At 39.8% G+C, this 71,928-nt stretch overlaps 5 protein-coding genes and 1 non-coding gene across 7 annotated transcripts; 3 read left to right on the top strand and 3 right to left on the bottom strand.

The window, feature by feature from the left end:
- Positions 1–12,978: 12,978 nt before the first annotated feature.
- TRNAS-AGA lies at positions 12,979–13,060 on the bottom strand. The gene has a single exon. It is a non-coding gene; the product is annotated as a tRNA-Ser (tRNA).
- A 1,057-nt stretch (positions 13,061–14,117) lies between these two features.
- On the top strand, positions 14,118–16,215 carry LOC122020089 (floricaula/leafy homolog). The gene is made up of 3 exons (XM_042577836.1): positions 14,118–14,780; positions 14,869–15,281; positions 15,771–16,215. Exons 1-3 carry the CDS (start codon positions 14,279–14,281, stop codon positions 16,143–16,145), a joined length of 1,290 nt encoding a protein of 429 aa, XP_042433770.1. The 5' UTR covers positions 14,118–14,278; the 3' UTR covers positions 16,146–16,215.
- Positions 16,216–16,328: 113 nt separating this feature from the next.
- Positions 16,329–28,938, bottom strand: LOC122020088 (protein MEI2-like 4). Of its 2 annotated transcripts, none has more exons than XM_042577834.1 (15): positions 28,226–28,938; positions 27,582–28,037; positions 27,345–27,390; positions 26,309–26,533; positions 25,732–26,153; positions 25,394–25,552; positions 24,235–24,351; positions 24,001–24,149; positions 19,327–19,412; positions 18,781–19,215; positions 17,999–18,644; positions 17,813–17,897; positions 17,667–17,735; positions 17,315–17,494; positions 16,329–16,892 (listed from the first exon to the last, which is right to left on the bottom strand). In XM_042577834.1, the coding sequence occupies exons 2-15, from the start codon at positions 27,678–27,680 to the stop codon at positions 16,695–16,697; spliced, it is 2,916 nt and encodes a 971-aa protein (XP_042433768.1). In that variant the 5' UTR covers positions 27,681–28,037; positions 28,226–28,938; the 3' UTR covers positions 16,329–16,694. The 2 variants fall into 2 exon arrangements, with proteins under 2 accessions (XP_042433768.1, XP_042433769.1); XM_042577835.1 differs by having other exon boundaries at positions 27,582–27,756.
- A 7,786-nt stretch (positions 28,939–36,724) lies between these two features.
- Positions 36,725–38,859, top strand: LOC122021269 (trihelix transcription factor ASR3-like). The gene is made up of 3 exons (XM_042579373.1): positions 36,725–37,585; positions 37,749–37,796; positions 38,415–38,859. Exons 1-3 carry the CDS (start codon positions 36,892–36,894, stop codon positions 38,756–38,758), a joined length of 1,086 nt encoding a protein of 361 aa, XP_042435307.1. The 5' UTR covers positions 36,725–36,891; the 3' UTR covers positions 38,759–38,859.
- Positions 38,860–39,681: 822 nt separating this feature from the next.
- On the top strand, positions 39,682–52,056 carry LOC122021471 (CASP-like protein 4B2). The gene is made up of 3 exons (XM_042579590.1): positions 39,682–40,084; positions 40,178–40,313; positions 51,748–52,056. Exons 1-3 carry the CDS (start codon positions 39,774–39,776, stop codon positions 51,937–51,939), a joined length of 639 nt encoding a protein of 212 aa, XP_042435524.1. The 5' UTR covers positions 39,682–39,773; the 3' UTR covers positions 51,940–52,056.
- Positions 52,057–53,822: 1,766 nt separating this feature from the next.
- Positions 53,823–55,101, bottom strand: LOC122019453. The gene is made up of 2 exons (XM_042576914.1): positions 55,060–55,101; positions 53,823–54,851 (listed from the first exon to the last, which is right to left on the bottom strand). Exons 1-2 carry the CDS (start codon positions 55,099–55,101, stop codon positions 54,123–54,125), a joined length of 771 nt encoding a protein of 256 aa, XP_042432848.1. The 3' UTR covers positions 53,823–54,122.
- Positions 55,102–71,928: the final 16,827 nt, after the last annotated feature.

Raw genomic sequence — 71,928 nt, 5'->3', positions numbered from 1 at the left:
AATTAATAGTTGGTATTATTTGGTCACACAAATAATAATAGTGACTCCGTTGGGGAGGATACTATTAGATGTGTCTAAGTGTATACCATTACTTGACACTAAGTCCATTAATAAGATTATGCCCCTTCCGTTGGGGAAGATCACACGCTCTTAATTAATTTCCTATAGTCATCCAAAAATGGAAGTCTGTTCTAGTGATCCACAAACAAGCTCATCCGTTATGGAGGAAGGCACTCAGAGCCAACGCGCAAGCTTGTTTGCATCACTTACAAACCAGTAATGGAGACCATGGGATTTATTTAAAAATCCCTCTCCCACTTAGTTATTTATAAATGAGGAATTTTAACTATGCTAGCCTACTAAACTTGTAAACTAACATGCACACACAGCATAATATAAAAGCAATAAATAGAAAATCTAATTTTCAACTATTATGGCTTTTATCTTTAATTGTCCTTCGTGTGTTATCATCCGAAGCTGCTACCATATTTGACCACCGCCACCGGGTCTAACTGTCGCATCCATCTTGCTCCGAGTTCCGCTGCGCCTCTGGTCCTTAGAAGGTTCCACGCTTTGCAAGATTCGATCCGCGACATAAATAGAATTTTACATTTTGATCCTATATTCCATAAAAGGAATGTACATGTATCTAGATCAAAAATAAAATCCTAATAAAACTAAATACAGCTCCTGCTGTATTTTAATACAATCATGCACACACATATAAATTGCCCTTGACATGTCCAAGGGTCCAATCACACACATAATTAACTAAAAGTCATAATAGTTGGATCCTGCATCCACAAAGTTAGCACATCCTACTATTATCCTGCCTAAATTATGTATGACATGTGCATAATTAAACTAAATACCAAATACACAGAGGCAAAACCCTAGCTCTGATACCAATTGTTGGTTGCTACTCGGAAAACCTAGAGGTTCCACTGTACAAAAATTTTGTACAAAGGTCTGAACCTTTTCTTAGCTACCATGTGTTCTTTTAAATTAAATTTTGGATCGCCTGCAGAACTTAACACGTTTGATCCAAAACTTAATCTATTTGTTCTTTTAGGTTTTGACTTGGATCTCCTGCGGAACTTAACACGTTCGACCCAAGTCTCCTTAAGTTATTAATTCCATTAAATATTAATTTCCATAAAAGGTTCCCAGTACTGACGTGGCGAGGCACATGGCCTTCTTGGATATGGGAGCAACCACTACCGACTAGACAAAACCTTTAATAGAAAGCTAATATTTAATTTCCTAAAATAACTTTAGGTTAACCAAAGAGAACAATCAAATCACAAGGAAAAGAAAGAAACAAAAGAACACAACTTCGAAAAAACATATTCGAAATACTAGAACGTAAGCCTCTTGTATTTGGTATTATTTCCATAAATAACTAGCATGATGCGGAAATAGAAATTACTAGTTATACCTTGTAGAAAAAACCTCTTGATCTTCTACCGTATTCCTCTTCTAACCTCGGACATTGTGTGGGCAACGATCTTCCAAGATGAGAAACCACCAACCACCTTCTTCTCCTCCAAGCAAGGTTTGGCCACACAAGAAAAGCTTTACCAAGGAGAAAAACCAAAATACTAACCAAGCTCCAAGAGATGCTAGCTTTCTCTCCTTCTTCTTCTTCTTCTCCGAGTAGTATTCGGCCACCACAAGAACTCCAAGGGAGAGGGAGAGGTTCGGCCACCACAAGAGGAAGAGAAGGAGATGATGGCTGGCCACACCAAGGAACAAAAGAGGGAGAGGAATAATAGATGTTGTCTCTTGTGAAGGCACCCTCACCCCTTCTTTTATATTCCTTGGCCTAGGTAAATTAGGAAATTTAATTACAATAAATTTTCCTTAATTTCCTTGACATGATTTAATTGAGAAAAATAAAATAATATTTCCCCAATTAAACAATGATGGCCTGCCAAATCAATAGGAAGCAAATTGGACAAGTTTCAATCAACAATTAAAACTTTCCTTATTTGTTTCCAGAAATTTTAAAAAATAAAATTTCTCTTTAAAATCTCTTCATGGTTAATAAAAGGAAATATCTATAATTTTAATTTTATTAACATGTGAATAATTTTAAAGAGAAAATAAAACATCTCTCCAATCTACAAATAAGGAAAGAGATCTAATCTCTTTCTTTAATCTTTTGTAAATCTTTTACAAGAGAGATATTTTAATTTTAATTCTCTTTTAAATTAAATCTTCCACATAATAATAAACATTAAAATTAAATTTTCTTTTAAATTAATTATGGTCGGCCCTACTAGCTTGGGTTCAAGCTAGGGCCGGCCACCTTCAACTCAAGCTTAGGCCCTAGCTTGGTTCCCAAGCTAGCTTGGCCGGCCCCCTTTAGGTGGGTATAGAAGGTGGGTATATGTGGGTATAGTACTATATAAATAAGAGGCTACGATAGGGACCGAGAGGAGGAATTGGTTTTGGTCTCCGATAAAATTAAGCATCTCATGTTCGCCGAACACACAACTTAATTTTATCAATGATAATTCATTCCACTAGAAAACTATCATTGAACTACCGCACCAATCCCAAATTACATTTTGGGCTCCTTCTTATTATGAGTGTGTTAGTCTCCGTGTTTAAGATATCGAATGTCCACTAATTAAGTGAGTTCCGACAACTCATTTAATTAATATCTAAGTCCAAGAGTAGTACCACTCAACCTTATTATCATGTCGGACTAAGTCCACCGCAAGGTTTAACATGACAATCTTTATGAGCTCCTCTTGAGGACATTATCAACCTAGTATCACTAGGACACAGTTTCCTTCTATAATCAACAACACACACTATGAGTGATACCATTTCCCATTTTATCGGGTTTATTGATTCATCGAACTAAATCTCACCCATTGATAAATTAAAGAAATAAATATCAAACATATGTGCTTGTTATTATATTAGGATTAAGAGCACACACTTCCATAATAACTGAGGTCTTTGTTCCTTTATAAAGTCAGTATAAAAGGAACGACCTCAAATGGTCCTACTCAATACACTCTGAGTGTACTAGTGTAATTATATAGTCAAGATAAACTAATACCTAATTACACTACGACTTTCTAATGGTTTGTTCCTTTCCATTCTGGTTGTGAGCTACTGTTTATAATTTATAAGGTACTGATAACATCATCTTCTGTATGTGACACCACATACTATGTTATCTACAATATAAATTAAATGAACAACTACAAACAAATGTAGATAATTAGACCAAATGTGATTCTTTATTCATAATGAATGTTTACAAAGCTTAGGCTTTCAGTATACATTCCAACACACAGAACAAGGGGCAGACTGGCACACCAGAAGACACGCCAGCCGCCCCTATTCCATTTCATCGGGCGCTGTTCCAGACTCCATCAGAGTTGGCCTTAGCCAACTAGGGAGCGTCCGACGAAGCGCCCGTGCGAGACGCCAAGAAGGGGAAGGCGTTGTGTGCAGGGTCATCCCCCGAGCGGGTCAATCGCCAGTTCTTCGAGGTGATCTTACAAGACCCTCTCCCAAAGCATTACGCTCCCATATCGATCAGAGAGTATAGCGGTACAACCGATCTGGACGACCATCTCGGTAAGTTCGATAATGCTGCTACTCTTCATCAATACACCAATAGAGTCAAATGCAGAGTCTTCCTCACTACATTGTCCGGTTCGGCACAACGCTGGTTCCAGAGGTTACCGGACGGATCCATTCAGAGCTTCAAAGACTTCCAAACGCCATTCCTCCATCATTTTACCAGCAGTCAACGCTATCAGAAGACCAGCATCAGCCTCTTTTCCATGAAGCAAGGGCCAAGAGAAACTCTCCGAGCCTACATCCAACGCTTCAACCAAGAAGTTATGGACATCCCCACGGTCTCGTTTGAGACAATGATGCACGCTTTTACACAAGGCTTAGTCAACGGGGACTTCTTTCGCTCACTCATCAGGAAGCTGCCCCGCGATTATGACCACATGCTGAAAAAAGCAAGTGAGTATATTAATGTGGAGGAAGCGCAAGCGGCCCGAAAGAAGGAAGCGCCAGGTGAGCCCCCAGCCCAAACCGAACAGAGAACACACACCAACCAGCAACCGCCGAGAGGACCACGTGCCGAGGGGATGAGACCCCTCAAGATTCCAGGTCGCCCGTCGTTCAGCACATTGCGGCCGAGCGGCCTAGACAAAAAGGCAAGGTATGGACGCCCATGTTTTGCAAAATCCATCAATCAGCCACCCACAACACTCGAGACTGTCGGAATCTCCCCCCGGTCAGCCAACCTGAGCTGAGGAACTATCGCCGCTGATCATCTTCACTGGACAGGCGAGCTCATCATCAGCACGCCAAGCAGCGAACAGCTAGGCGTTCACCCGAGCAGCACCACCATCAGCAGCACCATCACCAGCCAAGGGCCAACCCCCGAGTCTCCCATGAGCAAGCCAGACCGTCTGCTCGGGAAGAAGAAAATAGATGTAATACCGGTCGGGGGGAAATCAATATCATCGCTGGTGGACCAATAGGTGGTGACTCCAACCGAGCCCGCAAGTCGTACGCCCGACGACTGGAAATACATGTTGTGGGATGTAGCCAAGAGAAGGTGAACGGGCCGGCGATCAGCTTTGGTCCTAACGACCTCGAGGGAGTCGAAGTGCCGCATGATGACGCCCTCATCATCCGAGCAGTAATAGCAAACTATACTATTCATCGTATCTTTATTGACACAGGGAGTTCGGCCAACATCATCTTCAAGAAGGCATTCGACCAGCTCCAGATCGACAGGGCGGAGCTGCTACCAATGACCACGTCCTTATTTGGACTCACTGGTAATGAGGTTCAACCAGTCGGTCAGATGAAGTTGGTCATTTCGCTCGGGGAGGAACCACTCAGGAGGGCGCGGACCGCTAACTTCATCATTGTGGACGCTCCCTCGGCGTACAACGTCATTTTGGGCCAACCGGCCCTCAACGAGTTTCAGGCTATCGTCTCAACTTTCCATCAGAAGATCAAGTTTCCCGTGGAAAACCAAGTGGGAGAAGTTAGAGGCGATCAGTTGGCAGCACGGCGTTGCTATGTGGAGATGGTGCGAGCCGAGTCGAGGTCCGCTCAGAAGGCCCCCCCGTATCGAGATAAACGCTATAACCGAAAGGCCGCCTACTTTTGTTTATGAAGAAAAGGAGGAGGTACAGATCCACCCTGCCCGATTGGAGGCCATGATGTTCATAGCCTCCGACCTGGAGGCAAGCCAGAAGGAGAAGCTGACCAAATGTCTCCAACAAAACCATAACGTCTTCGCGTGGTCGACGCACGAGTTGCCAGGAATCTCGTCGAGCGTCGCGCAGCACGAGCTACATGTCCGGCCGGACACTCGCCCCGTCAAGCAAAGAAAGCAGGACTATAGTGCTGAGTAGAACGTCATCATACAGGCAGAAGTTAAGAACAAGGTGCTGAGTGACGTACCAGCGGCTCATGAACAAGATGTTCTGGAAATAGATCGGGCGGAACCTGGAGGTATACGTAGATGACATACTCATTAAATCACTTCGAGCGGTCGATCTGTGTGTAGATATAGAAGAAACCTTCCGGACGCTGAGAACGTACGGAGTCAAGCTGAACCCCCAGAAGTGTCTATTCGGAGCCAAAGGAATACATCGTCACCGAGCGTGGCATTGAGGCGAACCCTAGCAATGTGAAGGCATTACAGGATATGCCGCCACTCAGAAATCTTAAGGAAGTTCAACGTCTCACCGGTCGGATAACAGCATTATCGCGATTCATCTCCTGGACAGTCGACCGAGCCTTGCCCTTCTTCAAGATTCTGTGCCGAGCTACTAAATTCCAGTGGGATGAAGAATGTGACCGGGCGTTCGAAGCTTTGAAGGTTTATCTAAACTCTCTGCCTGTATTAGCCAAACTAATTATCGGCAAGCCGCTCCGCGTCTATTTATCATCGACCGAGCATGCTGTTGGCTCGGTGTTGGTACGGTCGGACGGCGAAGAACAGCCGGTGTATTTTCTGAGTCACATTCTGAAGGATGTCGAATCCCGCTATACTGATCTCGAGAAGCTTGCTTTCGCGTTAGTCCTCACTGCTCGGAGGCTCCGGCCTTACTTCTTGGCACACACGATAATCGTTATGACGAACGGTCCTCTAGGGAGAGTCCTCCTCAACCCAGAGGCATTCAGACGGCTTATCAAATGGACAACCGAGCTCAGTGAATTCGACATCCAGTACTAGCCTCGAACGGTAATTAAGGCGCAGTCCTTAGCAAATTTCATAACTGAAGTACGGAACCCCAAGCCGAGAGCTTTATGGAAAATATTTGTGGATGGATCGTCCACTCGGCTCAGAAGTGGAATCGGTATCTTACTACTTTCTCCTCAAGAAGAGCGGATGCATCTGTCTATCCGACTGGATTACCGAGCAACAAATAACAAAGCTGAATATGAGGCCCTCATAGCCGGTCTGCAGGCTGCTCGACATGTGAGGGTCAGTCGGGTGGCCCTCTACTCGGACTCTTAGCTCGCCGCCCAACAGCTTTCAGGAGCTTTCGAAATAAACAACACACGGCTCAGGTTCTATGCTGATGCCTTCGAGAAGCTCAAAACCAATTTCGAGGAAGTTGTCGTATAGAAGATTCCCCGAACGGAGAACCAGACGGCAGACAAATTAGCTAAACTCGCAAGTTTAATATCACTGGTTGTCATCCAGCAACCAATCAAGCATGTATCTTTGGTGGCACACATCGACAGAATGGAGGACCTCACGTTCCCGAGCGATTGGAGAGCGTGTATAACGGAATTTTTATGCTCTGGAACTACACCTCCCGATCGGGAGGAAGCCCAGATACTGAGAAGAAGAGCCAGTCGGTTCACCCTCATAGGGGACCAGCTCTACAAGAAGGTCTTCTCCTGACCGCTACTAAAGTGCGTCATCACAGAGGATGCAGAATATATATTGAAGGAAGTGCATCAGGGATCTTGCGGAGGACATCCGGGTGGTTGCTTGCTGGCAAGGAAGATCCTGTTAACAGGGTACTTCTGGCCGACCCTTCAAGAAGATGTCGCCCGAACCGTCGCCAACTTCCTTTCCTGCTACAAACACCACTGCTTCTCCCATCGGCCAACGGAGGAAATGAAGGCGTCAATAGTATCCTGTCCGTTCGACCAGTGGGGTATGGATATTGTAGGGTCTTTTCCCATGACGACCGGGCAGCGGAAGTTCTTATTGGTAGCAGTAGATTATTTCTCAAAATGGGTCAAGGCCGAGCCGCTCGCGAGAATAACCGAGTAGATGGCCAAGAAGTTCATCTGGCAAAACATAATATGCAGGTTCGGCATTCCCCGACGGCTCGTGTCCGACAATGGGCAGCAGTTCATCGGTCAAGAGCTCCAAGCATGGTGCGAAGGGTACGGCATCCAACAGCACTTCACTTCCGTAGCATATCCCCAAAGCAATGGGCAGGCCAAGGTCACCAACCGGGAGATCCTTCGGATTCTTCGCGTTCGGCTCGACCATATAGGGGGAAGCTGGGTGGATGAATTGTCGGGCGTGCTATGGGCTATCCGCACCACCCCAAAGGAGGGAATGGGCGTTACTCCGTTTCACTTGGTATATGGAGGAGAGGCGGTCGTCCCAGTCGAAGTCGGTGTAGAGTCCGAGCGGATATTGGGCTACAACAAGGACAACGCTGAACGGAGACAGCTGGAGCTGGATTTGATTGACGAGGAGCGAGCCAAAGCAGCCGTCCGACTAATGGCATACCGGCAAAGGATGAAGCAGAATTATAACAAGCGAGTAATCCCCAGAGCGTTTTAGGTCGGCAACCTGGTATGGAAGAAGGTAAAGCCGGTCGGCGATGTGAGTAAGCTGGAGGCCCCGTGGGTCGACCCCTTTAAGGTCATTGAAAAGCTCAGATCGGGTGCCTACTATCTCAAAGATCAAGACGGGCGACGACTGGAACGACCATGGAGCGCGAACTATCTTCAACCGTACCGAGCTGGGTGAAAGGTGCGTCAATGTAATCATTTAAGCGTGTTTTCGTTCTCCTGTACCTTTTAGCCGCAGAAATAGAATCACAAAACACAAGGGTAAATCGATTTCCACCGAACGGCAATCTCCATCAAACCGTCGAGCGGCGACGTTAAATCCCTGAGTTGAACTGGCGACTATAAACCCCCCGGCCCGAAGACCGTCGAGCGGCGACGTTAAATCCCAGAGTCGGACTGGCGACTATAAACCCCCCGGCCCGAAGACCGTCGAGCGACGACGTTAAATCCCTGAGTCGGACAGGCGACTATAAATCCCCCGGCCCGAAGACCGTCGAGCGGTGACATTAAATCCCTGAGTCGGAACGGCGAATATAAACCCCTCAGCCTGAAGACCGTCGAGCGGCGGCGCTAAATCCCTGAGCCGGACCGGGGACTATAAACCTCCCGGCCCGAAGACCGTCGAGCGACGACGTTAAATCCCTGAGTCGGACCGGCGACTATAAACCCCCCGGCCCGAAGACCGTCAAGCGGCAACGTTAAATCCAGAGTTGAACTAGCGGTTATTGAAAAGCCAGCTTATCGCCGATCAGCCTCTGTAATGATTTGGCCAAGGCATCGCTTAAGCTTCACAAGACTCACATGGTCTTGTACTCGATTGTCGAGCGGCAGTACGGAAATCAAAAGACGCTCCCACGAATTCTGTGAAGATCAAAGAAGCGGATGACCCGCACAAATACACACAACAGAGGAACAATAAAGAAAGTTCATTAAACCGAAAAAGGCAAACATACAAGATAAGATAGGTCGAACGGCCAATACATAAGTCACGACTTCACTCTAGGTAATTAAAAATCTCATTCGGAATTGTGGTTAGAAGATCAGCGTGATCCCGGACGGGAATAGTGAAGTCCTCAGGAAGCCGGCCCTTGGTCTTCAGGTAGTCGGTCGTGGCAGTAATGGCTAACTCAAATGCATGGATGGATCACAGGTTTTCTCCACAAATTTCTCCGAGCGGATATAATTTTGCTGCATGATAGCAACCCGGCTCGGTTCGGAATCTTGATATTCTTTGAAGGCAGCTTGGGAGGCCTCTAAAGCATCTTGAAGGGACTTCAGATCACTTTGAAGAGTGGCCACCTTCGCCGAGCCTCCGTCCTTCTCAGTGGTCAGCAGGTCGGTCAACTCGTTGACTTTCACATCCAACGCCCGGGCTTCAGCATTCTTTGCCTCCAGGTCGGTGATGACCTGATTCTTCCTGTTGGTGGCCAATGTGATCTTCTTGTCATATGTTTTGACTTGGGTCTCAAGCCGATCCACCATGGTCTGCAAGCCCGAGGATCTGTGCCGCTCGACCTCCAACAGTTTGTTGGCCTTCTCCAGATCGGCCTTCAGCTCGGCGTAAGAAGGTCCTTGAAGAGGAGTCCCACCAAAGACCTTGAGCTTTTTGAATTCCTCCTCAAGGAAAGCTAAGCGGTGGCAGGCTGCTATACTTTCCACCCAATGCTGTGATTTAGTTAAAAACGTAAAGAATTGTCAATACCGAACGGGGGATAAGAAGAAAAGGCTTGTAAGCGTTACCCCGGTAGTTTGTTGCAGATAGCTATTGCCGAGCAGCCCAGGTGGCATCACGCCCACGCGCGCTCGGGCGTCCTCCCAGACTTTTGCGAGGGGCCCCGAATTGTTATCAAGTGTTCGGGGCTCGACGGTTGTTCAGCCTTCTGCAAATATTCCTCTGTTGGTAGGTGGAGCAAAGCCTTGATCGTCCTGTGCCGGCCCGGAGTAGACTGAGCAGACGCAGATGGGGCAGACGATTGTCTGGCCGGCTCAGAGTGAATAAGAGATTGTTGGATTATCCGGCGGGCTGGAGGAAGCGAGGTAAGGGGCTAAGCCGCTACGGGGTCAGAAGGGCAGTCCCCTTGAGATAGAGTCCTGTTGGACGACAGCGCTTCCACAAACGCAGGAGCTGGAGGATCATCCATCTATTCGAACACGTGAACGGCAGAGGTGGCCGAGCGGGTGGGGGTTCCCGTTCGGCAACGTTTGCGCCCGACCAACGGGAGTTCATCGTCCTCAGATCCGGCTTCCTCGGGCCGAGTGGCCGATTGCGCACTCGGTGGAGCGGTCTCCCTAGCTGTGTCGGTGGTGATCGTTCGAGCGGCAGATGCCTCGCCCGCCGTCTATACCTCTTCACTCTCACCTTCGTGAGAGTCGATCGGGGTGAGGCCCAGTTTCTCCTCCTCCTGCATGGTAGCCGCCACTATCTCGGCGGCCTTGCGTTTCAGCTTGTCAAACACCACCGCTTTCATCATGGTCTCAGCTGCGATGAAAAAAAAAATCAATTAGACTCAAAGAGAAGGAGAGAGGGTTCTTTCTTACCAGAGTCGTTCGGAAGCCGTGTTTGGATCGGACTTAACCCGAATAGATACATCATCCCCTCGGGCAGCAACTTATGTATGTCCAGCTTCAGCCCGGCCAGCAGATTAGCCACGTGTAGAAAGGTAGGTTCGGTCCGGTACCTTTTCAGGTCGGGGGAGGCGGCAACAAAGTTTGCCATTGGGTTCGGAAGGGTGGCGGCTCGGGAAAACTCAAAAAGAAGAAATGATCCTTCCAATGCTTGTTGGAAGTAGGCATTTTGTCGAAGAAGACCAAGCTGATCCGCGATTGAAATAGGAAGGTGCCGATCTCAGATTGCTTGGGGTAATAAAAATAGTGAAAGATTTTAGGCTTGAGTGGAATATTGTGCACCCGGAAAAGCACAACTACGCCGCACAGCAGCCTAAAAGAATTAGGCACGAGCTGGCCGAGCGGAAGGAGAAAATAATTGCAAACTTCTAAGATGAATGGGTGGATCGGAAACCTAAGGCCACCTACAAATTGGTCGCGGAAGAAGGTAACAGTCCTGGCCGGCGAGTCATGTGGCCGGTCGGATGACTCGGCCAAAATGAGTTTATGGTCAGCTGGGATGTCATATGTATTAATCAGTCTAAAGGCATCCCCCGAATCAAACTGACTCTCCATAGTTTGATACCAAAGGCCGGGAGAGGGGGCAGAGGAACTGGCCATTACCGTCGAAATACGAAGCAAAGGAAAAATAGAAAAGACGACGGAGGAGGTGAGCAAAACAGTGCCCACGAAGCACAGACACCACCGGAATGCGAAGAAAAGCGCGAAGGGAACGAAAAAGGAACGGACAGAGAGTTCTTACAGAAAAAAAAGATGGTCGGAGAAGAGAGCAAATGGCCGGAAGACGGAGAACCGGTTCGTCAGAGAACAGAGCAGGAGCCTTCGAAAACACGGGCACGATAAAGCGGAAGCGGCGGAAGGAGAGGAGGCGGCCTTATAAAGGTTGGGCTCAAACGGTCGGAGCCGTCCGATCCAGGGCATGGGATCCGAGGAGCGCATCCGACCGTTGAATTCAAAGTGCCAGGGGTCACCTCGAGCCTGACAGCTCGAGCAGGCAATGACAGCTACCTGGCCACGTGGCGTCATCCCGTAAGGCGCATTTAATGACATCCATTACGCAGGCGCGAGCGCGTGCTCAGCCTTAATGGCCAGGATTTGCACGAATCCCGAGGAAATCCGAGGGACATCAGCATCGACTGACGCTAGGTCGGCGAGACAGAAGGTTGTAAGACCAATATCCGCCAAGTGCCAGTGGGTGATATGCCGAGCGACATCATTCACTGCACAGTGTCCGATCGGATAAATATTTACGCCAGGGGCAGAGCGGTCGTGATGTCACCAGGCCAGTGGTCCAATCAGTCGGACTTGCAGCCTCCTTCGACTAGACTTGAAAGGAAGACACGTGATCCGGTGGTAAGAATCGGGGCCCACATAGGGAGGGGTCAACGACACGGGGGAGTCAAGGTCCCGGCTGAGCAGGGGGAAGCCAGCTGGCCGACCAGCCAGAGTAAATCCTGGGCCGGCGTGCAGATAGCTCGACCCCTGGTCGAGCTTCCGACGCTCACAAGCTCCCTTATAGTGGAACCATCGTGCCGAGCGGCCAATCCGCTTGGCCGAACCGCAGGTCAATCGGATCGCACTCCTATCCGAGTATTTGATCGAGCGGCCTTCTCGCCTAGTCCGATGCGCATGCGCACCCGAGCGCCCTAAAGGCCGAGCGGGCATCCCGTCCGGTCCGGTAAGAGACAAAGGACTTAGAAGAGGACAAAAAGGACAGCTAGTGATATCATTTTCGAGACACCTGCCGCCGACAATCAGCATGGTCGGCGGCCGGACTGTACTGAGGATCGTACGGTGGAAGTTTCCACTGTCCTGGTAGAGATATGCTCGGACAGTTACGGTATGGCGTCAAACACACTTTTCTGACACAACCATTCTGAGACATGTTTTGAGGAGCGTGCATGCCTCGGGAAGTGTGCACGCACCTCTCCAGGGTCCTATATAAAGACCTCCGGACTTCGACGGAGGTATGTTTTTTTCTCCTCTACTGTAGTCACAGTCTCATTATTTTGCCTCTGCTTCCGCCCTTCGTTGCCTAACTTGAGTGTCAGAGGGTCGTCGCCGGAAACCCCTTCCCGGCCCGACTTTGTTGTAAAATCACCGGATGTCCACGTCATTATGGAGATCACCTGGAGATAGCAAAGAGCGTCATGTCCCCAACTTTCATCGACTCAGCGCGCAGACAGGATCACTATGATTATTGATGAGTTTAGTAACTGAATTAAATATTTTAATATTCATTTCTAAATTTAGCGAAATAAATATTTAATTGTATTATTAAAGGATCTCAACGACCCATGTTATAGTAATGATATTAAACGACGATCTACCTACAGGTGGGTGCAGTTTGTATTTGTCTCATGCCAAGTGCTTATATAGATTTTGGGAGCGGATGTAAAATATCTCTCTCAGGTAAAGGCCGTACAAAATCTGTTTATATTTTGTAAATATATAAAAATGATTTTATGCAAAAGTGCAACATAATGTTTTTTGAAAAGAGGAAATTAAAACAAACATCGTGGTCGGCAGGATTCGAACCTGCGCGGGCAGAGCCCACATGATTTCTAGTCATGCCCGATAACCACTCCGGCACGACCACTTCATGCTCATACGACTAACAATTGCATTTTACTGTGAATATTGTTTTTAAATTCATTAACGGGCTTATTTTTATTGTTTCGTCTCAAAAACACTTGTCCAGTTTTTGCAGACGTGTAGCTATTCTAAATACGCGTAAAACACTCATTAAATTTATACTAATTATTAGAGAATAATGGACGAGTAGTGGCAACATAAGAAAGGAAGAATTACATTCGAAGTAGGAAGAACTAATCGTTGTCAATCACCGGCTGAAAGTTACATAAGCGAAAAAGTAGTAACATATCTTTGAAAGCAAGCGCATGAACTTACAGCATCCATAACTTTTCATTCCACAAAATTTATACTCTTATCAGATAAGATTCACACCGGATCGGAGTTACGTTCAAGCTCAGGATACATAATTATACTAAAAGTCAAATCAACTCGAGCTTTGCAATTATATCTAGTTTTTTTTCCCTTTAATTTTCACAACAGTGTAAAAAATATCATGAAACATATTCTTCTCAGTAAGATCAGCAACCCTGTCATAGAAAAACATGAAAAGGGAGAAGACTTTCCTCATCTATCGCCGACGGAGACCAAAGATCGACGATACCAATTCACGTGCCGTTCTTCCACTCGCATTGCCTTAATATTTTAACAGGTTCCATGCCCTGAATGAGTGAGTTCAAAGGTCAATGGTCAAACATTTCAGAGTAGGAACAGAGAGCAGACACGGAAGACCATGGGAATTAGGTGAGATTAACAGTTGATAGTTAGATTCCGAGTGGAATTTTACTTGACAGAATTTACTGATCCATCGCTAGCTTCGGGAGTTGGGATCGAACTTACGTAGATATCTCTGCAGGAGAACAACTTGCTCACTCGGCCCGATGACCAATGAGAGATGAATCTTACCTTACGCATCCTTCTCCGGAACTTTTTCTACCTCTTAATCGTCGAGTAAGCCTTTGCCCGAAACTGAAACCATACAAGCTCTGCACCTTAGACTTGGGACGAGATGGACATGATTAGCTTCTAATTGAAGACTTGGAGAAGTTATCGTTTCGTACGTAGAAGTGCACAAATACGCACGAATTTATACAGGAAAAGACACGTAAAATTAAGCCCTTTTTTTAAAAATTTAAAAAAAAAACAATAAGAGGGCTATAAAGCTAGAGACGACGGTGCGGGAGGTAATTACAAAGCAGCAGGAGAAGTTGAGTGGTAGGAGGCGATGGATCCGGGCGAGGCCTTCTCGGAGAACGTTTACAAGTGGGATCCGCGCGGCGCGCCGCCGCACCCATGCCGCCTCGTCCAGCCCCTCCCTCTGCCACCGCTGCCGCCGCCGATGGTTCCGCAGCCGGCTGCCGAGGCAGAGGATCAGCGACCTAGGGAGCTGGGCGAGGTGTTCTCGGGATACGGCGTACGGTACGCGACGGTGGCGCGGATCGGTGAGTTGGGATTCACTGCGTCGACGCTGGTGGGCATGACGGAGGCGGAAGTCGACGATATGATGGCCACCCTCGCTCACCTCTTCCGGTGGGACCTCCTCCTCGGCGAGCGCTACGGCATCAAGGCCGCTCTCCGCGCAGAGCGCCGCCGCCTGGTAAACTCCCGCCTTATGCTCCAGAACCGCGGCCACCACCGACTGGACGACGAAGGTCGCCGTCTCCTTTTACTGAACGACCATCAACTCCAAGGCAATAGCATCGCCCTCGACGCTCTTTCTCAAGAAGGTCAACTTATACCAGTCCAATCGATTAATTGTCTTCACTCCGCTTCTAATATCAACTTCCTTATTAATGGCGACCCTACTTTTGGCAGGACTATCAGAGGAGCCGGTGCAGCTCGAGAAAGAAGCAGCAGGGAGCGGAGGAGACACCGCCACGGCCGTCGCCAAGAAGGACGTCAAGGGCAAGGCCAAGAAGAGAAGTAGTGGACGAAAGAAAATTAAGAAAAAGAGATCCTTTCAACAAGGGGAGGAAGAAGAGGAAGAGGAGGAGGTGGAGGAGGAAGAAGAAGAGGAGGAGTGGGGATCGGGGTCGGAGACGTCGGGTAAGAGCCTGCGAGCGGAGCGACAGAGGGAGCACCCGTTCATCGTGACGGAGCCGGGGGAGGTGGCTCGGGCGAAGAAGAACGGCCTCGACTATCTTTTCCACCTCTACGACCAGTGCCGCCACTTCCTCCTCCAAGTGCAGGCCCTAGCCCGCCAGCACGGCCACAAGTGCCCCACCAAGGTCTGTACTTCCCTTCTCTCGCTCTCGCTCTATAGCCTCTAGTCTACCCCTGCCTCCGCGTAGCAAGTAGCAGAGCTGTGGCCCGCTCACGGCTCCCCAGCCGTACCAGTGTCAGGAGCACCTTGGTTGTTATGAATAGCGAGAGGAGTTGTCTTGTCGAGAGTGGCGCGGGACGATTTGACCACTTTATGAAACCGCGCCGACTGACACCAAACATCAAACGGGAACCCTGCTTTCGTGACACGTCACGTACTAACCCACCTCATAAACGCCGCAAGTACGGAAACCTCTTGAGCTCGTCGACATTCGTGCTTAAAGCTTCAAGTCGTAATAATACATCTTAATTAAGCCTGTCATTGGCGTTAAGTGTCAGATCACTTTTCCTGGTGTATCATTATTTGAACACAGAATTCGTATCCGTATTTTGTTTGGTGAATCGAAGAGCATGGACTAACTATATATATATACGTACGATTGTAATAAATGCAGGTTACAAACCAAGTGTTCCGATACGCGAAGAAGGTGGGGGCGAGCTACATCAACAAGCCCAAGATGCGGCACTACGTGCACTGCTACGCGCTGCACTGCCTGGACGAGGAGGCGTCGAACGCGCTGCGGCGGTCGTTCAAGGAGCGGGGGGAGAACGTGGGGGCGTGGCGGCAGGCGTGTTACAAGCCGCTGGTGGCGATTTCGGCGAGGCACGGCTGGGATATCGACGCCGTCTTCAGCGCCCACCCTCGCCTCTCCGTCTGGTACGTCCCCACCAAGCTCCGCCAGCTCTGCCATCTCGCCCGCAGCAACGCCGACACCTCCACCAGCTCCGTCAACGGGCTTCCTGCGGCGCCGCCGCCGATCATGTTCTAGGTCCCTTGGATTGTATTCAACATCCTTGGATTTGTTTATCGTATTCGACATCCCTGGATTGATCGACCCATATGACCTTTGATCTATCCGACTCGACCAACTCACTTGAATTGAACGACTCGTTTGGATCGATCCTAACATATTCATCTTAGCTCGTCCAACCAAACCAACTAACACAGCTTGTTTTAAAAAACCTCAATAGAACATTGAGTTCAAAATTCATGCCAAAAGTTTTAGGCACAGAGAGTATAACTCAAGATGTCTAGCCAGGCACAGTTTGTCAAGACCCAAATCTATGGAAGTACCTCAAAATGAACAAAATCCAGAGAAGAGAAAGGCCTTGAACCACAATCAGATTACAGCATCCTGTCAAACTGGAGCTTGTGTGCATTGTTGTATTTCTTTTATAGTCAGCCAAAATCTTTAAGCTCTTCCTGCGCCTTCGCCTTTTTCTGGGTTTTGTGGCACAAAACTAGTCGGTGAACATTGGCAAACTACCAAAATGGAGAAATGGTAGAGAAATCAAAGCTGCAGATTTTCTGTTTAAAATCAAGTCTTGTAACATGTCTGCTCGCACGTCTCAGAGTTAGTCGGCCAATCTGATGGAGAAGAGCCAGCAGCTGCGTCAGGAGAAGCTTCCACATTTGCAAAGGTAGTAGGACTACCATGATGTTGCTCTTCGATACCATTTACAGTTCTTGACCTGCTCGACCGGGACCTGATAGCAAGCCCCATAGGAAAGGGTTCCTGTATACAAAAATCCACTTAATGTCTCAAAGGCTGTCTCACAAAATTCTCCAGTTCGAAGGAAGAATAATGAGCAAACAGTGGATATTTATAGTAGGAGGAATTAAGCAAAACAAGAACCTACTGGACAAATCATAACTTTGAAGTATGTATGTCAAACAATTCCATAAGCAGTGGTTAATTCAGAATATATATGCCTCAAGTGCTTCACCTTACAAAACAAATATATCTATTGAAAGATGGGAAAACTTTGTTGAACAAGGTGAAATACAAAATTTGAAGTGCTGTGAATAACCAAAAGAAATTCTTGTGGGAAATTTTGAAATTAGCAGGACACATTGATACTCAATTCACTGTAAGCAGAAGCCTTGGAAAAGTGAAATTTGAACAAAATGGGGAATAGAAATTCAATATCACAGTACCTGATCCCCTGCATTTGGACCATCTGAATGGAAAATGATAGGACGACAACGTTTATCTTCATTCATTAGACTAGAATTCTGGAAATGAGTAATAAGAGCAGATTTCCCTTGAATTCTGGCGTATGCAAGTGAAGCGACTTTTTCACTGTTAAATTTTTCCCATTTCTTGCCATTGAATGACTGCACAGAGTGAAATACCTTTCTTTAACATATTTTCATATGATAAAGGAAAACAATTTTGACCAACTGATCTTTCATTAGCTGAGACACTCAACCATATCTCTTTTTTTCCCCCCTAGGAAAAGACTAATGCAAAAATTAAATTCATTTCAATAGAAAGTACTCGACCAACCTGATAAAATGGAATGATATGCTGAGGTTTGGTCATGTTTATAAATGCATATCCAACATTGCACTTGTTCTGACAAGATAATTGGAACATTACAATTAGATAACTAAATCATTGAGAGCCAAGTGCATCAAGGTTGTGTACTTTACCTTAAAATCAATTGGTAAATAGAAAAAGTCATAAGTGCCGCGATGATTTTCATCAATTGCAGCCAACAGCATCTTGGAAGTATACCTGCAAAACAGTTTATAACACTTCATTTTAGTTATGGATTCCAATTGGCAAAGAAAACAAATGGTTAGGGAAATTTTGAAGTGAAATACAAGAATGCATACTTATTAGGAATGTTTTTTAGCATAAGTGTTGTACGGGAGTCTTCACCACGTATAATAAGTTCAATATCAAGTTCATACTGCTTTTTGCTATCAGCCTGATTAGAATTTGCATCATTTCTTCGACTCTTAATACGATCAATTGGACCATCAAGTGAACTAGGTGTAAGAATCATAGCACTCCTACCATGGAAGATCTGGCCCCTTTGTTGAGATGAAGAGATCCCCACAAGTGAAGGGTTAGGGTCGATACAATTTCCAATAGCATGAACGGGGAGGCCACAAGAAGCAATGTCCATTGGATGCAGCTTAGGCATGTCAGAAAACCTCATGTTTCCAAGAGATCCAGGAAGCAAAGCATGTGAATCAGTGGCAGCCCCGCCATAGCCATGTCGTCTGTCCCAAAGTGGAGTGACTTGAGGTGCTGAACCAGCATGGTGCAAATGTGGAACTGTATTCAGCATATGAGATGACCTTGGATCCCCATGCATCTGAGATTGATCATGAGTGGGGGGGACGTTGTTCGCAAATGATGATAAATTTGGCCATGATATGGGGTTAGGGGGTTGGTGATGATATGCATTTGAATTATCCCAAACATATGGTCGCCCATTAAGAGGGAAACTTCCAATTCCAGAAACTCCAATAGCTGTAGAAAAACCGACGAATGAACAAGGAAATAGATGACGAAAAAAGTAAGATAAGGAAATCGCATTGATAAAACTCAATATACTTCACATTTGCAACTGAGGAAAATAAGGAGTACATAAAGTTTAAGTGCTCACCATTATTGTACTGATTAAGGGTACCAGAGCCCACTTTCTGGAGAAATCTGTTGTTGGTTTCTTCAGTAGATCTCATGTTGACATTAAAGCTCATAGCTGACATCAGGTTTGAGGATTCACATGGAGTGCCATTTGTTGTTCCATTATGAAAATCTGGAAGTGAATGAGGATGGAAACTAGTTATGCCTTGCCCTTGAACTCCAAAATTGAACTGGTTTAATGAATGGCTAAGATCTGCATGAGCAGCTTGATTGTATTGACCACTTATGGATGCAAATCTCAAAGTAGTTGATAAATTCTGGGATACAGTGGAAGACATAGCATGAGATGTGGCGTCTGTGAATGGGCTAATTGGTGCACAAACTGTAGAGTGAAGTCTATCGAAAGATCCATTTTCAAGACCATTAGATGCAATTATTCCATGAGACACAGATCCTGAAAACCCAATAGAACATAAATAAAATTTTGGCATTCAATGAACATAAACTATCCTGAAAAATGCATATGGTGGATCTTCATAGGGAATAAAAGGCATTATAAGGGTACCAAAGCATCCTGATTTAGAGTGGTCATCACTACCCGACTTCCATCCATTTGATGCTTCCTGCTCCAACTCTGGAGATTGCATCAAGCTGCTCATTCAAGAAATAGGTCACTCATGCATGATCCATAAGGGAGGAAATAATCAACAAATGAGAATAACAAGGAAAGTGCCTGACATGGAAAAGAATTAATAGCATAAAAATGGAAAACACAGATATGTGATCTGTGTATAATAATAGTTATTGAGAAAGATTTTACAAAGAAGAAATTATATGTTATATATCACTGTGATTGGTCAAACCAAGATAAAAATCACATATGAAAACCAACAAAATCAACCAGACAGAGAAAAAAACTAAATTTAAACCTAAAAAATACTAAACCAACTCGAATATCAAGCCAAGTTCACTTTGATTGCCACAAGACAAACAATATAATATTCCAAGAAACTTGTCCTCCAAGTGAACATGCAAATATTGAAGTTTGAAGACATTGAGTTCCAAGAACGCATAACCAACGTGAAATTTCACATTTGATAGAATGCACACACTTAATTTACACATCAGAAAATGAATATGTTAATTCATCTTTGTGTATGCTTTTTTTTTCACTGTATACCGACATACGATAAGTTAACAAAAATCTTTCAACAGCTAGAGGAGGTATATTTTCTTCTTCAGTGAGAAAAAATATGTATCAACTAGCTTACTTAAGGGACACTTTGTCTATATTTACTCTCTTCTTTCTTCTACTTTTATCTATTATTCTGAAAGCTCTTCTGTAGTTAACTTTTCCTCTCTAATTTTGGTTGAAGATCCATATGCATGGTAAAATATTTATTTAAAACTTCGTAAATCAATCGGTGCCTGCCAAAGAAATTCTGAGGGCGGCCTCTTCATCAATGGTCTTGCTATCAATAACCCCACTTCTCTTCTAATAGTGGCTGAGGTAGCAAAACATCTTATCCATGGTCATGATCTATGATTGACTAAATCTCAGACAATCCTTCTCCTAGTTTTCTATCAACAAAGTAATCACTCCCTTTGTTGTCTTGCATGCATGTCAATTGGGCATAAGGATAGAATCATCTTCAACTTCAAGCATCACAATATCAAACTACTAAGACTCTTTTTTCTTAACATATACCACAATGTATATTCCTCTTTCTCACCCATCGAATGCCTCACAACTTTTCTCACTCTACTTATCTCTTTTCAACTTCAAAACATCATCCTCCAAAAATCTTGTCACTCAGGGCATCTCACCTAGCAGCCTCTAGTTCATCAATGCCACTTACAAGGTCATGTCACTATGTGGTTTTTGTTTCTCATTGTCTTCCTCTATATGACCTACTTGGGCCCTCCTCAAGTTAAATCTGTGGATGGATTCATAATTGCAAGACTTATATGATTCATAATTTGTATTGCCAACTAAAATTTAAACTCAAACACTCAAAAATTAGACATAACCCATTTTAAAAATGGGGATGATTTTATTGTTACATAACATAGATGAAGAGTTAAGGAAGGGAGGAGACTGATATGGGAAAAGAAATCATGACGCACAGAGCCTCAAGGTCAATAGCAAGGGTGATATCACTCTTATCGTGTCTTGTCACGTAGAGACTCAAGATCGATAGCGAGGGTGATGTCATTCCTTAATGCAGGAGGATCCGAGATTTTGTCTTTTCTGTTAGGATTATTTTAGTTTTTTGCACCTTAGGGTTTTAAGTACAATTTTTGTCATTGTGTTAGAGTTGCCTCTTAGGGTTTTAGATCTATTTAAACAATTGGTTAGTTGATGTTAGGGATTATCTTTTTATTTTGAATCAATTTTTCGGCTAAACCTAGAGACGGCGGCGATTTCTTGTCTTCTCTTAAATTCCTCTCTGAAATTCCACCTCCAAAATAATCGCTATTCTACCCATGTCACTCTTGTTATCTCCTCTTATTGCAAAGATCTCTTTGGTTGTGCCTTTCATGAAAAATTAATGAGCTAAATTTGGCCCACATTCTTCTAAGATTGTCTGACAATATACTTGTATACAACTCCTTAATATCCTTGCCTAATTAGGACAAATAAGTACAATGAGGGTTAGATAAGCAAAGATGATCACGACCACCACAATTAACCAAGAACTTAAGAAAGCTATTTTTAATTGGCTAATCCATTCAAGTTTTACTTGGTTGTCATATGAAGCTTGCCGGTGCTTCTTTGGCTATTCATCTTTTATTTTCCTACCTTTCTTCTTTGGGCCCTCGGGAACATGCCATAAATGTAAACCTATTTCAAACATTTATATAGATGGGGATTTAGCCTTCCTTTTCCCTCAACAAAACAACTTGCTGAATCAGCGACTCCAACTGCAATTAAATTAACATAAATGGTCTAGGAATAAAAAATATTCAAAAAAAAGAAAGCCTATGGCATGCTAGTAAACTGGAAGGAGAAAGGGTACAACAATGAGTGGCATGCATCAAAGTGTTCAAAGGACTCCAGTTAAGATACCAATATATCTTACTCCAATCCTGGATCACAAAAATGAATCATCTTTCATAAATAGAATACAAACTATAGGCAAGCGCATAATTCAATATTTGCCCATCATCCTTTGAACACTCAACTAATGATGAAACACAAAATCTATTGCGCATTGGTCAATATTGATGTCAACAACATTCTCTTAAAAACACATCCTGCATAGGGAATACAATGTTAGCTATTCTCTATGCTAAGCAGTTAGTTCTTAGTAGTTTATCAGGTGTTCGTTCTCAACATTCAGCATGTTGTAGCAAAGGTCTTAAAAGCTTATGTGAATAATTTCACATGAGTGTGACATATAGGCCTAGTTTCTATGAGGGAAGGTACACCTAGAGAAAGAGAGAAGGTAGGGGAAATAATTAATAAAAAAGGTTAAGAACTTTTTTCTTAGATTTAGTGATAGAAGCAAAGAATTAGAGTTTCCCTTCTAACCATTTTTTTTTTTGGAGGCGAGAAAAGATGGAGGGAAACTTAAATTTGAAAATTTTAGAAAAATTTGGGACAAACTAAGAAAAATTTTGCCTAGTTCTTTTCTTCCCTCTCCATTTTCACCAAAATAAATAAGGAGACAGGTTGTGAGAGAAATTTTTTTGTTACCATATTTCCTTGTCTTGTAAGAAACATGGTCTTAAGGTTTAGACACTGGGACATTAGTGATCTCAACTAATTTTCAACCAAAACGATGGAGCACAATCTTCCACAACTTCACCATCCAGATCAAATATATGAATCTGACCCACAAATAGCAACAAAGATTCCTCACCCTTCTTGATTGTTCAGAAGAAAAACCATCTATATATCAACCTTGAACTCCCTATGATGGACTAAAAAGCTTTAAATCATTCAACAATTAGCATGTGTTCACAATTGAGTTATACATTAGACATTTTGGTATTGTTTCCCTTCTTTCCTCTGTACAATTAGATGATGTCAGATCAATTTAGAATCATACATCTTCCACTTGCTTTAAAACACCACCAATTAGAAAGGAAAACATAGATATAGTTTCAATACAAGGAACTATCTAACTCAAGTTATTGTGATTGCTAGATATATTTTATGAGTCTTTGAGTTCTACATAAATATCATTTTCAGTAATTAATACATTAAGTCAACTTTAACATTCCATGAAGAAAATCATATTATAAATAGTAGATAAAATTAAAAATGTCCTAAAATACTAATTTAGTTTTATATTGATTATTGACAAAGAATAGAAAATTGAGGGGGAAATGCATGGTTTGAAATCTCATACTATGATAGGTGAAACAATAGAAATGTATCATTTTAATAAATTACTGAAACTTGATATTGCCCAGCATCAAGACAATGTCTCCTAAGTCATTATATCAATCATGTCCACGAGTTCATGTCAACATTAGTCACCTCTGGTATGCTAAAATTGACATAATGTATTCATTTATTTTATTTTGTAGTTTGACTATAATTTCAAAATAGTAGCATTCCAAATAGAAAGCAAATATAGATTATCTTTTTCTCTATCTCTTTCCTCCTTCCACCTCCAATTTACTGCACCATATATCGGAATGTCAATACGATACCGAAATAGTATGGTTTCAATCAAAGACTAACATGGCAAGGCTTAAGTTTCCGAACCTTGATCTATCCATTTTATTTCTGACGGACTAAGTAGTTCTTAAAAGGTAAGAGTCCAACATAAATTGTCAATTTTTTATTATGCAAAGAATAATATTTATTGTCATCCCATGAATTTAAATAACTACTGTGATAACATTGATCTTCAACCGAATGAATGAAATAGATAAAACCCTTGGCAAAAAACATAAACGGCGAGCTCTGACCAAGGTATACTGTGCAAGTTCTGAGAACCTAATAATTCAGGGTGGTTTATGCATCAAACATAGAACTTAGATTCAGTTCAACTCTTTGCTCAAGACAAATTAACAATGATAATGAAACATAAACACATTATTATGTTGCCACCAGATAAGCATGATAGTCATTGGCCATCATTTGATTTCAAAATTCAGAATATAATAGGAAAAGATAGTCCATTATTATTATTATTCACTACAAGATATTATATAAAATGAACTGCTATAGATGAATTGTAAAAATATCAATATATGACTGAGTTCGTTTGGATAATACTACCGTCTTGCACCTCCAGGACGGCTAGACTCAAGTTTGATTTTCTTGCCTGCAATATCACTCCTGTTTAAAGAATGAAGTGCAGCTTCGGCAGCTCTCACATCATAAAATTCTATAAATTTATGATTATGCTTATGAGGTGTTTCCCGTATCTGGAGGCCAAATTTCTATTTTCAGCATCCATACCATTTCTGTATATGAGCAAAAATTAAAAGCAACAATCAGAATACTTATCACCTCTTTGATTTCGCCATAAGCCCCAAATATGTGACGAAGATCATCATTTGAAACAGATGCATCAAGGTTGAATACCACAAGTGTTCCCTGGTTAATGTCTTTCTCTGATGGATTGTTCTGACAATTAGAAATGAATTAACAAACAACGAGGTAAAAGTCTCTGGATACATTACCCACAATGGATGAACAACTTTCTATGAAATAAGGAACCAGCATGAAGGAATCAGTATGATAGGATATTTCACAGTTTAGGTCTAACCAGAGAAATCCAGCTTACATTTACCCAATTACCCTAGATACCATTTCATTTTAATGAAAGTCACAAAGCATGTTGAATTATTTCTGAAGGCTATAATAGACTCTGAACCATGGTTTAAAGTGTCGTGCCGAAACAGTCGAAACGGACGAAACGTCTCATTCCGCTCGGCAACCGGCACCGGCACGTCTCCGGCACCATACCCATGGCAAGTGTGACGTGTTGTGTGACCCCATGGTCATAGCAGAGGGTTCACTCGACCTTGCAACAGTAGCAGAGAGGTCACATAACTCTTCCACTGTCGTCGTAAGGGCATCGTGCGACCCTGCGGTCACTGCAGAGGGGTCGCACGACCAACGTGGTCGCGCCGAAGGAGTCATTCAATCCCCGCAGCCATGGCTAGTTGCGCAACCTTGCGACAAAGTCATGCAGGCTCGCGAATAGTGTCGGATTTCAGATTTTTTTTAATTAAATTTAGGTTAATTTTTTTAATCAACTCCTAATTATGGTGGAAATAATCTAAAGAGACTTTATTAAATCCTAACAAAATTATCTAATTAATTTTATATTTCATTTATTTTAATTTAAAAATTATAATAAAATTTTTATTTATTTATTTATCTATTTTCATATCTTTTCCTTTTTTAAAAGATTATTTTTTATCTTGTTTATTTTTTAAATATTTATGTTAAATATTTTAGTTTTTAATTAATATATTTTATATTTAAAAAATATCGAAATTATATCGGCACGGCACGATACGATACCGAAACCGTATCGTTTCGGTCCAGGACCATAACCTCGGCACGGGTCGAAATTTTAAACCTTGCTCTGAACTTTTAATTAGTACTAGTTCCACTAAAACAAATAGAGTATCATGTCTGAACATGTGATGTAGTTTACCTTTGGAATTGAAAAATGGATATCAAGCCTCCTCCGCCTCAATGGCTTACTTTGAAGTGATTTCATTGCATTTCGGGCTGCTCTTATGTCATAGTAAGAAATCATAACAAAACCTCGATGTTTACAGGCAGTATAGATTGTCCGTATCTCACCATATTGCTGCAAAATTTCAGTATATCCAATCAATACTAGCTAACTCTGTGGCATCTAATATTCAACCCTAACAAACAGCTGTTGTGCAACAATATAAGGAAAATAACAATGACAAAAAAAAACCAACAGTTGAGTACCTCAGTAATGTCAGCGAAAAACAAAAACATTATTACAAGAATAAGTACCTCAAAAAGAGATTTTAACTCAGCATCTTCAACATTGCTATTAATGTTTCGAACAAAAAGAGTTCTTGAAGGGCGTTCACCGAAAGGGTGTTCACCAGAAAATAAGCCATTTAGTCCACTTAGCTGCTCATTAGCTGCTTCTACAAGTTCAGAGGCTTTATTGGCATCAATGGTATCATCAATTTCTAGTTCGATACCTCCACCACTGTAGAATATGTCATCATCAATATCACCTCTATTATTGACCCGACCAACAAATCCAATATCATCATTAACACCAGAAAGTAAATCATCATCATCAGGAAGAAGGTTTCCTATTGTTCGAGCTTCTAGTTCTTCCATTGATTGAAAAGGCTCGTCTTCATCTAAGTTATTTTCATCTCTGGACTGACAGAAAGTGACATTGCTTGATGACAACTGCACTGCCTCATCAAAATGATAGAGATGATAGTCAAGATTACATTTGGAAATCTACTAAAGCATGTAATAGACCATTGTAAAAGGAAACAATCATAGCAGAACATTGTCAAAAAAAAATAACAGCATATTAACTCCACAAAGATGAAAAGGAACATACATTTTTTTACAAATATATCTGATAAAGAACTTGAGAAAAATCTGTCATAAAGGGGTCCACTCTGATGTTTGGGTTCCCTGATTGCAGAAGTAGTAGATAGACTGGAAAGATCAGATTGGAGAGATGAATACTGATCAACATCTTTCCAGGAATTTGATATGCCAACCATCTGCTCCCTGCGCATACAAAGTCCACTCTGCCCTAGATTTCTCTGGGGGTGAGCTCCTGCCATAGGAAATTTAATTAGTGGAGATGAAACTGACTAATGTCTAGACGTCAATGTCACTTCTTGTACTCCTGCAGTAGACAATCACTAACACACTTGAAGACATGGTAGTGCAGGAAGAAAAAGTAGAGAAAACAAAAGCCTCCAATAAGGATTCACAAAATTCAGAAACAATAAGCTAATCTATAGGCAACATACCAAAATTCAGTTACTTTTCAAGCCCCTGCCAACCTCATCGAAATCTACTTCATCTTATGCCCTTACTCAATTTGAAAAACTTACTAAATGAGTTGCAAGACAGACTAGACAGAACCCAAACTTAAATCCCACTAATAGTTCTCACATCAATCTTTGAAATGGAAGGTTTTAAAAACTTCCCATTTATGTCTCACACAGCGATCTTTAAAATGGAAGGTAGTAAAACTTCCCATTGATAGCTAACACAACAATCTTAAAATGGAAGGCTGCAAAAATCTTCCAAATGATAACGCTCAGAAAAAATATTTTAAATGGAAAGCTGTAGACTTTCCAAAATGAACGACCATATGTGCATATCTTCAATGAGCTGTGCAGGAGATTGGTGCATTCCCAAAGGAGTTATTTAAAAATAGCCCTTGAACGCGAAGAAATAACACTTCAGACTTTCTTTTGCAGTATCTCTTAACAAGTTCCCATAATTAATTTATCATTGGAGCCAGTAAAGTGGAACATGAGACCCATTCGCATAGGGTTACAGATAGATCCCAATATTCAGAAAGGTAAGCATCATCAACAGTTAATACAAACGTTAAAGAAAGGTGTATTGCTCACCATGATGATCAATCTCTGAGCCTGATTTCTTCAATCCAACTTGCCTCTGCAATAATAGATATTTCAAAAAGGCAGACACAGAAAATTAAGGTGTCGTGTGATAAAAATAATATCAATGTTTCTCAATGAAAAAAAAAAAGAGAGAGGGAGAGAAGAAAGCCGATCAACTAGAGGGAGATGTAATCAGGAAAGAGAGCACATGGTCACTTATTTATTCTTGTAAACCTATGTAATTACCTCTGTCAGAAAGACTAGCTCCTCGAAGAAGAGGGAAGAGTCCTCAGAATTCCGAACAAATGGAGACAGGCCATTATGTTCCATGATTCTAGTCGGCATCTCGTGGCAACAGAGGAGAAATGAGGCCAATATCCTTTTTGGATAATGTCAGTTGTCCTCAGTCAAAGGTCACTCTCTGCCGCAGATCCAAGCGAAAAGACAGAATCAGATCAAGCAACCACTATATCCTCATCAATGAAACAGTCGAGAAGACGATTAATCTCTTTAAACGAGCCGAAAGGAGGAGGAGAAGCAAAGATAGAAGGAACAAACTGCTTGACAAGAAAATGGCGAGGCTTCAAATTTTTTCCCAAAAGAAAAAAAATGAGTAACATTTGGTCTCAAAAATTGCTTCTTTTGTCAGCGAAAGAAACGGAACCAACAATTGAAAATGCCTCCACCAGAGCTCTGACCGATCTGACAAGACAAAAACAAAAGCAAGCAGAAAGATTAGAGGAATTCGATTTCTTTAAGCACAGGAAAATCATGCCTCCATCAGAGCTCTGACTTCAAAAACCAATCTTTCCTCGCTTAAATTATGTATTGCAGATAAAACCAGAACTCCCATCCAGTAAAATAAATCGGAGAAGAAAAAAAAAACTCACCGGATTGCTCTCTCTTCCATCAAACCACAGACTGCGTGAAAAAATACGAACGGAGCTGAAGCGGGCGGTAATTTAAAACAAGTTACTCGCGGAAATATAGATTACAACGACTCAACGAGCTAGGAAGGTAATTCCACGGATGGTTCGTCTGGCATTCATGCCGTGCCGGAACGTCCAAACCTCGTCCTTCAAAGTCACTTCCTTCTTTTCCCCTCCAACGCTATCAGGACGAGAGCCCCGCCTCACCTCCGCCGCATTCCAATATCAATTTTGATTTTTTTTTTTTATTTTTTTTTTTTTTTTTGCCCCTACTCCCACACTTCCTCCCTCTTCTTAGTATTTGTCGTTTTCTCGAGATTTGGTCCGGCGACACAGAGTCCGGCGAGAAGCCCAAGGCCACCAAACCTTAAACGGTTCACAGCATGAATCACGGCGCGCAGTCCACCTCTGCCGAAAAGAAGCGGAGAAGAGCAGAGCTAGGATAGAAGGGGAGGCTGGAGGCGAAGATCGAGGAAGGCAGAAAGCGCGCGGAGGACCAGACCACCGCGGCAGTGGCAAACGGGGGGGATTGGGAGCTGGAGGGAGTTAAAAAATTGATTATATTGCGACAAACGGGGGGAGGAAGACGAAGACGAAGACGAAGAGGAAGAGGAAGACGGAAAGTGCCGTTATGTTGGCTATGTTCTGTTGCGGAGTTACATAACGCTTCGGGACACCATCGGCCACGTTCCGTTCCGATCTAAAGTAGAGTCCCAACGTTCGAATCACGCAACAGAATCTCTCACTCACTGTGAGTAAATATCTCAGTCGTCCATTGACACTATCACCCTCGACATTTCTTACTATTTACTCGCATTTATTCCATTTAGTTTCAGCAGACTCAATTCTTAGTCGATAAATCTGTGACAATATTTACATTTTAATTTTGCCTAAGTCTTCTCTACCAACAAATTACTCTTTCTTAAAATGCTTGGTTCTTAAATAGATAGATGTTTTTAAATAAGACATTATATAAAAATTCTAATATTATAATTATAAATCACATCTTTAATCAAGACTCATTAGTCTTCGCGCCTATTTAAATTTGCTCTTCGTATTATTTTTAAAGTATATTCTCTTCATTTCTTAAGATCTATTGTACTTTTTCAACTTCAATATTTATTAAATTTATATTAAAATAAATTGGATAGAAGAGTCAGCCAACAATCGGAAGTGACACGTTACACTTGCGAACGGGAGAGGATGCTTCGCGCCTTTCCACTTTTGCACGCATGCTGCCACGTGTCTACATCGCGCATGGTGACTCGAAGAGATTGGAATCCCGTCGCGTTTTCCAGTTTTCCCCACGAAGCCACCCGCGGTACCGCGCTACGGTGGGACCAACAGAAGCCTGTCCAATAATGTCTCGGTAACAAACGCTTCTATTGTAGGGCGAATTCGATTCGAATTTACTATCATGATCAGGATCAGATTTAAACTACCTTCACGAAACAGTCGGGTCCCACTCTGAGCGCGGATTACGTCATGGCGCGGACGCGAATCCTGAATTATACGCAATCAAATTATGTCACGGAGACGGGGTGGGGCCCAGGTGCGGTCCCAGCGGTTGATCTGCTGGCTACTGTCCGCGACGAACAAAAGCAGAAGGGCGTGGCGTGCGCCGTCCAAGGGAAGGAGGAAAATTGAATTGTTGACAAATTACTAAACCGTTGTGGAATAGCTAAGTCACGTTATATATGAATTTTGAAACTATCGTATTACATATTCAATTCTATGTTTTTTCCCTCCGATTATTCTAGTGTAGCAAACAATTCACACCATTATAACATCTGAATCGATTAATTGCTATAATATAATCATCAATTAAAAAATTTAACTTATGTTCATAAAATTACTGTTAATATGATATATAAAAATAATATTTGAGGTATAAATATAATTAAGAAAATTAAAATGGACATATAAAATTTTATTTCATACCATTTTTAATTTTTTAGATTCAGCCAATTTAGATCAGTCACAATCGATAGACTTAGAGAACTCGAAATGACATGCAACTATATCATATGTATTAGCTCTCAAATATATCAACGTCATTTTCATACGCATATACAAGACATAGTTCCATATCATTTCGAGCTCTTTATGTTCATTAATCGATTTTGACCGAAACTTATTGATCTCTTGATTATATTTATGATCTAAAATATTATTTATTTACATCATATTAAGAATAATAATTTTTTAAACATAAATTAAATACTATAATAATCAATTTAGAATATTACTATACTGATAAACAGTTTTCCAATCGATTATTATAGTTTATACTATAACAATCATTGTAATAGGAATGACCGAATGCAAAGGGATAAAACAAAATTAGGTAGGTGATTTATGATAATTTAGATATTAGATAATTTTAATTACATGATTAAGTAATTTCTCGAATTGAATTTTTTTCAATATTTGCTGCAATTAACTAACTTTTACCTTTAACAGGTAGCGAGTAATGAATTCCGCCCGGTCACAAATGTTACTGACGTCACTTGTCATTTTAAGAGGCATATGGCTCCATGTATATATATATATATATATATAATTTAACTTCTAAATCTTGATTAAGATAAAATTCTAAATGATATACTCATAAATTAAAAGAAATAAAAAATATAAAAGAGGATTGGGACGCTGCCCTAAATTGAACGAACCCTGTCCCAGATGTTGCCTTGGTCGAGATATGCAAGCCTTAAATACCTGTTCTCTGGTTTGGTTTGCGTGCAAAATTTTTTTCGGTTTTTTTTTTAAAAAAAAACTATATCACTCATGATTTCCTCTTTTTCATTAATACTGACAAGACATTGGTTTAAGAGTAGTTGCTCAATCACTATTCTTCACTTCTCTGTTGTCACATGTGGATGCTTCTTTGTTGTTCTACACTCTTTCTCAGATAACCAATAACAATTTTCTTCTTCGGCTAAACCTTGCTAAAGATTTCAGGTAACAAGAGCTTTCATCACAAAGACACATGCATTCAAACAGTTCTCATTAAGAATCAAGCTCCATTTACCTTTTTTTTTTTTTCTCTTCTAAAGTCTCTCCTTTCCCTTGCATGTGTTTGAACAATAAACAATGTTGATGGGCAGGGACAAGATTCCTTCACCATCATAATCCTGCTTTCAGTAATCATTTAAGGCACCCAAAAACCAAGTTTCTTACTTAAATCCAAGCACCTACACCTGCACAGTACCTACCCTATCTTCCCCTGTGATGTCAGAAAAAAAAACTTACAGCAGAATGATCGAGGAACTAGTTGGCCATCAGGCATGAATGTTTTGCTGAAGTAATGAGTTTTGGATTATCTGTCACAGAGTGGTCCAGAGTGGGGGCGGAGCCAACTGAAGAACAGCAAGAACAGTGGCTGTGATTTATTACCATCAGGCACGAATGCTACAATTGTAACCGAGCGTCAGATTGGCCTGCATGAACTGCAGCATCCAAGTGATTGCTAGAAATCATGCGTGGCTCTGGTGAACTGCTACTGTTCATCATGTCAGATTTTAATTGTACCAGTTGACAACGAGGTGATCTTAGAGAGCCAAATTACTTCAGAAAATTAAAAGAAAATTGAGTTTGCAAACTAAGAGATGAACTGAGAGGAGCCTTTTGCCAACAAGAGGGACCCAGATACCCAATGCAGAGAATATGATAGTAAACAAAACAAAGGAAAGGGAGGGAGGCAGGGAAATGCGTTTGGACACTGAAAATCCTTCTTATCCACTCTAGGAAGTGTAACATCAAATCACATCGAGATTGCCACTGTCCTCCCTTTGCTGTCAATTATATCATCCAACAGGAAACTGCAACTTCTGTCAATTTCTGCTCATGTACTATTTACTCTTCTTTTTCTTCTATCTTCATGAAGTGGTTCGAACACTTGACGAAACATGGTCCAATAGAAGAACAATCTTTTGAATTGATGGGCAAAAAAACAAAAAAACTCTGAAGGCAAGCAAGGACCAGCGTAAAACTCTCTTCTTCCTTTTTTATGTAGAGTTCTTAATGGCTCGACCTACACTGGGTGTAGCGTGTAGGCCAGGCAGATACAAATAATATAAGATAGTGTGAAATGCTTTGAGCCCTGAAAACCCAAGTTCCTTTATGATTTTCATTATCAACTGACAGCCTAAAGCATCCACTGGCACCAGTAGTTTAGTCCTTAAACAATGATTGATTCGTTGCAGATTGATTGGTGGCGTGGTTTTGTCATGATAACAGGAATCTCCCTACAGAAATTAGCTGTTCTTCACATTTCAAGCGTCTTTGTGCAATCAAGAATAAGCAAAAATAAAAAAAGACTTTTTTATTTAAAAAAAAACTAACAAGATCATATTTTTTTCTGAAGTCCGAAAAATGTATTTTATTCAAAGTGTTCTGCCAACACTATCACATTCTTTTTTCGTTGCTTCCTTATAAACACATGAATTTTTATAGAAAGATACGTGAACAAAGTTCAACTTGAGCCCACAATAGTTCCTAACCCAAAATCACCAGTCAAAGCCTTTGGATTGGATTCCAAGCAAATAAAATTGCTGAGTGTTGCTGTTGGAGTTGATTGGAACTAGATTAAATCGATATATAAGTTGTTTTAGTCATGGAAAAAACTAGTCTCATAGTCATTAAAGTAGAAGTAGACTAGATTATATCTGGTCAGTTGAACATTTCAGTAGTCTAGCTAGCGCAAATGTTTGTAGTAGAAACTATATATTGGAAGGCAAATGATGAATTTGTAGCAAATCAATCATGAAATTCATGATAGAAGCTATTCATTCTTACCTAGATACTAGTTTACAGGTGTTATTCTTTGACGAAAGCTTACACTAGTGACTAAATCTTATGGATATTGACATTCGATTCCTCCTACGATTACCAATCAACTCGTCGGATGTAAATTTATCTAGCTAGCATTTCTAACCAACTAAAGATTTGCCTAAACTTTTGGATGCATGATCTGTATAAGAAGATTAAGTACCTTGTCTTCCATCTATGTTTAAAGTGGTTGATATGGTTCTCTCTTAAAGTCGAAAGAGATCCTCAAAGAAATCAATAAGTCATTGTCCATCAAGATTACAATGGGGTGTTAGCTTGACCCACCCCCAACCATCCCTTGCACATTTGACACCTTGGCACCATTAGCAAGGCATATTGGCACCACAGGAGATAATCTCCACTGACTTTTGCAAGATTTTCTGTCAAAAAATTGTTTTCTAATGACCAAAGAATCATATCTTTTAGGTTATTGCTTGTAGCACAGATGGCATTTGTAGGAGTGTGTTGAGAACAATGGCTTGTCCCCACAAGCATATGCTCCTGAGAATGTGAAAGTTGATCGCCATTAGATATAAAGGTCAACCACTAGAATTCCTTGAAGATAAGGGAAATCTTAAGCAATCTACCTTAATTATATATATATATATATATATATATATATATATATATATATATATATATATATATATATATATATATATATATATATATATATATATATATTGACGCAACAATAATATATATATATATATATATATATATTGACGCAACAATAAAATTATTATCGTGTGACTTGAAGATCATGAATTTGAGTCATGGATATAGTCGCTTGAATATAAGATATATAAAAATTGGACATGACATAATGTACATAGCAGATTAAACGGGCAAACAATCAGTGGTGTTGGGGCATTGAACAAGGCAAGAAGATTAGGCAGTAAATGACCTAGGAATTCTTAAAAGACAGCACTTAATTTTTAAATTTTCTAAAAGACATATTTGTTTCCATTTTATCCCTTCCACCTAGGGATGTCAATTTAGATGGGTTCGGATTAGATTTAAGCAAGAATTTTATATATAAAAAAAATCTAATCCGAACTTGATCATAATCTGACCACAATCTGAACATCCTAAATTTGAGTTCAGATAACTCAATCAATCTGAATATCCTGATTAATTTTTTTTTTTGCTTACTTCCTCTCTAATTTTTTACTTTTCTCTCAATAATTTATCATTATCATACTAATCTTGATATTATATGCATAAAAGCATCTTAATTTTTAAAATAAAATTTAATTTAACCCTAAAAAATCCACTAAATCTTAAATTCAGGTCAACCCGATCAACATAAACCCAACTTGATCATAACACAACCTGAAAACCCCCAACCCTGAATCCGATATTTTTTATGTTGACTCAAGTCGGGTTGGCGCACGAGTTAGGTTTATTTTTGACACATTTACTTCCACCAACTACAGTGATAATGATACTGGATTTTAAAGAACAACACCACTGTGGTGTTATATTTCAAAAATCAACATCATGGTGATGCTAATTTGTGAAATGTAACACCAAAGTGGATGCAACATCATTGTGGTGCTGATTTTTAAAAAATCAACATCAAGTGAAGATAATCTTTGAAATCAAACATCACAATGGTATTATTTTTCGAATACAATAATACAATGGTTGACGAAAGAAGTAAAATGAGAAACTAGTATGTTCTTTAATAAATCTAAAAGTTAAATGTGTTTTTATGAGAATTTTACAAAAGGTCATACATTGACCTCGGGCATCCCATGTGATTGGCTCCACAACCATCTATATATAGAGAGGTAAATAAAAAAACCAAGCAAGCCACTACGTGGGAGGATATTTTTTGTCGACTTTATCGAGAATCAACCGTTATCTATTTTTACAAATTTATCACGTAGTGACCAACTCGGCTTATATTCTGAGGCAACCAATTGAGTTAATATTTCTGTAAAAAAATGTCATACGCTGACCCCGAGCACCGTACACAGTTGCCCTCACAGTTATCTACAAAGATATAAATCAGGAAATCGAGCAGGTCACCACATGGGAGAGTATTTTCCGTTGATTTCATTAGGAATCGACCCTTAATTATTTCTACAAAACTAGCATGTGATGACCAACTCGGCTATGCCTTTAGAGTAAGAAATAATAATAGAAGGTATGTATAGTTGGCCAAATGATTTTGATGGACAAAAGAATCAAATAGATTGGAAATAGTCATTTGAGCTTAGACAAATTGGATGGATCAAATCAAGTCGGAGAAATAGTATTCTCTCGAAGGGTTGTGGTCCTAGGCCGGCGAAAGAAGCAACTTAAATTGGGCACTTAGGTCACACCCTACATTAAAGTATGCAACATAAGCCAAGTTCTACTTAAGCCAACTAATGAATTAAATTAATCCCACACATGTATGCACACATCAGTGACACAATACCTACAACTTGTCACATTGCAATTATATAAATTCGGATACTTAAACAAACCACAAAAGAAAAAAAAAAAAAAAAAAAGAGGAAATAATGTGTTGAAGAAAGGCACAAGCAATCCACTTGTACTTTTTAATCACATATATGTAATCTTAAAATTATTCCACCCCCTTAATCAATCACCTCGTGGATAGGCAAGGGAACAAGATAGATAGCATTGGCAATGGCATTGACATCGACTAAGGCTCCATCTCACCTTCCAGTGGCCGAAAGGGGCAGCTCCATAGATCCTCTCCATTACCCAAATCGACTTGAAAACTAAGTATAATGGATGGATTTCGACGCTAACGGGCCACGTGTTGGCACATGGTGCCTTCTGTTTGTAGGGTCCATGCTATTTCAGTTTGCCCCCACAACTTTGCTAGGAGAAGATTTTGTGGTGGCTTTAGTTGTGTTGTGGATCGTTAGCCCTTTCCCAACCTCCAAGAGGCATGCCCACTTGATCATTATATTTGGTGTAGGAAATTAAATTAGGAAAGAACTTTTTTTTTAATTTGCTTTTAGAGTTGATTTGGTATTGACATGATAAATAAGAATTATCAGTTCAATTTCAATAAGGAAAAACAAACAGTTTTGGTAGAAAGATTCTTATGTTTTGATCATATTATGAATGCAAAAAAATAATAATAATCAAAATGATATATGGATGCGAAACTTATTTATATAGCAAAAGTTTTGGATATCAAAATTCACCATAATTGATTGAAAACTAAAGAAGAGTAATCATATAAAGAAAAATAGAAGTTGAAATTTTAATAACTCTTGTTTTTATATATATATAATAATCTTAAATAAGAAGAAAAAAAAAAGGAAAAAAAAAACTCCAATTAGGACGGGAACAAATCACAGTTGATCTCATCTCTCTATATATAAAAGATAAAGATAAAGACAAAGACAAGGAGGGGGATTGAATTAGAGGGTGGTAGTGCCTTATCAACTCCCAAACTAAGAAAGGGATGCCCCCTTGGCTTTCTCACATTCAATGGTTTTCCTCAATCGCCATGGTATCTTTACCACGCCATGTTAACGTCAAGATACGACTTTATAGTGTAGAATTATACGCCCATGGATTTTAAAAAATACTTTTCTAGAAAAAGAAGATTGATAATTAAAGATGGAATTAATAAGGGAAAGAAGGATAATTAGGGCTTAATGAAAGGCCTCTCCTCCTCCTTTGTTTTGCCCTCATTTCTTTGTTATTTCTTCTCTCTCTCTCTCTCTCTTAATTGCCTTTGAGGAGGCTGTGCATGGGGAGCTCCGTTTCAGTTAGATCGCCGATTAGGATTTACGTGGGATCGACGACGAAGCCGTGAAATGGCAAACGCCGTCGAGGCAGGGGGGTCCAACGGCCACTACGGCGGCGGCGGCGGCCCGGGAGGGGGGCGGCTACCGCGGTTGCCTCGGTGGACGAGACAGGAGATACTGGTGCTGATACAGGGGAAGCGGGTGGTGGAGAGCCGCGGGAGAGTGCGCGGGAGGGGCGGCGGCGGGGTGGGGCGAAGCGGGGAGGAGGGAGCGGCGGCGGCAGTGGTCGCGGCGGGTCCGGTGGAACCCAAGTGGGTGTCGGTGTCGTCCTACTGCGGCCGGCGCGGAGTGAATCGGGGCCCGGTGCAGTGCCGGAAGAGGTGGAGCAACCTCGCCGGCGACTTCAAGAAGATCAAGGAGTGGGAGGGGAAGGGGAAGGAGTCGTTCTGGACGATGAGGAACGATGTCAGGAGGGAGCGGAGGCTGCCGGGGTTCTTTGACCGGGAAGTATATGACATCCTCGACGGGGCGGCCTTGCCGGAACCGGAAGCAGAGACCGCAGAAGAGGACGAGGGGAAGAAAAAGGGCGACCGTCGGACGCCGTCGTCGGCGGTGGATGAGGAAGAGGCCGTATTTGACAGCGGGCGGACCGCAGCGGGCGACGGACTGTTCTCCGACTTGGAGGAAGACAAAGAGGCGGAGGAAGAGGAAGAGGAGGATCCGGCGCCTCCACCGCAACCAGTGGCGGCCGTGCCAATCTCAGGTAAATGGATGCTGATCCTCTACCTCCCTTCATGATCGATAATCATTCGATTAATTTTTTGCAAATTTCTATTCAAAACTACAATTTTCTCATGCGTTTCTAAATCTTTTGAGCATCTCATGCGATTGATGTTTCTTTTCCATGCGTATCTTCCACCGAGTAGAAAAGGAGTGGGAATCAACTGAGCAAGGGAGGTCAGATTCTGGTCAAGGTAATGCCTTGGTATTTTATAGCATTAACAATCATAATCAATTCAATAGATTTCAATAAATCTGCTCTCTTGTGGCATAAATTCCAGTCTCCTGAATTCAAAGTTGAGGGAAGGAATTATTAATTAGTGGATATATGCCCAGTCCATGATCTTGCTTCTTTGATCGAGATGAATAATTAACTAGATTCTTCCACCTCTTTAAAATGCCATTTTCTGTTGTGTGATTGTGTTCCTCAAGTTTTCTGCTCAACTAGTGAATATATATATATGATGAAACTCAATATGCAGCTACGAATCATTGCACATTCATTGTAATTGGTTATCACATCTAAAGATTATGGGAACCTTTTTAACTAATAATATGTTAATCTATTTGAAAGGAGGATACCTAAACCCTAAAGTTCTCTTTATTTATTAATCTCTCGAGCTCTCTCAATCTTTCTCTTAGCTTCTGTGGTGTGGGTTTCTAATAAGTTAGTAGTACAAGCAAACTCTGATGGATTTATTGAATGATTCTTGTTGCTGTAGCATTCCAGAGGCAAAGTAGAATGCCGTCAATTCATTCAATCAATCAACAGTGTAGTATAATTATCTGATACATTAATTGGATTTATGTAGCAACGCCTAAAAACAACCAAGAAGAAGAAGAAGAAGAAGATGAGGATGATAATGATGGTGATGACGATGACATCCCTGAGAAGGGCTCCCCTTCGCACTCGCACCAGGGACAGAAGCGGAGACGGACATGGCCAGAAGCAGCAGCAGAAGACAGCGACCTGCAGCTGCAGGGCAGACTGATTGAGGTCCTAGAAAGGAACAGCAGAATGCTGACAGCGCAATTAGAAGCACAAAACCTCAACTGCCAATTGGACAGAGATCTAAGAAAGGACCAAGCTAAGAGCTTGCTTGATGTTCTAGGCAAACTCGCAGACGCTCTAGGCAAAATAGCTGACAAGTTATAGCAAAGCTCGAGCACTTTGAGACATTCAAGGTGGATTTACTGGTGTTTTTTACGGAGAAGCATGTGAATTGGCTATTAAAATCACTAGTTCATTTCTGTTTTTTTTTGTTTTTTGACATTTTTTTTCTTTGAATGATCTATCTCAAATAGTGTAATAGTGAGCTCACATAGAGTTTTGGCACTAGGATTTAGCAGAAATTGCAGAGCAACAACGGGTTAAAGCAGCTAAACTTTTACTGTCTAGCTAGTTTTTTAGCATGGATTTTTTTTTCCCAAAAAATATGATCTTTTAATTTAATTTGTTATTTATAACGGACAAAAATAAAAAAAAAAACCCTCTGAATTAATAGAAGGATCATATTGAAGTGCTCCTCCAAATAAATAAATATCCCATATTTAAAAATATCTTTATATTTAGCGCTGTTAATTTTTACAGTATATAGAAGTTAGCCAGTGACTACTATATATTGTAAAAATTATATGTTAACTTTTACATTGAATTGTAAATTAAATTATGTTCATTTAAATGTATTAAGTGTTAATATATAAAATTAAGCTAACAATCTAACTTCTACCTGAATCAAATAATATATTATAGAAATTAGCATGATCAGAAAATATAAGGATATTTTAGATAAATTATTTTAAAAAAAAGTGGAGAGGGATGCTTAATAAAAATCTATTTAATTTTTCTCTATTTAAAAATTGTGTATAAGGTAATTTTGTTATTCAGAAGCGAATCACTGAGCAGTGCCATCTGCCTCCCACCGTTCTTCGCCAATTCCCCAACCTCGACTCAACACTTCGCTCACTCCGTTCAATACTCGCATTCTGCTCGCGGTTACCATTGGTGGATCGCTAGGGCCCATTCGGGTAAATCTGAATCCAGAGTTATCGTTAGTCGTCGATTCCCACACTTGGCCGTCCCCACTCTCCACTACGAGGCATGCTTGGCTTCTCGTTCCCTTCCCACGCTGCCTGATTCCGCAATCGCCCCCCACGATAACAAACTCACAATGGACTCGACAGTCGCAGTGTCCTCCGACGAGAACGCCGAAGTAGCTAGGTCGATCGTGCCGGTGGTGGCCCCTGTGCCGCCTCCGGTTGTCGAGAAAGATCCTCCGATCACCCCGGCCGCTGGTGGCGCCGACGACGGAAGCAAGGTAGTGCGCTCCGTGGTGCGAAGGTGGAAGAGGGAGGACCTCTTGGAAAAGGTCGGGTTAGTGCTCCGCGCGCTGGCTTGGGTCTTCTCGCTCGTCGCCGTCGCCTTGCTGGCCTCCAACAAGCAAGGCGGATGGATGAACTTCGACCGCTACCAGGAGTACCGGTGCGCTCGATCGGTTGTTGATGTTCGAGTTGATGCCTTTGGATGCGTTTGGCTTTGGGATTGAAGTGGCGGTGGGAAATTTTTGCCTTGTAGGTACTTGTTGTCGGTCGCGGCGATAGCCATGGTGTACTCGATGGTGCAGTTGCTCAGGCAGGCGCACCGGTTCATGACCGGCAAGGATTTAGCGCCGTTGACGTACTCCTGGACATTCGATTTCGCCGGAGATCAGGTTGGTTGGAATCTTATTATAGCTTTTGAGAGCATCTGCGATTTACTAGCCCTAGATCTTTGTTTCTTTCTTTCTTTTTCCTTTTTCCTTTTTTTTTTTTGAGCAGTCCTGACAGTCTGCAACTAAGATCATTTACATTGGCAAAATAAATACATTTTCTTGACCAAATAAAAGCAAATAAATTTTAAATGTTCTATATTGTAACTAAGATATTTGATTTTGAGTTTTTTTACATTTTACTTAATTTACAAGAAATCTGTGGCTCTTTGCTACACTCACTAATTGAACATAAAGTTCATTTCTAAGAATTTTTCGTCTGTATTTTAAATCTATTCAATATCTAATGATAAAAAATTATGATAATCTTCTTGACATTTAATTTAGTCAGGAGCCATGTTAAAAATTTGTTATGTTTTCTATTCTTACTACCTTTTAATTTATGACATAAATATTTTCATTATGTATATTTCGATCTTTGCTCATATTGTATGTTTCATGTTTTAATATTTTCTTAAATGCCTCTCATGTAATGCCTCAGATATTAATCTCAATTAGAGAACGTATTTGCAGCCTTTAGATTGAACTGTGAATAGACTTGCAACTCAAGCAATTTGCAGACAATCAACAATTTTGACAATCTATTGTTGTAATTGGTACATCTAGTCATCTATTTGTATTCCTTTGTATATACTTGGAGGAAAATAAGATCAAGAAGTAGGACTAGGAGAGAAATGAATTAGTGAAGGAAAATGATAAGAAAATCCCTATCTAACAATAGAATGACTGACTTACTATCAGATAAGCAAAGTAACTCGTGCATCTTTCCTCCTTGCATGAGTAGAATGTTAACAGCCCTTGTTTACTACTGGTGGTAGGAAAAAGAAGGTATAGATAGATAGGTGGAGAGGAAGAAAGAATTAAAAAATCTTCCCTCTTGTTTACTTGGAAAGTGACGCCGGGCAAGATACTAATTATCCTGGGAGCAGACGAGAAGGAGGACTTAGGGAAAGACAAGAAGAGAAATCACTAAAAAGAAAAACTTTTATTAAGAATAAAGCATCCTTCTTCATATGGACCCTAAGACTTAACAAGGAAAGAAATCCTAAATTTTAAACCTCAATTCTAATCTTGTAAAGAAAGGAATGAAACCTTACCAGAAAAAAAAAATTCGCAATAGACATAAATTAATAAAACATGACATTGATATAGAAAATTCCTAACCTCTAAATACTAGAAATACCAAAACTTATTCTAAATACCATAAAAATGAAAATTATTAAAACTAGTATAAAGACTTTTAAAGGGGTCTAAACGGTGGAATTTGGGCAGTTACAATTCCATAACAAATGTAGATTTTTGAATTCTGCATGTGTGACCACATTTCGAGTCTCGAATCAAATGTTATGTCCTTCAGGAAATTGGGTCCTCTAATGTTGATCCTGCATCGGTTGCCCCGGGTTGAAAAGAACTCATCCTCGAGTTCATAGTAGCTTCATCAGTGCCCGTAAGGAGTCGAGTGTTTCATATCAAAGACATCAGAAGTCTTCAAATGACTAGGAAGGTGCAATCTATAGGCATTATCGTTTATATTCTACAGTATCCCACATGGTCCAATCTTCTGATCCCTTAGCTTGTTATACTCACCAACAAGGAAACGATCACGAGTTAATAAGCCCAAACAAAATCTCCGACCTCAAAAAATACCAAAGGACTATCAACCTGAGTCTTGTATTTGATATTGTTATCATGAATTGCCAATTTCACTTGTTCATGAATGTTCCAAAGATGCTTTGTCATCTCATCGACTTTAGGACTAAATCATCCTATACATGGGATAGGAGCTAAATCCAAAACCCCGGATGGGTTCTGCCCATAGACAATCTCAAAAGGACTTAATCCTGTGATCTTGTTTCTTTATTTGTTGTAGGCAAACTATGCTTGAGGTAATGCCAAGTCTTACTGATTCGGCTTAGTCCCAGTAAGACATCTCATAAGGTTGCCTAGGTTCAGATTCACCACCTCGATTTGTCCATCGGTCTGAGGGTGGTAGGTAAAGTTCAAATACGTACCTAATTTTCCTCATAAGTTTTTCCATAAATAACGGAGGAACTTGTTATCTTGATCTAAAATCATGGACCGAGAAATGTCATGTAAATACATGATTTCCTTGAAGTAAAGATGGGCAATTTGTGTAGCATCTATAGTCTTCCTACAAGTTACGAAATATGTCATCTTTGAGAATTTGTCAACTACAACAAGAATCGAATTTGAGATTTGTTGGGTGTGGGATAATCCTAACATAAAATCCATGCTAACATTGAATCAAGGAGCTTTAGGAACGGGTAAGAAAGTGTACAAACTTGCATTGGTGAGAACATCGATCTATAAAATGGGCCGCATCGCTCGTCAACTTTGGCAATAAAAATCGGCAAAGATGAAGGCCAACATTTTATCATGCCCGAAGTACCTCTCATTATGAAGCTCGCTCATGATCTTTTACCTTAAAGAGTAATATATTCTTTCGAATGATGGGTCAGTTGTGTACATATCTGGAAAACCTCAAAGCCTGCAACGCTGGTACTCAAGGTGGTGAGTAATGAAGAATAACGATTCAAGGCATCCGTGACACGATTCAGACTTCCAGCTTGGTGCCTCAGTGTAAAAGTGAACTCTGATGGTTCTTGTAAAAAACCTAACCGCATGGATTATAAGAACCGCATAAGAATTCAAATATAGGAAATACAAGAACATATGAGTAAGGATCTTCGTTTTATCGAGAACATGACATCATAACATAAAGCATAAACAAATATGACAAAGAACCTGATTGAAGAGTTATCCTTATCTTTAGCGTCGTCCAGAAATAATCCTTGTGAAAGAAGATGCAACGGAAAGAAAAGGAAGGTCTTCCAAGAGGATTAGGGGTGACGACGCCGAAAAGTTTTAGGTTAATGGGGAACCAAAGGCTCTGTCAAGATTAAACCTTAAACCCTTGGGTCTAACCCTATATATAGTGGATATCTATTATCAACCCATAGATGATAATAGATGCGGGATTATAGGTTCTACACATACAAGGTCTACATCCAATAACTGAAACTCAATAAGCCTAAGTTAGATCATTTTAATGAGTTCGGTTTGTACTCATATGCACAACTTACAATTAAGTTTACCAATTATAGATAATAACCAACAATCTCCCACTTGGGCTATTTGCGAGTTGTATATGAAATATAAGTAAGACTTTAGTTGATATCAAACTTTATGGGTATAGAATACTTCTGTAAACAATCTGGTCTATTAACTTTATTGACATAGGACTAAAGAGATTATATCTATTGTATATGATCGTAACAAGCCCCAACAGTAATCACAATACCAATGTCATTAATGACCTATACCAAGATGTAGATGTAAATTACATGAAATGCAATCAGTACATGCCAATTTTTAACTGGTCCTAAAATGACCTCAAAAGATGTCAGATCATATTTGCAAAATACTTTATGCTAAACTGTAATAGCAAATCATGATCAACTTTATGATTTCAAAATGTCTGTATCATATTTACAAACATCAAATGCTAAACATCAATAGTAAATGATGATATCACAGTCAGAGTGTCAAACAAACATATAAATTCCCATTAATGTTTTGAACTTTAAGTATGTACAATAATCAAAACAAAATACTTGTCTTTATTATCAAATATAGAGTAATAAAATAAATACAGACTCTCACTAGATAAGTTCTTCTTCCATAAGAAGGACTCCCATATCCATAACATACGCATGAAATATCGTAGGCACTAAGCCTTTGGTGAGTGGATCGGCCAACATAGAATCTGTGCTAATGTGCTCTATCAGAATTTGACTACTCTGAACTCCTTTAACCGCTAGAAACTTAATGTTGATGAGCTTGGACTCCGACGAACTGTGGTTATTCTTGGCATAAAGTTCTACGACTTTATTATCATAGTAGATCCCCAACAACCTGTCAATGCCATTAACGATTTGTAATACTGTGATGAAGTTCTGTAGCCAAATCCTGTGATTGGATGCTTCGTAACATGCTACCAACTCAGCCTCCATAGTAGAAATGACTACTAGCATTTGCTTGACACTCTTATAAGACATAGCCCCTCCAACAAGTATGAAAATATAGCCCGAAATTGACCTCTTGCTATCCAAGCATCGGCAAAATCGGAGTTTGAATATCCAATCACCTCGAGATGATCTGATCTCCGATACGTGAACATATGTTATTTAGTTCTTTACAAATACCGCATCACTCTCTTAACCGCTTTCTGGTGTAACGATCCTGGGTTACTAACATATCTGCTTAACATCCCTACTATAAACGCTATATCTGGTTGAGTACAAACTTATGCATATATGAGACTTCCCACTGCTGACGCATATGGGAATTGTTCTATCTCCTTTATTTCAAGCTTAAGCGGTGGACACTGCTGCAGGCTGAACTTGTCACCTCTTGACACAGGTGTGCCACCAGGTGTACAGTTTTACATACCATACCTTATAAGTACCTTTTCAATATAGGCATGTTGTAAAAGTCCAAGAATGTCTCTTGGACCATCACGATAAATCTGTATGCCTAAAACAAAGAATGTTTCACCAAGATCTTTCTTTTCAAAATTACTAGATAGAAATGACTTGGTTTGATGTAGCATACCCTTATCATTGCTAGCAAGCAATATATCATCCACATATAAAACAAGCATAACAAACTTGCTCCCACTGAACTTGACATATATACACTGATCAATGGAGTTTTCTTTAAAATCATATGAGGTAACCACTTGATCAAATTTTTGATACCACTGACGGCGCACCTGTTCTAAACCATAAATGGACTTCTTTAATCTACATATTAGGTGCTTTGAGTTCTTAAACTCAAAGTTCTCTGGTTGCACCATATATATATATTCCTCTATGTCTCCATTGAGGAATGTAGTTTTTACGTCCATTTGATGTAGTTCCAAATCATAATGAACTACAAGTGTCATGATTACCCTAAGGGAGTCTTTCGTCGACACAAGTGAGAGAGTTTCATTGTAATCATAGTTTTCTTGGAGATAAACAAAATCACGAGAATTAGTGGTTCTTCGTTCACTTGTGGATCGCCTTAAAGACACTTGTATTTGAAGTGGTTGAGATACTTGTTCATCAATATGAGACAATACTTCAATTTTAGTGGTAGACCTCTCCAATTGCATTGGAGATGTCATGAGAATATCTTGGTTCACTGGATGTGTGATACTCATAATATGCGGTATGATAACCATACCTCAACTGATCGCATACTAGTGACCACAAGAGGATCGCCAATGCTTTTCTCAAAAGATACTTCCCTTCTTTTATCACTCCCACTGTCCTTAATGAATTTGACATTTCTCGTTTCTAAGAAGGATCTCATCATAAAATTTATACCCCTTTGATTTCTCAGAGTAACCTATAAAATTGTAGCTAATTGTTCTTGAGTCCAGTTTTCTTTCATTGGGCCTGTAAGGCCTAGCTTCAGCTGGACAACCCCATATGTGTAAATGCCTAATACTAGGCTTCCTACCCGTCCATATCTCGAATAGGGTTTTAGTTACTGCCTTACTAGGTACTATATTGTGTATCTTTCCCTCTGTTATTGAACCTTTATTGTTGACGATATGGAAAGTCTCATGATACTCAGACATATGCGATTTGATTTCTCCCACAGCTAAAATTTAACCCTCTTCTCTATAGTGCTAGCACTGGTCAGAGGTGCGGGGCGATCATTCCTTAATGCATAGTATAAGTCTATGCAGCGTAAGACTACGATCATGTATTCTTTCTATTCAGTAAAATTCGAATAAGTTAGTGTTGAGATATTATTAATGTTGACAATTACAGATTGCACTGAAATTAAAGAAAGAATTTATTTAAGCTCACGATTTAACTAAAGCCAAGAATATATAAGCAACATAAAATTATACAAATAAAATAAAATTTTAAATGCATATAAATGAGCTATTTATGAGATATCAAGTACAAAATAATATGCATTCCTTTAGGTCGACACATTATTTGTTAGCGATACTTTCTTATATAACTCAAATTTTAATTGGGCACACAATGTGTCTTCCTTTGAGTCGACCCATTGTGCGCATAATATGATACTTTATATGAGTTATATTTTGATTCATGACTTACAGCAACCTTAAGCAGCCACATAATATGTCCTTTTTTGGGCCGACATATTTTGTGCATAATCTGAACAAAATAATATTTTGTTCCATAGTTATAAGCTACTTTGTGCATATATCTGGCATAAAAGTAACCTTCCTTTGGGTCGATTACTTTTAGCATAGATATACGTCTACCAACACAAAATGCATTAAACCTACCTAAGTTACTTTTCTTTGGGCCGACACATTAGTTCAACTTAATAGCATATTGTGTAGATAGACTCAAGAAATCTCTAGAAACTTAATTTGAACAGAAACTACTTAATCAGCCTTAACAACATAAAAGTAGGTCTATTAATCGATTGATACTTTATGGTAATTGATTGGTATGATCCAATCGATTATCCCAATCGATTCGAAAGCTTCCTGTATGCGACTACATGAATATATATAGAACCCTCCCTTAAGAAGCTAAATTTCCTTTAAGTTCTATAATTAAATAGTATTATTTAATCTCCTAATTATTCCGGCATAAAAAGAATATATAATGTAATTATTTTTTTATTGCATGAAACAATTAAAGTTTTTTTTCCTGTTTCAACAAAACATATTGTTTTGTATTTTTTCTTCTTCTCCTTTTATTGTTTCAACAAAACAGTTATTTATTTATTTAATTTTTCTTTTGAAACAGTAATAATATTGTTTATGAATAAAAGAATTTTTTCGATTAAGAAAAGAATCCCAATCGAAAAAATTAATCGAAACAAAATCAATCTCAATCGAATAAAAATAATTTTAATCGATTGATAATTGATGTAGTCACGAGTTTAAGGCTGTTAATCGATTGAATTTCAATCATTTCTGTTCAAAATTTTAGACTCGGCAATCGATTGCTCGACCAAAGCAATCGATTGAACCATCACAATTTTATCTAAAATTAGGTTAAACAGTGATAGTTTTCGTCGTTCTTCATATTCTTCACAGAAACATGAAAAACTCGAAAAATAAGTCTATCCTAGTTTTCTCTTATATGATTTTCAACGATCAAACATTTGTATTAACTAGGAAAAACTTGATCTAGCATACAACCAACAAATCGACGAAAAATTTAAACTTTATTGCCAATGAAAACGACGAAACAAAACACATGACTCTGATACCAATTGATGCTTCTTGTAAAAAACCTAACCACATGGATTCTAAGAATCACATAAGAATTCACATATAGGAAATACAAGAACATATGCGCATGGATCTTCATTTCATCGAGAACATAACATAATAACATAAAGCATAAACAAATATGACAAAGAACCTAATTGAAGAGTCATCCTTGTCTTTAGCGTCGTCCAAAAATAATTCCTATGAAAGAAGATGCAGCGGAAAGAAAAGGAAGGTCTTCCAAGGGACTTAGGGGTGACAGTGCCGAAAAACTTTAGGTCAATGGGGAACCAAAAGTTCTGTCAAGATTAAACCCTAAACCGGGACCAACCTTATATATAGTGGATATCTATTATCAACCCATAGATGATAATAGATGCGAGACTATAAATTCTACACATACAAATTCTACATCCAATAACCAAAACCCAATAAACCTAAGTTAAATCATTTTAATGGGTTCGGTTTGCACTCATATACAAAACTTACAATTAAACCCACCAATTTGAGATAATAACTAACAAACTCCTGTAAGTAAGCCATCCACTTGGCATGCCGCCTGCTCAGCTTGTATTGATCATTGATGTACTTCAATGTTTTATGATCAAGTACTAGGTAGTGTCACCAATGCTTCAAGGACTGAACAATGACATAGAACTCTGAGTCATATGTAGAATAATTCCTCTTGGATTCAGACAGCTTCTCATTGTAGAAAGTAATTGGACGCCCGGATTAACGTAGAACATCTCCTATACCGATGCCAAATGCATCACAATTGAACTCAAACACTTGGTCAAAATCAGGAAGTGTCATAACTAGTGTCTCGGTCATCTTCTGCTTGACTAGTTGAAAGCTAGTCTCTGCTTCTTCTGACTACTTGAAATCTCGTGCCTTGAGACACTCAGTGATTAGAGTAATCAGAGTGCTAAAATTTCTGATGAACCAACGGTAAAAAGAAGCCAAGCCATGGAAACTTCGAACATCGTGCAACGTCTTCAGTTGTGGTCACTCCAAGATTACGTCTATCTTTGCTTGAGGTGCGTGCACAGTAGACATAATAAAGCTAAGGAAAGTTACTAATGTAGTAAAGAAAGAACATTTTTTCGTATTGATAAATAAGTACTTTGACTTCAGCTTTTCAAAAACAGCATGGAGGCAATCAAAGTGTTTGGGACTTGCCCTGTTTATCGTGAGCGCTGCATTTGCTTCCACCACGTCGATGCTCGCCCCTTGAGTCTGATGGCAATCAACTTTACCTTCATCCGTTCCGACACTTGCTTATAGTTGAAAATCTACTCCACTTCGTTGATTCAATCAACGAAGCCCTCTACTTGCCACCACAACAACAACAATCAAGCCTTTTCCCACTAGGTGGGATCGACTGTATGAATCCTTTTACGCCATTGAGCTCTATCTCTTATTATATCATCATCTATATTTAAATAAATTTTATCTTGTTTTATTGTTGCTAACCAAGTCTTTTTTGGTCTTCCTCTTCCTCGTTTGATATGCATGTTTATCATAGTTTCACATCGCCTAACTAGAGCATTTATTGGTCGTCTAAGTACATGTCCGTACCATCTTAAACATGTCTCTCGGAGTTTGTCCTCAATAGATGCAACTCCGACTTTCTCTCTAATGCTCTCATTCCTTATTTTGTTCATCTTCGTATGTCCACACATCCACCTTAACATCCTCATCTCTGCAACTCTCATCTTATGCTCATGTGCTCGAGTCATAGCCCAACATTCAGCTCCATATAACATAGCAGGTCTAATAGCGGTTTTATAGAACTTACCTTTAAGTTTAAGAGGTACTTTATGGGCAGTTCAATATGAAAACTGAGTTCTCCATAGGGCTCCTCCCGACCACCACGACACTCCTAGTATGTAGTCTGTTGGTGAAAAGGGTTCTCAAAGGAAGACTCAGATCCACAATTTGAGATCCCATAATCTGAGATTCCATAGGCCTCAATAATTTGCGTCGCCTCATCTAGACGCTAGGTTAAGTCTGTGACTTACCTTTGTAAATCCTCCATCGTCATTATGTCATGAACGCTACGACCACGGTGTGAGGCTTCCTCAGTTGGAACTTGCTTGGTGTTGTGACCGCATCACAACCATGACGACCTTCCATTTAATCTGATGATGACCTTCACTTTGATACTAACTGACATCGGACAAATAATGATTATCTTGCGGGAAGACGAGAAAGGGGAATTGAGGAGAAGGCAAGAAGAGAAACCACCAAAAAGAAAAACTTTTATTAAGAATAGAGCATCCTTCTTCATAATATATATTATATAGACCCTGGACTTAAAAAGGAAAGAAATCTTAAATTTTAGACCTCAATTTTAATCTTGAAAAAAAATAAACCTTACCAGAAAAGAAAATTTCATAATAGACAAAAATTAATAAAACAGAACGTTGATATAGAAAATTCTTAACCTCTAATTACCAGAAATATCAAAACTTAGCCTAAATACCATAAAATAGAAATTATTAAAAATAATAAAAAGGCTTTGAAAAGGGTCTAAACGGTAGATTTTGGGCTGAAAATTGTGGTCCCTAACAAATATAGATTTTTAAATTCTGCATGCGTGGCCATTGATAGGGTCTGATTCTAAATCCCGAGTCAAAAGTTATGACCTCTAGAAGATTGGGTCCTCCAATGTTAATCCTGCATCAGAAAGGTATAGAGGTAGAAAGATGAAAAAGATTTTTGTAGTTCTTATTTTCTTATTAGTTATTATACCTTTTTGTCTAGTCTTGTTATCTAACTTCTTCACATTTTCCTCTTCCTCCACCAATATTTTCTCTCTTCTTAGTTTCTCTTCTTCTACCCTAACCTCCTTATGTCCTAAACCAAACCACAATATTAATTAAAAAGGAAGAGAGTGGGATAGTGGGGTGGTTGGGTAAAAGTAGATGAGGAAGAGGATGGGTAAGGAGAAAAAGAAAGGAGAGGAGGTTAGGGTAGAAGAAGAAGGATGTTGAAGAGGTTGAATAAGAAAAATGAGTAAAATAGAGCTTTTTCTGGAAAACTTCTTTGAAGAAATTGCTACCGTTTGACCTTGAGGTCATGGGTTCTAGTTGTGGAAACAACCTCTTGCAATGTAGGATAAGGTTGTGTACAATAGATCCAATGTGGTCCGCCTCCTCCCAAGACTCCACATTGGCGGGAGCTTCGTGCACCAGGCTGCTCTTTTTTCCTTCTCAAATTTTCCCTCTTCCCACTTTTTCTCTCCAAGTAAATTGGGCTTATAAGTTTTACTATAACCAAATTTTGTTAACTTGGTTGATCGTGCTAATAGTAAGGTCGACACATGGATCTTATTGTTTCCATTGCCAATTTGTTGAGGGCTATTATCTTAAGAAAGCCAATAATATCAGCCAATCATCACTCCTATTCTGGTGTGAATGTCCTGTGTTCCAAGCGTGTTCTATCTGAGTAACAAATATTTCTTATGATCTGAGAATAAAACTCAGTCAATCAACAGATAACTTGATTATCCTTTCTAAGAAAAGTTGCAGGAGACTTTACCTATAAAAGATTGTAGACTCTTATTTGCACGAAACAGAACACATTAATTTCCTTCAACATAGCTCTTTAACGTTTGAAACATGTACAGACCATTTTTGTTAGATTGCAAGCCTAATTTCAGATCCTAAAATACCAACTGCCATTAGAAGATATCAATTGTCTGATAACCATACTACTCGCATTACTTGCTTCCCTTCATGTAGTGCAGATGATCTATCACCATGAAAAATAGTTAGGCCTTAGCATATGTGATGTTGAGCTATATGGTACACAAGGGGCACTCAGCTTCCTACTTTCCTCTCCATGAAATATATGAACACAACTTGAATGAGGTTAACAGATATGCCTTACACCGAAGGATGGTGCAAGATTCTTTGTAATTAATATTATGGCTGCTGGTGTTTCAAAATAGAGTTAATAACGACTTGTAATCTTCTTCCCCCTCTGGATTTCATCATGGCAGACTAAGTGTGATACTCTGATGAATTTGCATAACTATTTCTAGATGCTTGAACTCCAGTGATGCAAAGCTTTTCTCCTTTTTGTTTTTAGGTGATGGCATACTTGCTGATCTCTGCTTCATCTGCGGCCATCCCAATTACAGATCGCATGCGACGGGAAGTAGTGAATAGCTTCACTGATATATCAGTAGTCGCAATCAGTATGACTCTCTTGTCATTTGTAGCACTGGGTTCATGTTCTCTTATCTCTGGCTTCAAAGTTGCTAGGCGGAGTTACTTTTAGTTGTGTATCCCTCAACTCCGCTCTGCGCCTCTGTATTATAAGTTTCCCACTATATGTGTACTGATACACCCTTGTTGTACTTTGTTAGAGTATAAACGGACTTTTTTTTCCCTTCCACGTCAACTATCAAAATTGAAAACATTGGATTCATTTTGAGTTATGTACTCCTTTCTTGGCTACACGAAGAGTTAATACATCGCAATAGTTGCACACAGCTTGTTGTCTGTCTACTTGGACAAGACTATTATATGAGCTGAGTGTTCTTGACAGTTTCATTAATTAAATCTACCGTCGGTACTTATTGAAGTAATAATATCATTGACATGACTAAAGTAGTAGTAAGAATGAATGGTTTCATTGTCTCTCTTATATATCATGGCCTCTTTTTCTGAAATTTATTTGGTCGTGAAGGGTAATGAAACTTATGGAAGCCCTAAACAATGTTATTTATGGCGTATTTAGTTACACAAGAATAAGTATCTCTTAGTTTGATTCATAGGATAGAACAGTTGTAGAAAAATGTAACTAATTTCCTTGAATTCCGTATTTGCATGATCCAATAATTTCTTTTAATTTCTTACATGCATGAATTTCCAGCTTTCCTTTTCTCTCTTTATGTACTGTCATTGAGATCATAACAACAATTATCATTAGCAAAACAGATATGATGTGATTTCTTACCCAGAAATGGATAGTAAGTGCCACATATTAGCAACCCAGTTATCATTAATGGGTAATTTTCAGTTTTTCAGTATATTCATATAATTGGCTAAATCTGATTGTTGTTCAGGTGACCATGATTTATCCACTGACATCGTGGCAATTTCTTTTTGAATTCCAGCGAGAATGTTACTACCATAGACAATATCAGATTAACACACTGAAAATACTAGACAAAGTTTTCTTTTATTCTCTTTTAGAAGTGTATTCAATCACATTGATCATGTCTATGTAAATTGCATTTGTAGCGAGGTTATGTGAAAGAGATAAATCATAGATCAATTTATAGTCAATCGTCAAGTGACTAAAGGATTGGAGGAGTTCATCCTTTATTATAGTAAATTTATCATCCTCTAATTAACTTGTGAGGATAATTTGAAATGATAGCAAGAGAGAAGCAGAGGGAGAGGGTGATGAATATTTAGAGATTCACCACACAAAATAAATTGTGATAATAGTGGTTAATTACAGGTCTACGTAACATTACGAGCATAAATCCGCTTGTTGTTGAGCTTTTGCTCAAGTAGTGCTTTATGCCGCAACAGTTCGGAGGTGCTTTACAAGTTGCAGCCTTGCAGGAAACACATCTTCTCATGAATCTTTGTTCCCTTTTTCTGCTTCCTCAACAAGTTAAATGTTCACTTGTTTTTTTTCCTCATATTTTTCAATAAAGTTGTTTTGAAACTAAAGCAAAAAAGTCGCAAGCTGCCAACTGATAAAGTTTGGATTCCAGAAATGACCACTGACGAGAGTGGCATGAACACTGCCTCAAGGCGGTGGTAAGAGACTCTGGATATCTGGTGGAAAGCATATCCTTTCATCTCTCTTTTTTTCCGAAATAAACGCCATCCCTTTCGACTTTTTCTATTCATAAAAATTGACGATCACGATAATCAATTGATTTTCAACTCATAATTCTTCCAAATTTAGCTCAGTTGTTCGTCATTAGAAAGAAAAATCGTCCTCCAATCCACGTCGTTATCTTGAGCAGTGGTAAGAAATCCGACACGTCGTATCCTGACCCAACTACTTATTCAATTCCCTTCCCTGATCTACACGGTATCATAAATGGTGTCACTAGTTCTTTGTTTGATTTGGTCTACACAATTATTGTCGTGTTCATTCAATTATGAATCTCTAAATCATATTATTACGCGAATTGATTTTAAAGCAAGCACACAAGCATCTTTTATTCAATATATAAGAGAATGATAAACACACATGAGCATCATCATCATCAGCTACTGAAGGAGGAAGGAAGGATGACATGATTCCTCTACGCTTCTCCTTCATCTTAATTACCTATTAAAACTATGATAATTAAAGCAAACCACAGACTTAACTCTTAATTAGGACTCGAATGACAGTGACCTTATCAGCCCATGCATATATTGATTAAGCCTTCACCTCGGTGATTAAGATTGATTAATTAGGCTTTACTTAATGATTCGGATTACTTATGTTTAGATCGCCAGGACGAGTCCGGGAAAGGACTTGCGGCTGCGGCTCTGCCACACGGGCAGGCAGTGAGTCGGCCTGGGCGAGTCCTTGGGCGAAACCGAGGGCTTGGGCGGCGAGTCAGCGGCGACTCGGGTGACGGTGACGGAGGTGTTGAAGTACTCCCGGACCTGGGTGATTATCCCATCCGGGGAGACGGTCCAGGCGTGGACCCAGGAGGTGGCGGCGCCGGGGCCGGTGCCCTCGGCGACGACGGTGGAGCCGAAGGCGGCGACTCGTTCGGGGAAGAATCGGAACTCGGCGGCGGTGTCGTCGTCAGCGCCGGTGAGCATGCGCATCATGTGCTGGTGCTCCGGCGGGCCATGGAACCACCACTCGATGTCGGGGGCGAGCAGCTGCTGCACCCGGTCCGCGTCGCGACCGTTCAGGGCTTCATACAGGGCGAGCACTCGCCACTTGTTGCGGTCCTCCAGGCTCTCTCCTGCGCTATGGTTAGCCAGCTCCGGACGAGCCCCCTCGGCTCTCTCGCGACCTCCCTCTCTCTTTCCCTCTCGCTGCGGAAGCGGTGCGCTCGGTGGGTGGGCTCGGTTAACTAGCGACGAGTGGAGGAGATCACGAAGGCATTGGATTGGGTAGGCTTTTATAGACAGGATACCAAGAAAAAAAACTTGTTTTTCACCAACCGTCAGATGACAGGGTACCAAGAAGAAGAAGAGAAGGGGTGCCAGGTCGTTCTATTAGAAAATACGCATCGTGGGTGGTTGAATAGCCCAATATTTCTTAATTACTAATTCTGTTTGATAAAAAAATTTCTATAAATATATTATACTGAGAATTAAATCAGAAACATCGGAGTGATAATTAAATGCCCTCCTACTTTACTTTACTTTACTTTACTTTACCATAGTCTGGGGCCAGGGGTGAGCATGCCAAGTCCAATACGCAAGTGGTGGTGGGGTGATGCGTCGGTGGCTGCGTGTGCATAATCTGTGGGTCCTGTCGCGTTAAAATGCCGAGCCCAATTGAACGATGGGATCGGGCGTGGACTGCATTGAGTGAAATGGTATATAAAAACAAAAAATAAGTAAAAGTTAAAGTTGTTTTTTATTATTTTTTTGTTAAATCGTCAAAGAGCCTATCGTTCGAATTTTTTTAATAAAAAAAGTAACTTGTTTCGCTTTGCGCTAGGTACCAGTCAGTATTATAATCCACCGTCTAAATTTTAAATCGGTTAGCTACGTTATTATTTTATAATTATTATATATATTACAATAATTATGATTTTATAATTTTTACTATACAGAATTAATTTATTTAAAAGTATTTATGTGATAGTAATTTTGGTGGAAAAAAAAATCGAATATGTTTACTCCTACAATTTGTCCCAGGTCAACATAAAAGAAGTAAATCATGAACGATTATTAACATTTGAAATAGTGACTAGTAAAAAAAAAAAATATGATAATAATTTTGAATTTTAATAGTGATGAATATTATAATAACTATAAAATCATATCTATTTACTCATTTAATATTTATATTATACGTTCAACCGATCTAAAAATTAAGAGATATATTTAGTGGGAGATAATAATATTGAATATTACTGGAGGGGAGTGGGATTAGATGATTTTCTTTATAAAAAAGTAAAATGGTCCTTTCATGATTTTTTTTATAAAAGCCGTTTTTATTTTTTTCTAAAATGATGGGTGATCCGATGATAAGGACGGGGGATCCTCGTTGACGGTAGCGAAAGGTCAATGATACGTGAAGGTCAAAGGTCAAGAGATTCAACCCTGAGACTGACCAACCGGACGAAGCGGAACGACCGTCCGGACGGTGCAGGCCGACCGACCGTGATTCCCCTGAACCGAATGAAGACAACCCGACTGGGGTCGGGTTTCCGATGCTCAAAGGCAAAAAGGTTTTAAGGCCGAGCGGGATGTCCGTTCGGCCGGGGCACCAGGCAACAGAGGCAGGAGCAATCTCATCCGAGCATATGGCCGGAAGTTATCCCGATCGGACCGATACCTTCAACCGGCGACAGAAGTAATACGCCTGCCGAGCGACCTACCCACTCGGCCCTGGAACAGACAGGGAACGCAAGAGGACAAAGGAGACAGGGGATAACATCATCCTCGAGACACCTGCTGCCGACAAACAGTAGAGTTGGCGACCGAACCTTACACAGGATCATACGGTAGAAGCTTCCACCGTCACATCCGGGATATGCTTGGACGATTACGGAATGGCGCCAGAGGTACTTTTTTGACACAGACTCGTTAAGGTATGTTTGGGAAAACGTGCACGCATTGGGAAGCGTGCCCGCGTTTCCACGGGGTCCTATATAAGGACCCTCAGACGTCGACGAAGGTATGCGCAACTCTTTACTGTAGCCACATTACGCTGCCTCTCTCGTTGCCTGACTTGAGCGTTGGAGGGTCATCGCCAGGAAACCCCTCCCGGCTCGGCTTTTTTGCAGGTTCGCCGGAGAGCTACACCACCAGTCGGAGACAGCGGAGCGTGCCACGCCCCCAGCGTCCGTCGACTCAGCGCTCGGACAGGATCAATGGGCAAAATTTCAAATAGCGTCTCAAATTAATAGAAATATCATATTGATATTTATTTATTAAAAAAAAAAGTTAAATATGCATCCTTCTCAAAAATAAAAAATAAAAAATAAAAAAATAAAGGTCTCTTATCCCAAAAATATCTCTACATTCAGTGTTATGGTAGAAACTACTGATAAATTTATGTACGTTAAAAATTATATACTAATTTTTACAATTATGATTAAATAATCATGAAATTTTTATCATCTAAATTACTCGTTAAAATATTATTTTAATCCTATTATCACTTAAAAAATTAAAATAATATAAAATCATCATTATAAAATTTAGATGCTAGCTTTTATAGCATGTAACTAACTTTGGATCGAAAGCGTTAGAAGGAGAAAGAGGGTTGGAGGGAGGGGTGAATAGCGCTCGTGGCTTTCACACGTTTCATATTCGGAAATTCGAGTAATGACAATGGAAATTAAAACACACACACAAGAAGACCAAGATTTACTTGGTTCGGAGCCTAGGGCGACTCCTACTCCAAGACTCATGCTCATTGAGCGTTTACTTTGGATAACAACTATAATCGTGTAATTCTTTTACAATTTAAAAATACAAGTACTGAATAAACAATACCGACAAAAAGAATGAGGGAAGTCCATCGTCAGTTGTCAAAGCAGCGGAGTGTTTGAGCGTTCGGAGCAGCGTACAAGTGCACAAGATGTTTTGTTCGAGATCTATATCGAAGCTGCTCCCCGAGGTACCTTTTTATAGCCTTTGCAAGACTGATCCAGATCCTTGAGGCTCGGGATTAGGTTTGACTCGAAGCGGATCAGTCGACCGATCCCCACGTTCGGTCGACCGATCAGATGATCTCTTCCTCATCTGATTCGCCCGATCCGCTCGCTCCACTTCGACCTGGTCAACTCCTATCTCCGGTTCGGTCGGCCGATAACCAGGTTCGGTCGACCGATCCCCTGGTCGAGCCCGGTCCACTCGTTAGAAATATGATCGGTTGCTTGGGGGTTCGGTTGACCGATCAAAATGTTCGGTCGATCGATCCCGGTCAGTTCTACCCCTGCACAAAAATGTTAGTCTCCTGCAAAATAGAGTTAGAACATAATAGAATATATAAGAACAATAAGTTTGACAGTCTTCGGACTGTCTGGTTCTGATTTCGGATTTTCGACCGGAAACCCTAGGTCGAATCGACGCCTACTGTTCTCTCTCCCAGGGAACGCGTCCTCACCTACTTCAATCAAGAGAAGTTACCTTTTGCCAGTTCGGTCCTCCAGACCGATTGAACTTTTGCTCAGCGTCTGATGCTTCCGGTCTTCATGCTAGACGTTCGGTCCACGGCCTGTCCAGACTTCCACCTAGTTCGTGACACCAGGATTTCAACCTAGGGTTACCATCCCCTAGGATTTTTGTTCGAAACTCCGACCCGCCAAGACTTTCCGCCTAGGGTTACCACCCCCTAGGACATAGGATTACCACCCCTAGGATTTTCCACTTGCCTAACCGCAGCTAGGACTATTGCCTAAGTACACTTGGGACTTTCCTATAAAACTCAATCAACATATCAGATAATAAAATACCTTAATTTTGAACCCTTTAATATAATCGAAATATAGACGGATACTTTTCACATCATCACTAATTTCTATATTCTATAACTAACTTTTATAAGATTGAATGATCATATAATATATTATAAAAATTAATTATTAATTTCTATATAATTGAATTAATCATCAGATAAGGTAAGTCCAACTAAAAAAACAAAAACAATATGGACTAATGATATGAGAGATTAAAATGCATTAAATATTTGGCAGGGAACGGTGGAATATGGCCCGGGGGTGGAGATACATGGGGGAGGCGGTTTCGAAGCCAGCCACGTGAATTCGTGATATCGATCACTTCGATTCACGATTATTCATGAATGCTACTTCCTACGAACGGATACAGGTGGGGCCCGCCGCCCAGCCTTGAGGCAGCTGGCACAGCCACGGCGACTCGTGCAGTCGTGCTGTCATGGCTTTCCGCGCAATCATGCAATATAAACGATATGATTTATATAAGTAATTAGTTATTGGCTTCTATCCAGGAGCACGTATCGCGCACGTGAATGAACTTTGATTGATATTATCTATCTTCTCTATTGCTCTACACTCCTTTACCAATGGAACTCGCTCAGCCTCAGGCCTCAGGCCTCAGGCCTCAGGCCTCAGTCTTATAATTAAGGCTTTAATTCCTTCCATTGCTTAAGGAAGGAAATTAAAGAAATTAACATCACCATCCACGCCATTAATTGGAATGCTCGCTAGCTAGCCAATTACCGATCGTCGTCAGCAGGCTTCCAGACAAAGGCGACACGATTAACCTGTAATTGTGTATGGCGCCGATCGATTGGTTGGATCCGTCTTTTTAATTTCTTTACCTGTTAATTCCATTAGCCATATATTAGTCAAATAATAATGAAGTTGAAAATTGAGGAAGGTTAATTTCTAAGCTGGAATTCAATTTGTGCGGTGCCGTCCACTACTGTTTGATTGATTAATGTAATGATATTTTTGGACCACGGAACGAAACCATGCGCTTCAATTTGTAGTTGTCACGAATTAATTGTCATTCAAGAAAACTAACTGTACATGATAATCTCATTGCTCTTATCATCAACATTTGAACCGTTGAATTATCTTCTCTTAATTGCATACAAAACTTATACGCTTCGTGTTACGTGATATGAAACGAAACGTAATTAACAAGTATCTCACTTTTCATATGTAACAATAAAAAGTCAATTCCTCTGACGGGCTAATTCTATAGTAAAAGTCTAAAATTTGTAATCACGTACTTGGCAAATTAATTTCGTAATCTCTACGGCCATTCAATTATTTTAAAAAAAGTTAATTAATTATTAACATTAAACTATCTAGCTTCATAAAGTATCGACGGGCTAATTTATAATTATAGGACTATTCTTAAGCTACTGACGGGCTAATTTATTGAATTCAATTCAGTTGAAATTATTTAATAAATTATAAAATGAATAATTAAATGCATAAGTCACATCCTAAAATATTATAATTGTGATCATTCACATCTTATTGGATTTTCAATGCAAAAAGAAGTTGAACAATAAAATTGTAACTATTGTAGAAATAAGGTCTAAAGTTTTTATCTTAAAATTGATGTAATAGGTATATGGTTATATAATTATATATTATGAATTGAATCATATAAAAAATTATTTAGACTTCTAACTATTTAACTATTGGAGATAGATTTTTAGAATATTGATGTGACATGATATAACATATTAGAATTTTTTTTTAAAAAATAAAAATTCTAACAGTTGGAGATGCTCTTACTGTGATATAATTAAATTTTCTTTATTTGTTATCTCTTTTGAAGTAATTGGAAAAATAATTCGAATCTTAATTCATTTAGAATAACTACACAGCCAATTTCCATCTTCGAATTTAATACTGCATTAACTTGAAATGATGATAAGATAATTTGTAGATTACTTTATGCTAAAAATGGTTTTAAAAATATAAATTTATAAGACTCCAACTAATTTTAAGAAATTCTATTCCTTTTGGAAAAACATTTAGTTTTAAAAGGAATGTGCAAGTTGATTTGTAAATTAAATTTTACATCGATCGTGAAAATAATTGATGGTAATCACCATTTCAATTAAAAAACATGTAAGAGAAAAAAAAATTACGTTTTTAAGACTTTAGATACATATTGATACGGAGGTAAGGATCCAGGCAACGAACTCCTAATATACTCAATGGGATGTGGGATGATGTGACCTCCTATAATATGACAATAGGACATCTCCCATATGTAATGTCCCATCGATCAGGACATGGAGGCACCATTTCTTATCTAGAGTGAGTGTATAAAAATAAGCCAATTCTTGTGGGTAAAGATATGCACATCAAACCCTTCTCTAAGAACTTCCCTTTCAGCTACTATTCATCTCTTCATCTCTATCGGCTAGAAATCTCACTTGAATGTTAGAATGGTTAAGCCAGTGCATCTTTCTTGGTCTCCATTCTAACACTTCTTTAAATTTAACTTGAACGTTAGAATGGTTAAGCCAGTGCATCTTCCCTGGTCTCCATTCTAACCCTTCTTTCGCTTTCTTTTTCTCCCTTTTAGGATCGACGAGCATCCTTGACGACCCATTCCTCCTCTTAGTGTTTGGTGACTTTGTCAATATCAGAAACAACTCACCGGTGGTTCATTCTCTAGCGATCTCAAGTAAAAATAAATTGATGGTGTCTGTGGAAATCGTCCATCAAACCCATGACTGTTCAACTTAGCTCGGCTTAAGTCTTTCAACTCAGCTTTGCCTGAATCCTTCAACTCAACTCAACTCTACTCGAGTCTTTTAGCTCAACCATGTCAGACTCTTTTATCTCAACTCTACATGATTCTTTTTTTTTTTTTGAGTCTTTCATCTCAACTTTGCATGAGTCTAAAAGGCTCAGCTCTGCTTGAGTCTTTCAACTTAGCCCTATTGCCTTCTTTAGCTCAATCACCTTCAGAGTTCAAATTACCTTTATCTTGAATAAATTATTGGTACAGTTGGCACCAATAATCAAACCTAAGTTTTGATGAATGATAATTGAATTAAAATTAGGTGTGGTGTGATCTAACCGTTCTATCAAGTGTGAAACTTGATGGGTCTGACACTAGGCTGAATCTAACTAGGTCTAGAGGACCTGATAGCTAGTGTAGAAGTCTAGATAGGTTAAGGAGTGACCTGATATCTGACTGACCAAAGTCTAGTTGGGTTTATGGACTTGACAACTGGTGGAAATACCTGGTGGGTTGAAAATGAATTAAACGATTCTGCATGGTAGGGTAAGTCACTAGAGGAGAGTGTTCCAGTGAAAACGAGTCCCAATTAGGGACTTTAGGCGCATGCCCAGTTTAGGTCCATTTTGGATCCCTAAATTGAGACCTTGACTAGATCTTGTTCTTGAACAGACATGATCTAATTAATAATACTTATAAATTGTGCTAACTCTATTTTGCAGAGTATAGTTTAGACTAATACATTTGCAGGGGTAAAAATATATTTTAAGCCTCAGATGAACAATGTTGGAGGTGTCCTGGACAGATTGAAGGCACCCTCAGGGCCCTTAAGTGTTAACTGAAGACCACTAGCTAAAAGGCACAGAGCCGCCTCCACTATGTGAAAATCTGCAATAGACTTCGACAATTAGTAATTATGAAGTAATATATGATAATCAATTTCGGTAATAAATTTGATATAGTAAATATGAGTTTAGACTTCGTAGGTTAAAAAATGCAAGCCACACTTTTAATTTTATTTGGTATTGTACTTCATAATATATATTTGATGATATAATAAGTTATTAAATAAAATTGATATGTCTAAGTGTGGAAGTAATAAGTTTGAATCGATTAATTTTTTTTCCATTAAATTGGTTTATTATTTTTCCAACTATTCTCTACTAAAACCCTAAGTTCTCCTTTTGTTATTGGTCGAAAGCACTTCACAACCTCCTTATTTTTCCCCAACCAAGCCTTCACGTTTTTTCCCCAATGCAAGCCTTCATGTTTTTCCCAACAACAGCCTTCTCATTTTTTGCCGACGCACAACCTTCACATTGAGATGTCTAATCTTCCTTTCCTCTCTGCACTCTAGGTTTCTTCCCTCTCCCACCTCCTTCTTTCCTTTCCTCTATGCTATGCCATTAGCGTTCAGGGGAATTGACACAAAGAATATCTAAAAGAGAAAAAAAGTTGACTCCGACGAAGAAGTCTCCATCGATGATATTTCATCTTCCAGTCTAGCGATGAAGAGATTTGCAAGGCTTTCCTAATCTTCATCCTCCTTTGAGTTTGGCTCCCTGTTCCAGTTTGATTTGTCCAAGGAGATCTAGGTCAAGCATGATGGTCACACCATGGTTATGCTCAAGACAAAGACCGAGTTCTCTAAGGACGCCTGCGCCATCCATGAGTGGGTGCTGACGAGGGAAGAGGAGGCTCTCAAGGGCAAGTCCAAGCCTAGGAGGCGATGATAAGATATGCAAGGGATCCATGGGTACACAGATTACATTGTGCTCTAAAGGTATGTGATGTTTATGATGCATCTGTTGGTATGTGCTTTTTCTGATAATGATTTCCTTACGCTTGTGTATGTTAGATTTTAAGAGATGACTTAAGATAATCGTTTTATAGTTTTAATATTTATTTAATAAATATAGATTTATTTGAGTATATATTATATTTTTAAATAATCTTAAACTCATTTACTGAATGTCCACAATATAATTCATAGCATGAGAGAATTTGTGATTAGATCACAACATGTAATTATCTGTGCATGTGTAATTATAAACGTATTTAAATTTCCTAGTAATTGAATTGAGCATTCGGACATCATCAATTCTATAAAACTAGCACGGGTTATACTCCTTGATTCGGCCAAGTAGCTGTTTTTCACTAGTTGGAGATATTGGGATGTCGAGAGTTAAACGTGAATGCTAGTTATAGTACTTAGTTCATTAGAGTAACTTATTATAAGACTTCATATAGTTATATATATATATATATATATATATATATATATATATATATATTTGTGAAGTTCTTACTATACTTCGAGTGCAAGTTTCCTTCGACTTGAGATATACAAGTCATCTTAGTCATGTATACTTTTACATCTTAAGTAAACATCTCTTAGAGGTGTGGACCCGAGATGATTGAGTACAAGTCAAAGTACCTAAAGGTGTTTGGATAGCTCATAGAGGATTCACCGTTCCTTGTGAAGAGACGTATATCCTATGACCACTCATTAGGATTATTACTCAAAGTCTTTAGCTAAAGTATCACAAGTTAAAAGTATATGACTCTTGTATACATATACGAGTAATTTGAATCTACACAACGAGAAAGTATTACTTGGGTCAGGTGTGACATAGTCAGCCAAGTGAGGAAAAATACATAGACCATGTCTTGAACCAAGTGGATATAAGATGAGTAAAAGTAACGAGACATGACTCACTGTAGTTGCTGAAGGGTTCAGAATTAGTTCTAAGATCAACTATAATTTTTCAGTTAATTGGAAATCATGATATACTACTAGGTGTCACTAATGATTGTTCTATAATTAAGTAATTAATTATGAATAGCCAAGATAAACTAGGAGCTTATTGGATCACACGTACTATGAGTCTCTAAAAGGAGTAAAATAAGTTAGAGAATATGATTCTTAGATTAAGAGATAAATATTTGGTTGAACCATACATAAGACAAATATAGAAATATTTATTATAACGGAAGCGCAGATGTGCCACATCTCTTTTGAAAGAGTTGGACCATATTTGATTTACTCATGAACTAATTTAGTTTAGTCATGAACAACTTGATTTAGTTGTGAATCAAGCGAAGGGTTAATGTGATAATTTTTAGTTAAGACTGTTAGCTAGAGCCCTAGAGCCAATCATTTGATGATTGTATTTTGGACTTATTGTATCATATTCTATATAAATAAAGGCATTTGGATTTTGGTTATTATACTTACTTGTATTGGTGCCAAATAAACTAAGTATAATAATGTCCTAGAGTAGACAGTTCTCACCTATATCAATCGGTTAGTTGAACCGATAGTGAGATGATATAGGGAACACTACTCTTAATCATTCCTAGTCGAGTATTAACATTCAGGGACAATGTTAATGCAATAAGACTAGTATGTAGGTCAACTCGATGACTTGATCTCACAAGTCATGGATATAGAGATATCAAGTTGACACATGGGTATACATTAGAGAATGTATGCTGAATGACCCGCCATGAGAAAGTATCATGGATCGTTATATGAGTGTCATATACTTTCTCATGTGGCTATTAGTATGACTACTAGTCCTTAGACCTGAAGTCACCATAGATCCCTACATAAGGAGTTATGTACTTTAGTTTCGTCAAACGTCACCCGTAACTGGGTGAACTATAAAGGCGATTACTGGGTATATAACAAATTATGCAGAGGGATGTGAGTGATGTAGATGGGATCTATCCCTCCTATATGACGGGAGAGACATCGGTATTCTTGATAGAGTGAGACCACGAAGTGCATGACCATGCCCAAATGAGTCAATATAGGATATTGAGCTCATTTGATTTAGTGAGTCTACTTGGAGTTCAAGATTTAGATTGGTCAGAGGATGACATGGTCTATGCCTCACATTGACTAATCTAGATGTCTAGGATAGAAGGACACTTGTCATATATTGTGAGGAGTCACAATTAGTAGTCACAAGATGATGTTGGATCTCAACATTCTTGTAACATTGGGTAGTAATGATGTGTTGCTAGATACCGCTCATTACTTATGTTCCTAAATGGGTTTAGGGGCATTGCCAACGTTACAAGAACCTATAGGGTCACACACTAAGGACAATTAGATGGAGATTAGGTTCATATGATGAACTAAGAGGATTATATTCATTTGATTAATCAAATTGGATTAAGAGTAATCCTAATTGGGCTAACTTGAGTTGGACTCAAGTGGATTCATGTATTCAATGAGTCTAATTTAGATTATGACTCATTAAATCAACTTAATTTAATGAATTAGATTCATTATATTAAGTTGGCTTGAATCAAATGGTTAGATTAGATCAACCATGGAAGAGATTTGGTCAAGTTTGACTTGACTTGAGAGGAAGATTAAAAGTCAAGTTTGACTTGACTTTATGCCACCTCATTGTTGAGTTGGCATTGATGTGGACTAATGATGTTACTCCACATCATCATGGGGTGCCACCTCATGGAGGTTACAAGCTTCCATTCCATTTAATGTGGCCGGCCACATTAAATGAGTGGGAGTTACTCATGTGGCCGGCCACTCAAGAGGTAATTGTGAATGAATTTTTCATTCAAGGGTAATCACTTCATCTTCTTCCTCTTGGAGCTTTCTCTTCTCCCTCTCCTCTTCTCTTGGCTGAACAAGACAAGGTGCTAGCACACCTTTGTTTTGGTCATCTCCACCTAAGTTGTTCGTGTGGATACGTATAGAGAGTTGTCTACGTTGACAACTTCGAGATCCGGCACCGTTTGGACGAGAGGGAAGGCGAAGGGCTTCACTTCAAAGGTATAACTATTATCTACTGTAGATTTCGAGTATGAAACTCGTATTCGTATTTGTCAAATGTTTTTCTTCGCACGAGATCCGTTGGCTAGGGTGATTCGGGGTTTCCGCGACGCGGAAAAGCGGTTTTCGCGACCCGAAAATCCCAACAGTGGTATCAGAGCCACGTGCGAAGACGATACGAGTTTTAATTAGAATTTTTATGAAAAATATGCATACTGTAACATTCTGTGAATTTCCTAATTTTTATGATTTTATGGGTATTTTTCTCGTAGAAGCGAAGCACAAGTGTTCCGTCACTTGTAGGCTTCGACTACCGAGAAGAATTTTCCAAAACGGTAATGTTTCGACCCAAAATCTTTTGGGACAGCGGGTTAAGGCGCTCTTGGATCGCTTAGGAGCAACTCGCGATGGTTAGATCGCGGGTAGGGGTACTGTCCCTAACCCTGCAAGGGGATTTGCTCCGCGATTGCGCCCGAAATCGCTAATCGGGACCGCTGGGAAATTTACTCATAAAATCTGTAAAATTATGAAAAATTAAAGAAAAATTATGAAAAATATATAATTTTGAATTATATATTATTTTTGTGATAGTCATTGCCCAAAGACCCAATTCGATTGGACAATTGTATTGTAATTCATAATACGGCCTGCGTGCCGTTATGTGATGTGCGTGCTTGTATTTTATTTTTTTATTTTATTTTCGCGACCTGCGCGTCGTGCCTTTCTCTTATATTCTGGTTGTAAATTAGATTTAGACTCGAATGTAACTCGAGTTTCAAAATTGTAATGTACAAAATTAGAGCTGTGGAAGGTCCACTCGAGACGGAGTTATGAGGAGGGCGCGAGCAACACGAGGTGGTCAAAAGAAGGAGCTTGAGAAGCTGTTGACCTTAGGTTGACCATCCGATCTTCTCATTGGCTTGAGAAGATCGTAGTAGGGCCATGACATAATCACAAAATTATTTAATTAATTATTTAGTTAATTATTTTTGTGTGTATGTGATGCATGCTAGTTAATTAAGTAATTAATTAGTGTCTAACGATTAGATTAGATCTAAGTCGTGCACATGATGCACCCTTCGATTAGATTAGATCTATCGAGTATATGATACGCATCATTGTTTAGATTAGATCTAAAACGCGTCAACTCATAATGTCTACCATGCCGTGATACCTACCACTACCTCGATCGCATGCTGTTGTTGAATCTGCCAAAGCAGAGCAACACATACTATCTTGGTAGGGTACGGAGGGACAATCTTGGTCCCGCCTATCAACGCATGGGTGAGTACAACTCAATTAGATTGAGTATTCCTAGTTAACTTGGTTGGATCGAGTATAACTATAGGCATTCTTCCAACGGTTGGAAAGTTAGGTCAAAATCACATATATATTAACTCTCGGGCGTATTAGCCAAAGCTAACTTGAGTTTTAATATAAATGCGGATTTTGATTCTATAAACAAGAGTTGCATAGAGATGTAATTGATAATCGTTACCTACCGATCATACTAAGTCTTGGGCGTATTAGCCAAAGCTAACTCAAGGGTTAGTATGATGTGGATCTTGTCCTACATGAATTATAGAATTCAGTGAGAGCATCATTTACTTAAAGGCCTAATTAAATGATTAAGAATATGATATTTATTTCTGCTTTTATTTCTGTTGTAGATTACCATGACGTCGAATTGTATTGTAATTCATAATACATACAATACATAATACGGCCTGCGTGCCGTTATGTGATGTGCGTGCTTGTATTTTATTTTTTTTATTTTATTTTCGCGACCTGCGCGTCGTGCCTTTCTCTTATATTCTGGTTGTAAATTAGATTTAGACTCGAATGTAACTCGAGTTTCAAAATTGTAATGTACAAAATTGGAGTTGTGGAAGGTTCACTCGAGACGGAGTTACGAGGAGGGCGCGAGCAACACGAGGTGGTCAAAAGAAGGAGCTTGAGAAGCTGTTGACCTTAGGTTGACCATCAGATCTTCTCATTGGCTTGAGAAGATCGTAGTAGGGTCATGACATAATCACAAAATTATTTAATTAATTATTTAGTTAATTGTTTTTGTGTGTATGTGATGCATGCTAGTTAATTAAGTAATTAATTAGTGTCTAACGATTAGATTAGATCTAAGTCGTGCACATGATGCACCCTTCGATTAGATTAGATCTATCGAGTATATGATACGCATCATTGTTTAGATTAGATCTAAAACGCGTCAACTCGTAATGCCTACCATGCCGTGATACCTACCACTACCTCGATCGCATGCTGTTGTTGAATCTGCCAAAGCAGAGCAACACATACTATCTTGGTAGGGTACGGAGGGACGATCTTGGTCCCGCCTATCAACGCATGGGTGAGTACAACTCAATTAGATTGAGTATTCCTAGTTAACTCGGTTGGATCGAGTATAACTATAGGCATTCTTCCAACGGTTGGAAAGTTAGGTCAAAATCACATATATATTAACTCTCGGGCGTATTAGCCAAAGCTAACTCGAGTTTTAATATAAATGCGGATTTTGATTCTATAAACAAGAGTTGCATAGAGATGTAATTGGTAATCGTTACCTACCGATCATACTAAGTCTTGGGCGTATTAGCCAAAGCTAACTCAAGGGTTAGTATGATGTGGATCTTGTCCTACATGAATTATAGAATTCAGTGAGAGCATCATTTACTTAAAGGCCTAATTAAATAATTAAGAATATGATATTTATTTCTGCTTTTATTTTTGTTGTAGATTACCATGACGTCGAATTGTATTGTAATTCATAATACATACAATACATAATATGGCCTGCGTGCCGTTATGTGATGTGCGTGCTTGTATTTTATTTTTTTATTTTATTTTCGCGACCTGCGCATCGTGCCTTTCTCTTATATTCTGGTTGTAAATTAGATTTAGACTCGAATGTAACTCGAGTTTCAAAATTGTAATGTACAAAATTGGAGCTGTGGAAGGTTCACTCGAGACAGAGTTACGAGGAGGGCGCGAGCAACACGAGGTGGTCAAAAGAAGGAGCTTGAGAAGCTGTTGACCTTAGGTTGACCATCAGATCTTCTCATTGGCTTGAGAAGATCGTAGTAGGGTCATGACATAATCACAAAATTATTTAATTAATTATTTAGTTAATTATTTTTGTGTGTATGTGATGCATGCTAGTTAATTAAGTAATTAATTAGTGCCTAACGATTAGATTAGATCTAAGTCGTGCACATGATGTACCCTTCGATTAGATTAGATCTATCGAGTATATGATACGCATCATTGTTTAGATTAGATCTAAAACGCGTCAACTCGTAATGCCTACCATGCCGTGATACCTACCACTACCTCAATCGCATGCTGTTGTTGAATCTGCCAAAGCAGAGCAACACATACTATCTTGGTAGGGTACGGAGGGACAATCTTGGTCCCGCCTATCAACGCATGGGTGAGTACAACTCAATTAGATTGAGTATTCCTAGTTAACTCGGTTGGATCGAGTACAACTATAGGCATTCTTCCAACGGTTGGAAAGTTAGGTCAAAATCACATATATATTAACTCTCGGGCGTATTAGCCAAAGCTAACTCGAGTTTTAATATAAATACGGATTTTGATTCTATAAACAAGAGTTGCATAGAGATGTAATTGGTAATCGTTACCTACCGATCATACTAAGTCTTGGGCGTATTAGCCAAAGCTAACTCAAGGGTTAGTATGATGTGGATCTTGTCCTACATGAATTATAGAATTCAGTGGGAGCATCATTTACTTAAAGGCCTAATTAAATGATTAAGAATATGATATTTATTTCTGCTTTTATTTCTGTTGTAGATTATCATGACGTCGAATTGTATTGTAATTCATAATACATACAATACATAATACGGCCTGCGTGCCGTTATGTGATGTGCGTGCTTGTATTTTATTTTTTTATTTTATTTTCGCGACCTGCGCGTCGTGCCTTTCTCTTATATTCTGGTTGTAAATTAGATTTAGACTCGAATGTAACTCGAGTTTCAAAATTGTAATGTACAAAATTGGAGCTGTGGAAGGTTCACTCGAGACGGAGTTACGAGGAGGGCGCGAGCAACACGAGGTGGTCAAAAGAAGGAGCTTGAGAAGCTGTTGACCTTAGGTTGACCATCCGATCTTCTCATTGGCTTGAGAAGATCGTAGTAGGGTCATGACATAATCACAAAATTATTTAATTAATTATTTAGTTAATTGTTTTTGTGTGTATGTGATGCATGCTAGTTAATTAAGTAATTAATTAGTGCATAACGATTAGATTAGATCTAAGTCGTGCACATGATGCACCCTTCGATTAGATTAGATCTATCGAGTATATGATACGCATCATTGTTTAGATTAGATCTAAAACGCGTCAACTCGTAATGCCTACCATGCCGTGATACCTACCACTACCTCGATCGCATGCTGTTGTTGAATCTGCCAAAGCAGAGCAACACATACTATCTTGGTAGGGTACGGAGGGACAATCTTGATCCCGCCTATCAACGCATGGGTGAGTACAACTCAATTAGATTGAGTATTCCTAGTTAACTCGGTTGGATCGAGTATAACTATAGGCATTCTTCCAACGGTTGGAAAGTTAGGTCAAAATCACATATATATTAACTCTCAGGCGTATTAGTCAAAGCTAACTCGAGTTTTAAAATAAATGCGGATTTTGATTCTGTAAACAAGAGTTGCATAGAGATGTAATTGGTAATCGTTACCTACCGATCATACTAAGTCTTGGGCGTATTAGCCAAAGCTAACTCAAGGGTTAGTATGATGTGGATCTTGTCCCACATGAATTATAGAATTCAGTAGGAGCATCATTTACTTAAAGGCCTAATTAAATGATTAAGAATATGATATTTATTTCTGCTTTTATTTCTGTTGTAAATTATCATGACGTCGAATACGAACACCTTCTCCCTGCGATCTGTCCTCGAGAAGGACAAGCTCAACGGAGCAAACTTCCTGGACTGGTACAGGAACCTGAGAATAGTTCTCACCCAAGAACATAAACTGTACGTTCTGGAGTAGCCCATTCCGGAGGCTCCTCCCACGCCAGCTGACCGAGATGCTTTTAAGAAGCATCAAGATGACGCATTAGATGTGTCTTGTCTAATGCTCGCGACCATGAACTCTGAGATTCAGAAGCAACACGAGTTAATGGGCGCTTACGATATGGTTGAACATCTTCGTCAACTGTATCAAGGTCAAGTGAGGCATGAGAGATTTGAGATCTCAAGGGCACTGTTTCAGTGCAAGATGTCAGACGGGGCTCCTGTAGGCCCATATGTACTCAAAATGATTGGGTACATAGAGAACCTACAAAGGTTGGGGTTCCCACTTGGCCAAGAGTTGGCTACTGACCTAATCTTGCAATCCTTGCCGGATAGCTACTCGTTCTAAACTACAATATGAGCGAGATTGACAAGCTACTGCCCGAGCTTCTGAGATGTTGAGTTAAACCTTAAGAAGGCTAAGCCCAACACTGTTCGATGGTTTAGAAACATAAGGGCAAGGCAAGCCCAAAGGCAAGGGAAAGTCCCAAGGCAAGGGAAGCACTGAAGCCTAAAGGAGGGTCGCTAAGGATGCTACCGCTGCGGTCAGACCGGGCATTGGAAGAGGAACCGCAAGGTATACTTGGAGGATCTTAAGAAGCGAAGTGAGACTTCCACTTCAGGTATATATGTTATAGAAGTCAATCTATCTATTTCTACATCATGGGTATTAGATACTGGATGTGCTTCTCACATTTGTACTGATGTGCAGGCGCTGAGAAATAGCAGGGCATTGATAAAGGGCGAGGTGGACCTACGAGTAGGCAATGGAGCACGGGTTGCTTCTGTTGCTGTAGGGACTTACTTTTTATCTCTGCCCTCTGGGCTTGTACTAGAGTTAGTCGATTGTTGTTATGTGTCTGCATTAACAAAGAACATTATATCAGTTTCTTGTTTGGACAAGAAAGGTTTCTCGTTTACTATTAAGAACAAATGTTGTTCCGTCTATTTAAACGATATGTTTTATTGTAGTGCACCTCTGATAAACGGACTCTATATTCTAGACCTTGAGAGCCCTATC

The sequence above is a fragment of the Zingiber officinale genome, chromosome 9A (genome assembly GCF_018446385.1).
Source record: "Zingiber officinale cultivar Zhangliang chromosome 9A, Zo_v1.1, whole genome shotgun sequence".
NCBI classification, from domain to species: Eukaryota; Viridiplantae; Streptophyta; class Magnoliopsida; order Zingiberales; family Zingiberaceae; genus Zingiber; species Zingiber officinale.
This window is presented reverse-complemented; position numbering and strand designations above follow the sequence as displayed.

Bases quoted from the DNA above. Each gene is read 5' to 3' on its own strand.
- LOC122020089 (XM_042577836.1), top strand. From the start codon at position 14,279: ATGGATCCGGGCGAGGCCTTCTCGGAGAACGTTTACAAGTGGGATCCG. The intron at 14,781-14,868 runs GTCAACTTATAC...TACTTTTGGCAG, and splicing joins CGACGCTCTTTCTCAAGAAG to GACTATCAGAGGAGCCGGTG. The intron at 15,282-15,770 runs GTCTGTACTTCC...TAATAAATGCAG, and splicing joins GCCACAAGTGCCCCACCAAG to GTTACAAACCAAGTGTTCCG.
- LOC122020088 (XM_042577834.1), bottom strand. From the start codon at position 27,680: ATGCCGACTAGAATCATGGAACATAATGGCCTGTCTCCATTTGTTCGG. The intron at 26,534-27,344 runs GTGAGCAATACA...TTCCTATGGCAG, and splicing joins CTCAGAGATTGATCATCATG to GAGCTCACCCCCAGAGAAAT. The intron at 17,898-17,998 runs GTATGCATTCTT...ACTGTTTTGCAG, and splicing joins CTAAAAAACATTCCTAATAA to GTATACTTCCAAGATGCTGT.
- LOC122021269 (XM_042579373.1), top strand. From the start codon at position 36,892: ATGGCAAACGCCGTCGAGGCAGGGGGGTCCAACGGCCACTACGGCGGC. The intron at 37,586-37,748 runs GTAAATGGATGC...TCCACCGAGTAG, and splicing joins GGCGGCCGTGCCAATCTCAG to AAAAGGAGTGGGAATCAACT. The intron at 37,797-38,414 runs GTAATGCCTTGG...GGATTTATGTAG, and splicing joins GAGGTCAGATTCTGGTCAAG to CAACGCCTAAAAACAACCAA.
- LOC122021471 (XM_042579590.1), top strand. From the start codon at position 39,774: ATGGACTCGACAGTCGCAGTGTCCTCCGACGAGAACGCCGAAGTAGCT. The intron at 40,085-40,177 runs GTGCGCTCGATC...TTTGCCTTGTAG, and splicing joins GACCGCTACCAGGAGTACCG to GTACTTGTTGTCGGTCGCGG. The intron at 40,314-51,747 runs GTTGGTTGGAAT...TTTTGTTTTTAG, and splicing joins TCGATTTCGCCGGAGATCAG to GTGATGGCATACTTGCTGAT.
- LOC122019453 (XM_042576914.1), bottom strand. From the start codon at position 55,101: ATGCACACGCAGCCACCGACGCATCACCCCACCACCACTTGC. The intron at 54,852-55,059 runs GTATTGGACTTG...ATTTTCTAATAG, and splicing joins ATCACCCCACCACCACTTGC to AACGACCTGGCACCCCTTCT.